Below are 70,517 nucleotides of genomic sequence, written 5' to 3'. Positions count from 1 at the left end.
TCCCTATTGTTTATCTATTGTCAAGTATTTGTTACGATGTGACAGAACTTCAAGAGAGAGTGACTCATGCCACAGAAAATAAAAAGCTACCAGAATTTGTACATCAAAATTTCTGGGGTTTTTTTTGTTTTTGTTTTTTTTTCATGTTTGAGTCTGAAAACTGGTCTATTGATTTCATAATATATTTCTATATATTTGAGCTGCCCACTCTCCTGTTAGCAAGGGTCAAGGGCAAGGGTCAAGGGCAATGAAGGACACAGTTTAGTGATACTGGAGGAAACGTGCTTCAGTTTCTGTAACTATTACAATTATAGTTAATCACAAGTTTTTTTTTTTTTCTTTTCACTATTTTCTTAGTTTATAGTAAGGCATTTTGAATTATTTATTCCTTTGATTTATGAATCATACATTGAAAGTAAATTGCGTATTTTGTTATTGCCTGGAGTTTTATGATAGTGATATTGTATTTTGATGTCCCTTCAGGGGTTAACCTGCTTCAATAAATAGCATTGAGAAGACTTCATTATTCAAAAGCAAGAAGCAATACATGCGAAATTGTGGACACTTCACAAAAGCCTACAATTGAAACTGTGATTGCGTATTATTATAAACACTAATGCATTATATGCATTGAAAACTATTAAAACTATTATAATTCAATGTGTTATTGAAAAGCAAGAAGACATTAGAATTAATTCGAATTGACCATTTCTCTTTACAAAAAAAAAAAAAAAAAAAGCACAATGCAAAGCTTCAATCAGGATAAATGCTGTAACAGACCAGAGAAGAGCTGGAATTATAGGCCCCGTGTGAACAGGATGTCTGGGTGGTGACATCAGGTCAGGAGGACACTGGCACAAGTACTGCCAGCTGAGATGCACTTGGACTAGAATTTACTAAATAATAAAACAAACAAAACGTGGCCAAAATAAACAAACAATAAGGCAAACAAGTATCGTGCTGGTTTTAATCCAGCACAAGTAGCAATTGTTTTTCAGTTATTTTGTTCTCTCTCTCTCTCTCTCTCTCTTCTCTCTCTCTTCTCTCTCTTTCAACCCTGATTTTTATATGGTGGTTGAGGGATTAACTCGCTATCAATGATCTTGTTTATCCCTCGACCACATTCTGCACAAGATTTGTAAAACACAATGTAGTTTGGCAGCAAAGGCAGAAAGCAAACATCATCCCTGCCAAACTACATTGAACTAAAATAACAAAACAAAAAAAACAACATTTCAATAATAACAACAGTAAATAATAATAATACAAAATAATATGAAGAAAGACAGGGGCGAGGTGTACCCTGTCACATCCTGCTACACATTACTAACGGTCACATTTTTTAAAAAGTGATGGTGCACATTATTGAGGTAGTTTGAATAGGGTGTTAAAAGTTAATGAATGGTAAAATGTTTTCACTATAATGTCAAATATGCCATGTGTCAAATTCAATGGAATCTAACACTGCGAGAAGACAGGTGTAACTCTGACAGGTCTCATGCTTTGTTTTGTCCACAGGAGAACAGCATTGCACATTTAAAAAGCACTGAAGCTGATGAAAGACAGAAACATGGCCTGCAAAAAAATTGAATGTTTATGTTTTGGCCTATTTTGGCGTGACTGATGTAGGCCAACAGTGTACACCTTTGAATATGTCCAGTAAAAACAAACACACATCAAAATCTACCTGTCACGCTTAAGGGGCTGAATTAAAAGTTAGTGTGGGTTGAATTGCAAAACAAATGTATTAACTTTTTAACACTAACCGGCAAATAAAATGTACAACGTTTAAGCAGCTGCATCATTTTGTTTGTGCTTTATGAATTAGTTTATACATTTCTGTATGAACTAGCTCAGGATGTTTCCATTTTAAACACTTAAAGTCAAGTACATTTATGCAAACATCTTTTTAAATGTCAGTTCTTAGTAAGGAAAGTGGTTTAAATCCTTAAAAAGCAAGTAGTATCTGTGTGCACTGTTTGCAACCTCTCTGTGCGGTTCTTATTACAGTTACTCAGATATTGTTTTTTTATTGTTATTGTTAGTCTTTTTCAGTCCTCAATTGTTTTTTGTGGAGCTGAAGAATGCAAAATGAATTTATAGCATTCAAAAAGGAAATTCTTTATTGAGTATACATGAGAACAGGACATTTTTTATTTTTTTATTTTTATTTTTTCAAATATATTTTGGTAAACGGGACTTTAAAGTCCCGTCAGTATTTTAAGAACCTGGTGCTACGATAAAGTGAGATCTTCAGCGCCCGCCAGGACTGAAAGGGTTGAAATGAGGCGGCTTTATTAAGAGCTTTGGTAACATCACCAAAACTGTCATTATGGAAGTGAAGGCCACTTTTATAGCGGGTTTTCTTTTCAAATTTTATTTAATAAAATAGCATAACAGGTTAATTAGCGTGTATTCATTCATAAGTTTGTTGTTTGTTGATTCATGCCTGCGGCGGTCGTGTGTGGTGTGGGGTAGGTGTGCAGTAGGGGCCTCTTTATGTTCGGTTTTGTAAGTCTGAACCTCAGGCAAGACGTGTCGAGTCAAGCTTAGATCTCTGTGGAAACGCAATATTCACGGTATAGGTTAACTACCGTTAGTGTATGAATTGCACATCTTTGCTGTCCAGTATTTGCATATATCAGACCACTCAAGCAAGTTCCACAGGTGATATTTTAAGTAGTTTGTATATCTTTTTTTTTTTTTTTTTTTTTTTTTTTTTTTTTTTTTTACGATACGACTATACATTGCTTGAGGTAGACTGGCACCTCGCTGGAGCCAGACCGAAAGGAAGCTCCTCAGATAACGAGAATTTGGCTAACCTTTGCCAACTCGAATGGCTTGATATGGCTTATTTTGCAAACACACACGAGAGACGGTCACAGCTGGATATTGTCACCCATAATAAAAAGAAGCACAATTTAATAAGCTGCTGCCTGTCATCGCTGGCTCAATCTGGAATAAACTGCAATACTTTACCGCTGTATTTTTTTTTTTTTTTTTTTTTTTTATGTTTTCAATTCAACTCAAACTGTGTGCCAGGCAGGCACTTACAGGAACTGCATGTCAGTGATTTGAAATTGAGAGCCCAAAGGCAAAGATCTTATCTGGGGACTTCACCGCTGATAACACATCCGCCTGCTACCGGCAAATATTTAGGAAAATTTCAACGATTTCAATTTAATTTCACACTTGTCCATGATTCTATTCTTTAATTTGCTTGTTATTTCGTGCTACGATTTAACTGAAAACTGCGGAATTATCATAAAAACCAGCAAACAACGATTAGTCGTGTTTCCTCCAGTTTTATTTCAGTTTGTGTGTGTGTGTGTGTGTGTGTGTGTGTGCATGGTAAGAAGTGTTTGAATGCATGTTATGCTAATCACACTATTGTAAGTTTCTCCTATTGGAGACCTTATTGCTAAATTTACCTTGGAAAGGATTCATTAATAGACTACAGCTATGGCCAAACATTTTGCATCACCCTAGAATTAACAAATTTAGCTTCATTAAGACGAATGCAACCTGCTGAATAATGTTACGTTAACATACTGAATTACATCCCGCTTTGTTGTTTTCTAAAAACTGACAAAAATTGAAAAATGTGACCTTTCGAAATCTAACGAAATACTGTACTACTGTTTTGGCTTCCCTTAGACGTTTGCAATATCATTTTATAGTTTTTTTGGTTTTTTTTTTGTTTTTTTTTTGATTACGTGATGTTAAATAAAATATCTAAATTATGTTCATATAGTTGTTGTGTTTTAAATCATGTCTCAATCCTAGAATTCCAGGTGATGCAAAAACTATTTTGCATCACAAAACGTATTTTATTTGATTTACATTCATTATGATATGGTATTTCGGCATGCATTAACCAGACTACAATTTAACTTTTAAGAAATCCTCTGCACACGATTTCATAAAAAAAATTCCTGAGGAAATGTGCAGGACATTTACATGTGTTTTCTTTTGTTTGTTTTTTTTCTTGCCTCTTGCTATTGTTTATAGATTAAATACAGAAGCAAATGTCAAATATCCATCAACCATTTCTATACACAGTACATGAGAATGACGGATGTGTGTTTGTAGCCTGGGGAGGGGGTGTAATTATTACACAATGGTGTGATTAAAACAATATATCAACAGGTACACCTGCCGAAAGAGCAATGGCATGGTTCCACACACCTGTCTGCAGAAGAGGGAAAAAATGCTTACACAAGGGTAATCAGCACTGCCTCTCAGACTGGCTGGGTGCAAAAGCTACTCTCGGCAGAGAAACACTTCGTGAAGCTAAGAAACACCACAGTGCACTTCAATAACTACTCTACAAGGGTGCTGGTACTGCGATCCACTCAGGGGCCAGGTACACCTTCCATGCCAGGGCAGCAAAGCCCTGCTCTGCTTGAGACCGGATCAGCATGGAGAACCAACACCAGTTTGTTTTTCCATAATGTCAGGTGCATAAAAGAGCCATACAAACAAAAGAAAAAAAAAGGTTTAGCTTATTAAAAAGCTGAGAAAATAGTAGTGACTACTCTAAGATACAAGGGACTAAATTCTCAGAGATATTGAATCCAATTTGTCATTTGCACAGTTCTTGATGATGAATTGCCCCCAATGAAGTTACCAAACCAGAAATAAACAACAAAGGCATTGAATTCAGGGGCTCAGATGTAGTTTTTTATTCATTTTAGATGTTTAATTCATGTTTTGTTTTTCCATTGTGCAAAAACTGGGCTAATGAGGAAATGGAGTAAATATCCTATCAGTAAATGCTGCAGGTTTAACAGCAGTTTTCCACTGTCACTACAGAGATGTAACATTGATCGTCGTCTCCAGTCCCCCATGCTTTCTGCCTCATTGTAAATAGATCCGGTTTGATGGACTTGCAGGACAGGAGCAGCAGTCAATTATAGTAAATCAGTGGAGCCGTACCCTGTGTTTCCAAAACAAATACATTCAAATGAAACCCCTTCAATACAAACAGCTAAAGTGGATCATCTTAACAGGAGTGCCTTTTGTAGTGGGATTATTAGATGTGTACTGTATAGGATAGATTGAGATGAATATGAGCATTTCAGTTATTACCTGTCGTTGTTTAATGCCAAGCCTTGTAGGCACTAAACTATTCTGCCTTCAGAAATGTCTGGACTACAGTAATTAATCAGCCAAAAGTATTTCTGTCTATTGTAAAGTTTATTGTAATGTAATTTTACAAAGAACACTTCAAAGCGTGGGTTTGTAATTAGTAATCTGTTTACGGGACAAGCTTTCTAAGTTCAGATATTGATACATCATGCTTCTTATCAGGGTTTTTTTTTTTTTTTGTATCAAGTTGTATTAACAAGCTTTGACTGCAGTTTAGCATAATGGAACAAAATGAGTACAATGTGAATTTTTTCACTTATGCAACAACAAGCTAAAGATGCAGATTTGCTAAGCTCTTCTCCAATGCAAAGTTGTATTTTTCTAAAGCACACTAAGCAAGATTAAAAGCTGTTAGAGCACAGGTAAAGTAAAGCACCCACACCCACAGGAGAGGACAGTGGAGTGATAAAGCACACTGACTCTTTCAGAAAAAGAAGAAGGAATGCACCCAATGTCGAAGTAAAGCCCAGGAGAACGCAAAGACAAGCGTGACATAACACAAAGTTCCAGGGAAGCATCATAAAATAACAGGGGAAACTGATAGCGAGGATTGCATTGCACGAATAATCAACTGAGGATTGGCCATTGAAGAACAAGGCTGGCAAACTGCACTCCTTAGAGTCATTGTTATAGTTAGATAATTAAGTAATAACGTAGCTCGTTAGGAGTAACTGGAATATACTGGAGGAACAGAAATGTGTTTTGAGGGTTAAAGAGCCGCTCTAAAGGTTGGCGTTTCAGGTATTCCTCTGGTAGCTAGGTTAGCAGAGTGACTCTTGGGTGGCGTCACAGTGTCAGTGAGCGGCCCAGCAGTTGTGGTGTGTCTCGAAGCTCTGTTTGTACAGGCCCAATCCGCTTCTCTCTCCTCCCAGGGCAGGGTGTTCTGGAACAAGGCGGTGTTGTTGGCCAGAGCAGCATGCTGCTGTTGACACAGTAAACACAGTGACATGTCGCCTGCCTTCCTGCCAGCAGGCTGTGCAACAACCCAAACCAACCCAAAACACAGAACAGCGCCAAGGTGTTTTACCCATGCCACAGCTCTGAAAATGACTGCTCTGCATTGCACTGATGTAGGGACACAAAAACCTATTTGTATCTGTGAGATTATGTATGGTAACAAATAATACTTTACTCGTCTCTGGAACACAATAATAGTCCCCCACTGTAACATTCCTGTAAAATAAATCAAAAAGTAAATGGTCAGTGTCATGCTGTAAACACAATAAAAAATGTAAGTGATTTTCCACTTGGATAGACTTGCATAACAACCTCCTGGCCAAAAACGTTCCATTTACAAACTTTACGACAGTATTCTGTGATAAAATCATAGAAAGATGCAGCAAAAGTAAAAGTATAAGAATATGTAACCACAGAGACGTCTGGTAAAGTTACTGTAAGCTGTGGTTATGGCACAAGGATAATCAGCACAGTAAACGATTACCATGTGGGAACTGAAAAATCACTGTAAATTTACAATTTACCATTTTGACAAAGTGTATAATTAGGATGGTATTTATGGTGTGTAACAATTCATCAAAACTGTGGATTATGATAACAGACTAGCCTTACAGTGCTATCTCTTCAATAAACACTGCAATATACACCTTAGAACTATTTAAACTAAAAATATAAGCTGCAGTTTATATTCACAAAAGAAGGTATTATAAATATTGAGGAACCACCCTGGATTTGGTCTGACGCTGTTCCCGCTTAACACTCTCAGAGGTCGTACTTCACTGTCTATACTGCCCCCTCTGGTGGAGTTCTGTATTGACAGATATGCAACTGGTCCATATTTTCCAACCCTGGCAAGTTAGGGTATCTCTTCCTTAAACAGGTATACAAAATCTTACAATGTAAGACTAATTTTGCTTTATGTTTCAATTATAGAAAAACATTTTGACAAGCTGTTTTTCTTTATGAGTAAAGTAAAACAAACAAAAAAGAAAACTAGTTTATTAAGTGGCCAAACTTCAAGAGCTTTATTTTCCCTTCACAACCATTTTGATGTAAAGATCTGATTAAATCTGGCCCATCGTAGTGTTTCTGTTGTGCTTTGACAGTATATACTGTAAAGTACACAACAAATCTGGATGAAAGGAAAGCATTCCATGTAAAGGTCATCCTCACAACCCAAAACATGCTCCTAATGATGCTGTGTTTACCGACACACTGTTAACAGCAGATAGCAGGGCCATAGGTTTCCTCAAAAACTATATTGGCTTGTGCTGCTGTGTTTAGTAAACTGTCTCCTCACTCCTCCACCTGCCTGCCCTCATGTATAGTATCATTGCCACTGGGGGGTGAGCAATGTTGTGTGTAAATACAGCACTCATGGGACACAAACACAAGGGCGAATGGATGTTCTTTGGAATATGGGCCCATTTCTGTAGCTGACACTACTGGGTCACATACAAGGAACTGGACAGCTTACATTTACTAGACAATTTCAAGTTATTAAATTACCAAATGCTTAATCCTAAATTCAGCCCGTTGTCTAAATCTGAAAGTAGCCAGTTCTTTTTCAGCAATAGTTAACTAGTGCAGAAGTGGCCACCCCAAGTACATAGTAAATAAGTGTTAGAAAGCCAGTTAACTCTGTACTAGGTACTTCCATGTCCTTTATAATTGTACTGCTTGTGTGCGTCTCAGAGTAATTAGCACTAACGTAGTAACTAAGCAGTATTTAATAGTGCAATGTTTGACCTGTGGGTTGTGGACTCGTCTTGTAAAAGGCTATTGATCTGGTCGAGGAAAAAATAAGTTTAAGATTATGATTTTATGTCAGTTTGACTAAGGTTTCATTGATTAACATCCTAGCTGACAAAAAAAAACCCAAAATGTAGATATTTTATAATCTAAGGTTTAGAGAATTGTTTTATTAACGATTCATAAGATTAAGTTAGGAAACAGAAACGAAACGTATTCAGGAGAGTCCTACATTTGTTTTAGTTTTTTGCCCTTAAAGGGAAGATACTTCAGGAGTATCTCGAGAAAGAGTGATGGGTTTATGCACAGAAGCATTGCATATGTGCTCAGTTTGTGTGCTGATACACCTGGAATAGAAGATTCCCAGATCCTTCTTCAATGGACGAATCGATAACACTCGCTTGGGAAGTCTGTGGATGTGGGTTTGGGGCGAGCCCTTGCCCTGTTACTTATTTTGAAGTGTATTCCAATTATTGGCTGTTGAAACTTCAAAAGAATGCCTTACCGAAACAGATAAGACGAAACCGTTTGGTAAATATCAAATTGAATGAACAACCAGTTTTGATAAATATCTGATCTCAACTGATAAACTGAGGCGATAACCAGGGTTTTATAAATAAACATACAGTATGCAAAAGTGGTTACGTAACCCATGTGTTCAAAGATATTGTGTCCTTCGTTCTTTATAATTCCAATAACAAATAGCTGATATCATATTATTAAATGCACTTTGAGAGTTAAAAAAGACAGGCAGAGCCCAGTGAGTCTGGGAAAAGCACAGTGAATGCATTGTAAACCACAGGGAAGTATATTAATATTAAAAACAAGCACAGAAAATAAGTATATGAGAGCATGGTAAACATTGCCAAAGCAAAGTAAGCCATAACGGAAAAGCAAAAGTACAAAGCAGGAAGCATGTTTATAGTGTAAAATGGTAAAAGTGTGTTCCTATGGTGGTTGCAAAGTGGGTGGCACCTCACACCCCACTAAGTCCTAGCGGTTTGTCCTCTAGCCGTTTGTAATGGCGATATCGAAGCCATGTTAAGATGAAGCAACTTTCAGAATAGATGCAAAGCCACTAATCCCAGGCAACTGTTAGAGAAACCATCTCTGGTCGAGGAAATTAAGAATATAGAAAATCCACAATTGTGAAGTTCCACAGGACCCACAGGAACAGGAAGTCCAGCTCATTTCCATGACAACCATGTAGATTTAATCATCCTGAAAGATGGGTTAATTCCTCAACTCAAACTGGTATCCGAAATACCTGCTCTTCAGCATACATCCAAGTAATATGGGCTGCCTTTTAAACTCCCCCTGACTAGTCCACTCAACTGACAGAGTCCCTGTGTCACCATCAGCTTTATATACAAGAAGAGGAAAAAACAACACAACACTTGTATTCTATTTTATCATAAAATATTTGAAATGTCAACACCATAAATCAACTATTTACAATGCAGTGGTAGGAATGAACTATGGCAGCGAATCCACATGTTGTGCATGGTGGTGTTAGTATCAGGGGTGTTTATCAGCTAACACACAGTGTTTCTTCACTAAATACAAGGCTCTTTGTGTTTGGGCCCACTCTTCTGTGTGCTCACAAACAAGCTGCCATGTAAACACAGGGAAGGTCATTGCTGGAATATAAAGAGAGCCTCTTTGTACAGCAGACAGAAAATAAAATCCATTGGAGATATGCTGTATGCTGAAACATAGGCCAGTCTGCACAGTACTGCAGCTCTTGCCCTCCAGTATCCACCCTTACTTCTTAATTGCGTGTTCCTGCTCCCTTTCATCGTGCGCTCTTACAAATACAAAGTACAGCAAAGCACTTTTATTACACACAGGAGACAAGCATTTCAAAAATGAAGATCACAGCTATAGTTGCTACTAGGAGTTTTAATCTTATCTTAGTCACAAGTAAGGCGATTTTTCTTTTGTATTCAACGTGCTTCTTTCAAACAGATCAGACGTCAGATCACCTCACTAGAAGTGATTACCTGCAGTTGTCTTTCAATACAATGTCATACCACTTGCAAACAGGTGTGATTAATCGATCCATTGATTGTAGAAGCGGTGATTAATCGATCAATAGAAAATGTCAAGATTAAAACCCTGAGTTGCTGCTTTACAATATGTGAGGATTTCTTGCAGGGGTTAATTCCTCAGACTCAGTATAAAAAGCAGCTGTTGATCTTTTGAAGGAAATTGAGCATCTGTTTGCAGGAGCAGTCTGATTGAAGCACACAGGTCTGTAATTGCAAACGCAGTAAAGGTAGGGTTTCAATATAATCATGTATCTGTGCTTTGAGGGGCCAGGGCTTCACAAAGAGACACTCCTGTCCCTCAGTTAATTCTGTGCACCAAAGCCAGTTTGCCAGTCATCTCCAGGCACAGCCAGACTACATGGAGCTCTGTGCTCACAATAAACAGCGTTGTGTTGTGAACACAAACAGCCCAAGAGCTCCACAGCCAGATTCGGGCAGAGTACAGTTTAATAAACACATGAGGACTCCGACGACCTATACACTGGGAGGCAATGAAGCTTAGTGGTCAGAGCTGGGGGACTGGGAGACAGGATTGTTAGCCTGGTAGTGATTTAACATACCTACTTTCAAAACACTCAAACAAAATTCCAATGCAAAACTATAACAAAGTCGCATGGGCAAACATTTGGGGCTTGTGCCTGCATTGAAGAAGGCACTGGCAGAAATGCTTGTCTACATGACTTCTTATTGTTTTTATCTTCGTTTTACTTCTGCTTTGTGATGTCCTAAGCCTCCATCAGAGGTAATGCTTACATAAAATTACACGAGTTTGTACATGTGTGTGTGAGTGAGAGAGAGAGAGAGAGAGAGAGAGAGAGAGAGAGAGAGAGACTAAGAGAAGTAAGTGCCACAGGGTGCCGAGAGACTCATTAAGAGCCAGATCAGTTTACATATTTACTGTTAACATATTTATAGTTTTTTTTTTTTAATACCACATAGCCTCAAGCACACACCTCTTGCATGCCATATTAAGTCACGACAATATGAAAGCTGACTTGATAAATAACTCCTAATCACTTTATGCTTTTGAATACTGCTTCTGCTTTTTACCAACTGATTTTCGTTTAATTTTCGTAATGGCTATTTTAAAAGTGGCAGCTATATCCCAAAACCACATGCTAACACTTCATCACCATACCTGACTTCAGAAATATATCTCGAGTAGCAAAAATATTAGTAACACTTTACTTTTCGTGCAATACATGCATCAGCATTTTATTGATCTGCAAATCCCTGTTTATTGATGTTCAGTTACAAATCAATACACAGTCAATAGTTACTCTATCTTAAGGGCTGTATCCACCACTAGGCTGCCATTGCAATGTTGTGCAACTATGCCTTTGTTGTCCTTAGGCTGGATTGGATTTTTGGAAAACCTTTATGGAAAATACTCTTTTTTGCAGTGAAACAGCTAGGCTAACCTGGCTTTCACATATGTGCTATAGGAAAAGCCGTTAACAGATTTAAAGATGTGCGTCACAGGATAGCCAAGATGATTTAGTTTGTCAGCTTGCGCTGATGTAACACTTCAAGCAGTGTGGATGTGTGTAGGTGGAGGACAGTGGTGGTGGGGGGGTGGGTAGTGTATGATAAACAGGGGGAGTCAGTACGAGATTGACCCCTGCAGTGTAAATGAGGTAGTGCACAAGACTGCAATACATGAAGTCTGTAAGCGCTCGTCTGAACAAGTGGCCAAATGCTAAAGCAGAGAAGACGAGCGTGGAGTTTGTAGCTAGTCCCTGTTTGTGCATTGGGTGACCTTACCCTGTCGATACGCAGGTCTGAGTTACAAAAACAATTAAGTGACAAACAATCCGTTGTCTTATCAGTGCAGGCCTGCTTGAAATCAGTACAGAAGCGAGGTTGACAATAGACAAGAATACAAATAGCATTGTCAATGAAGGACAGATCATCAACAATCAAGACATGTTCAAGTAAGTCAAGGTTTTATTGACACTGCTGTCATAGCATTCCACAAATTCATAATGGATTGTTAATAAAACAGCATAGACTTTGAAATTGATTTACGGCCATTGTGTTATCGACTGTGTTATGTTTTACTGTTTGAGGGTGTCTTTTATTACATAACTTACCTGGATCAGTATCTCCCTGTTACATCTCTACATGTCTGGTGAGATTTAACCTGTTTTTAAACCGTGCAAGACATGCAGAATTAACTGTGAAAAAGAACTTGTCGTTCTCACAGTGACTGCTAGCTGACTGCCTGCATGTTTCTAAAGAAAACACAGTGCATTTCTATTTGTCATGCAGAGTGGGGTATACTAGGCTTATATATGCATAGGCTTTCAAGATGTGCTTAAATGAAGAAATTTGCAAGGATTGAGGATGATTTGGTTGCGTCATCAATAGAAAACTGCTGTGGGGGTTTTACTGCTTTGACGAAGAAATGTACATCAATCAGTTGGACACCAGGCATCACCACAGTCCCGCCTACTAGCCACAACTTTAATCCACACTATAGGGAATGAGTAGGTACAGTAAGCCCTTTTATAAAAGACAGGACAGTGCATATACAGATACCAGCATGTGTTCCTATATGTATATGAATTGTCATTGAAATTTTTAATTTTTATACTTTAATCAGTATAGTAATGGATCTATTTATCCAAGTGGTTATTTATGTTAACCACACAGATCCCAGGTGAAACAACTATCTTTCATCTTGACAGGGCTGTGCTAAGGGTAGAGCTCAGTACATAAACAGAGCAGGCCCTGAATCGGCGTGTCGTTTGCATAAAGCAAGGCCTGAGGCGCAACGTAACTAGGGGAGCACTGGAGCGCTGCATGGGAAGAGGAGCTGGAGGGCTTGTCTATCAACCCCCGGATCACTCACACCTGTTCAATCGAGAGACCCCACCCAAAAACAGCATACAGGAAAAAGCTGTCTTTAAATACAGTAGCTTAAGAGTTAAAAGCATTGAGAGGCCCTCTCCATGATAATGCTAAACACGTAAACATGTATAATGCTATTCTGGATCCGTTAAAAAGCTACAGTTCTGCATTGGTTTTAACTACCAGTGTGCTCAAAGCAAAATAAATAAATAAATATCTTGGCCTCCCTCTGCTGGTAGTAACAGGACATCGGTGTTGCATGTAAAAGCAAAGTAACACTGCCATCTAGAGGTACAATTCTGAAGGGAAGGAGATACCTTAATGCAGAAACTCAGTCAACAATGTAAATGTTTATCAAGTACAGTACATACTTGAAGAAATTGGTTGTAGTTTATAAAAGAAAAAAATGAATGCATGGCCCCTACATGTTTAACCAGTGCAGGTTAGTTTGTGTACCTTTAGTATCCAAACCACTGTTCAGAAAAAAAGACTATATACTTTCCGAGGTGTCTATCACACAAACTTTGGCAATCCGATTTCATCGCGATTATATTGTGAAATCGGGTTTATAAAAACGTCAACATGCGACCGTTATGCCGGGTTTACACTGCACGATTTTTGCTAATCGCCGACGATCTGAGGAGTCGGCGGCTAATTTCTAAAAATCTGGGATAAATTGAGGTTGTCGGGAACAAAATGGTTGATACGTGTACTATGGCCGTTAATAGATTCCGCGATCTCCCGACGCTCTTACGACGTCCCGACAACCTTCTAGCATGTCAGAAAACTTTAGTCCCGACAAAGCAGTTAGTGTCGTGTGTGAGGGGATACGGCTGATTTCTTGACGAATGCTACCAGCAGCCAATAGTACAAGCTAGCAACAATGGCGACAAAGAGAAAGGTTGTGCCCCTTTTTGACATAAGTGACATTTCCTATCATGATCACTCATTGAAGGTACCTGGTAAGTAAATAGTTGTTATAACTTGTTAACGCCGAAGCAGATACTGTGTGGTAGCGTGCGCTCTCCTGGCAATCAATTTCTAGTCACTCCTATTCGATATCCCTTTCAAACCCATACTGATTGCTTGTATTGCCAATTTATTCAAAATACGAGGAGGGGTGCGCATCTGTGTGTGTAAGAGAAATAGAGAGAATGTATATTACATTTTTAAACCTAAAACAAACTTGCAGTAGCCTACTATTATTTTATTCTAGTCTGTTCAAAAGCGCAACACTCGCTCGTCGTACAAAATATGTATTAGTTTAACAGTCTTCTAATTATTCATTAGAATTTGCTATTGTGATGAAGATCGCTTGACGGCCAATCCCCCACGCCAATCTTTTTATCTAATAAACATTTTGTACTACGAGCGAGTGTTGCGCTTTTTGAACAGATTAGATTTTATTATTTTGGATGCAACTCGAGTTGCATCATCAGTCCGTACTGGCCACGTCTATTCAGCCAATTGCGCGTCTAAATGGATGTTCTCTGCGTTTTCTTCTCTTTTTATCTGTGCAAAACAAAGTGATCGCCTCCTCGCTTGAATCCACGATTCTCCCGAATTATGTCTTCGGTTCTGCAATGAAAATAGGCGCAGCCCACGACAATATATCCTGTGTAGTGTGTGTAGCTTGCAATCCCCGATCTACAGTGAGGAATCGTAGCTCAATCTGTAAATACGAGTGGCGCTGCGTCTCCCGATTGCAAAAATCGTGCAGTGTAAACCCGGTTCAAATGTGACCGAGATTTCGTTTTGGTAATCCAAGCACATATTTAATCGTGATTTCAAAACATCGAAATGCAATGGGGATTATAGTGTTCCGGATTTCGTTTTGGTACTCCGATCGCACTTTTAATCACGTTGCAATTGGGTTTTTCATAATTTAAAGATATCAGAATTACTTTGATCCAAAATACCAGGATAACTGTGATCCTACTGTGGAGGTAGATTTAGCTTTTAAATGATCATAGAACGTCGATGTTTTCTTTGAATTGTCATAGTAAACACACACTATATGTCCAAATTCAGTGTTATAATATAACATTTACATATTTATTAAGTTTTGTATCCATGCAAGCAAAAATTAACACATTTAATGGTATAGCTTTAATAAAAAAAAAAAAAAAAAAAAAAAAAAACGCATGCGCCTTCACACGCCTCCTTAAAGCTCGTCTGAGATGCTGGACTCCCGACCGACGAGGAAGATATCTAAAAGCACATATCCTTTTTTCAAAATTTCTGCTAAGTAGGCATAAATAAAATAACCATTATTTGCATGCGTTATGTGCGCACTAACATTAAAAGAGATTTAGATTTAGTTAAAAAAATAAAAATAATATAAAACAAAATAAATCAAGATGTGTATTAATCATTATTACCACTTATTTATTTTGTTAAATTAGGGTATATCATAAATAACGCCATCACACAGTCTTTAGTAAGCTGAAATGGCACTAGCTGAAATTCTTGTCTGCTGAGTTAGTTTTTGACCGTTTTGAAGTTATGGATGTGGTGGATGTTAGCATACAAACCCAGATTACTATTAGTAGCGGGGAAAAAAAAAAAAAAAAAAATTCTTATTGTGCAAGCACGCGATTTGTTCTTGTTTTGTATTCGCTGGTGTTCCACGCCCCCTTCACTTTGATATCTGCATATTCACTCTTTTCACTTTGATTTGCTGGTGGCTGGCTCCTCTCTCTTTGTGCTTTCAGATCCAGCTGAGGGTAAACCATTTCTGGCTCTTCCGAGTTCCCCGCTCCATTCCCAGGTGCTGTGTTCTAGACAAATCATTGAAGAGAAATGTTACAGTCTGCTCTGACCTGGTTTAGAAATGGCTGAATCAACAGGGTTGTGGATTCACTATATTATAATGCATCTTATCGTGTGCACAGTTGTGATCTAAGCATGACAGCACAATTACGTAAACGACTTATTTCTGTTATATATAACAGCTGTGTATGGGCACCTCTTGCTGTATGAGAGCTGTCAGAACCGTCCAAACTGAAAAGGGCACTTTATTTCTGGCGTTGTATTTCAATACACCGTTAACTTGTATTTAAAGCTATTGTTACAGTGCAAATGTAATACATGCTGGTGTCCTTTATACTAAACTACTTACCTGGGATTTGGTAACTGTGGAGTAAACTGTATCAGGGTCTGGTTGACTTTTCTGCTGAGCTGATCAAAGTGAAAAAACAAAGCAACTGTTAGTCAGAGCCAGTGTTCAAGAGAAGAATCTCTTTTCAAACTGACTCCTCTCTATATTGAAGTGCAGGAGAAGAGAGAGCTGTGTTCTTTTCACAGCTGCAGTAAATCAGCACATAAAGTAATAAGAACAAGCTGTTAGAATTAATGCCCTGTAAAGCAGCACCTTCAATGACAAACGGATCATTTTTGGATGGTATCCGATTCGAAGCACAGATTATTGGCCAAGGGCTTAAACCTGAGGTGGCCAACGCTGGTCCTGGAGAACCGCAGGGTTTTCTGGTTTTCGTTCCGCCGGAGTTCTCACTTACTTAATTGAACCAATTATTTTCTTAATTGGTCAACGCTAACTTTTTTTTTTTCCCCACAGGTCTTTAGCCATTAATGATCGAAGATACCCAGAAAACCTGAAATAAGCACTGAAAAGGCCCTGTTCTGTATGTTACCAGTGATGTGCACCTAAAAAAAGTAACCACTTCAAGTACTATTGTCTCTCAGCTAAGCTTACCTTTGCACTTGATGAAACAAAGCACTAGAATGGCGGCAACTAAAACCGAGAGTCCTGTAGCTACTCCGGCCACCATAGCAGAGTTATCTGCTGTAACATGTGTGGAAAGAAAATAGCAGTGTGTGATAATCCAACAGATTAGAAATGCATTGAACACAACAAATCATGTCAGCACACAAGTCACTGAGGTGCAAACCCCTTCATCTTTCTGCACAATTTAGTGTAAAAAATGATTAATATAATAGCACTTAGGATACGCTTCAAGCACTTAAAATATCTTGGGGTACATATAGGGTGCATATATACTTATTCATCTGAATGCTTCAAACGTTGATTCATTTGTGTTAATAGTTAGATAATACTTTATATAATATCCACTTCAAATGTAACCGGCTTCAATGATATGGTAATTGGAATTTGTATTTTGGCGAGTTAACAGAGGGTCTATTTTTTTCTCCACTAAGGCACTACTCTGGTATTGTAATCGCAGGAGTAATCAGCGAGTGACACTATTTGTGTGATTGGTTAACTAATTAAAGACAGAGCATCCAGTTAGAGTAGGGGGAGAGAAGTCATCATTGTTATGGCTCTTATCTTTACCAGGCAATTGCTTGTCCTGCAGCCCCTCAGTCTAACGAAATGTGCATCTCCTTCCTCCTTCCTCTGTCCGCACCGGAGTGTACAGAGAACCATTCCAAGCCAGTTTAAACAGCTGTACCTGGTTACAGGTGGACAGGACTCCTCAGAAGCACATGGTCTCCTTCTTTGGTGTGTTCAGGAGAAGCCGATATTTGAATGTTTGAGGGCTTCCGTTTTCAGAAACATGTCATTTGTTATAGCATGATAAACTAGCTGATATTTTGGATGAATCCAGTCATCTAATTTCAAAATTACAAGTAGGGTGAATCCCTTACCCTAAAGCAACAGCTGATAGTGATAAAGCTGAAGTTGTCTAATCATGTAACCTCTCTGTAAAGACCGATCAATTCATTTATTTACTAATTTATCTATTTATAAAACCAAAGCATTGTTCTTTTTAGGATTCATTTACTGTACCTATAACATGAAGTGATGTTTTGTGGCAGTCATTCCGGCTCTCCACTTCTGTTTCATATCTGAAATAGTACACTTCTCTGTCACTGACATCCACATTCTTGATGTGCAAAGCGCAGTTGTTTTTCTTGACGTCTCCAATAATTGCAAACTTATCTTCGTATGGTGAGGGAACCCTTACACAGTGAGCTCCAACGCACGCGATCATAGAATCATATATGATACCTTTAACTTTATCTTTATCTGTATCTTTGTACCAAACTCCTTTAACTACTGAATGCTGGTTGGGGATACAGAATTCACAGGGAATATAGAAATCTTGTCCTTTGATGACAGAGACAGCCTCTGGAACCAACACACCCCATTCACCTGCAGCACAGCCAGCTGTAATGAGGAGACAGAAGTGTCAGTCAGTATTGTGTTTCTTTCAAAGTGACCAATTTGAGAGTGGATTGTCTGAAGTGGTCAACAGACATCTATAAAAAATGTCTGGACAAAAAAAATGTTTTGCTTTGTTTCACTGAACATTTATTCCAGTAATTAAGCCAATTAACTACACTTCCTTTAAATGGAGAAACCACAATCTCCTCATTTCATATTAAATTAAGCTATTTCTGCAAAGAAATGACCAGTTTTCATCTTTAAGTGTTGCCCCAAATAATTCAAATACATTGAGGGCGTGGTTAATATTACTGCTTCATCGTGTATAAAAATTAAAGGTTGTTGAGAGAGAGAGAGAGCGCTGAAGGCTGCTGTTTCAAGTGACTTGATATGTCATTTGAAGCAAATTAATTGTAATAACCACTGTGGTTGGCTAGTTTATTCAAGCTGTACAAAAACTAGAACCAAAGCATTTGGCACTGCCAGCCTCTGATTTAGTATCATGTGCTGTTTTTATAAGTATTTATAGTACTGCTAATATTACACAATAGTATTAAAAGAGTATTAAAAGAGAAGAGCATACCTTTTACATGAAGTTCTTTCAATGGACTGCGGTATTCTTGTCCACTGCTTGTTTGAAATTTAAATTGGTATATTCCACTATCATTTAACTTCACTTTTGATATTTTCAAATCACAATGGTTTGTATCACACTGAATTTGAAATCTGTCTTTGTGCACAGAAGACTCCTTTTTACATTCAGTCCCATTGCACAAAATACATATTTTATTGTCTTTAAGCCATATTCCGCTCTGTAAGGTTTGATAGCGCTGTAATGCTGGAGATGAGTGTGACATCCTGGCATTCCAAGCACACCACTTTTCCACTAGCTTGTGATTGCCCACAGCACACTGTTAAAACAGAGACAGAAGGAAGCAGTTGGATCTATAACCTACAACTTTTTTGGGGGGGGGGGGGGGGGGGGCATTTCCTTTCGGGGGGGGGCGGGGGGGGGGTTTTAATGTTGTTCATTTGTATTGGTGGCTTATGGGGGACATGGGGAAAGAAAATCGAGATAATTTATGTCGTGATCTCGACATAAAGGTTTGAAATGTAGAGTTCCTGAAATAATTTCTCTCGACATAATACATTTCTATTTTATTTCTCCACTGTCCTCAATGAGCAAATGCATCTTTATAAACAGAACACATGTTATGATTATCATTAATGCGCAACAATACAAATCAAACCAATCAAAATTAATATATTCTTTTTTTAAGCAAGAAAAGTTAAATATTAAATAAAAAAAAAAATAGTATTACAACATAATACATGCTTTAAATCTAAATTCTGTTTTAAATGGACAGCAAACATCTTACCAGGAATAACCAGCGCAGCCCACCACACCAGACAAAGTGTGTCCCACAGAAACATTGTGGACATCATCCGACAGCCTCTGATAGACGCCACAGAGGGGTTTGGCGTGATCTTAGCGGCCTCTCGACAGTGTAGCAGACCAAGACAAACAGGAAGAATAAGCAGTAGTACAGCCCCGTGTTTCTCATTAATTTATGTCACCAGCAGATTTCAATCAATAAAACAAATATCAGCTCCTGTTTGTTAAGCGAATGGAGCCGATTACAGAAAAAAAAAGAACGGACCAAATGCAACTTGCAATGTCTTGCAGTTTTTTTTCATAGTCTATATTTTCACAGCTGTACAGAAATTAGTTCGTTCACCGATTTGGAAACTTTAATAAATAAGGTGGCCTCAACATGACGTAGGGCCTACTATTACAGAAGCAGAACCGAGTCGTGTTGTACCGCAGCTGTTCTTAAGTGCGAAGTGAAATTGCAAAAAGCAGTTGTGTGTGTATATATATATGTATATATATATATATATATATATATATATATATATATATATATATATATATATATATATATGTGTGTGTATGTATATATATATATATATATATATATATATATATATATATAGATATAGATATATATATATATATATATATATATATATATATATATATATATATATAGATAGATAGATAGATAGATAGATAGATAGATAGATAGATAGATAGATAGATAGATAGTGTGTGGTATATAGATATATATATATAGATAGATAGATAGATAGATAGATATACACACACACACACACACACACACACACACGCGACGAGCGCTGTTAGCTACTCTGCCCCGAATTTATTTTTGAAATACTTCAAAGTTTTTGAGGGTCTCCAGGTCGTGCGGTCGCAAAGGGATTACCGAGTTTTTTGGCTCAAATAAACACACTATAATCCCAACACTGTTTAGCACGCCAGCAAATCCCTAATGGCTCAAAAAAACACTATAATCCAAAACTGTTTACACACACACACACACACACACACACACACACACACACACACACACACACACACACACACGAAGCGCAGCAGGAGCCTCGCTCTAAATGTCGGCGGCCAATTCCTTCTGTGCTCCTGCTGGCTATGCGTCCAACCGCCACACCAGACAATCTCTCGAATGGATGAAATCACGAACTTTTATACAAGGTGCTCAGCTTCTTCAAATTATTCAGCACCTATGGGAAATGAGAACAGGAGAGCATCAAAGTGCCAATGAGATCTGTGCAAATCTACAAACGTGCCAAAATAAACGTGCTTTATAAACGTGTTAAAATAAAACAAACTAACAAACACTAAATCAAATGTGACAGATTAAAACGTAGAGAGTGAGCGAGAGAAAGAAAGAGAGAGAAGTGCCACAGGGTGCTGAGAGACTCATTAAGAGCCAGATCAGTTTACATATTTACTGTTAACATAATTATAGTTTTTCTTTTTTTTTAATACCGCATAGCCTCAAGCACACACCTCTTGCATGGCATATTAACTCACGACAATATGAAAGCTGACTTGATAAATGACTCCTAATCTCTTTATGCTTTTGAATACTGCTTCTGCTTTTTACCAACTGATTTTCGTTTACTGAGTTATGGCTATTGTAAAAGTGACAGCTATATCCCAAAACCACATGCTAACACTTCATCACCATACCTGACTTCAGAAATATATCTCGAGTAGCAAATATATTAGTAACACTTTACTTTTGTGCAATACATGCATCAGCATTTTATTGATCTGCAAATCCCCGTTTATTGATGTTCAGTTACAAATCAATACACAGTCAATAGTTACACTATGTTAAGGGCTGTATCCACCAATAGGCTGCCATGGCAATGTTGTGCTCATGTAGTCCACATGAATGTTGAGCATGTTTATTAAGGGTTAGATTGCTAGTTTCCTGCTGCAACAAATATTTCAGGTTTGGCATAAAACTGACATCATGTCATTTTCATATGGTTCCATTTCTTTATTGCATTCCGATTATTATATATTATAACTCAACTTGAATGAGAAATGTATTAATTCAATACTTTTTTGTTGCCGTACCAAATAGAGCATTCCCAATATATGCTTTGCAATGGCCGAGTGTCAACTATGCCTTTGTTGTCCTTAGACTGGATTGGATTTTTGGGAAATCTTTATTGAAAATACTCATTTTAGGCCTGTCAACAACTCTTTTTGCAGTGAAACTTGGCTAGGCTAACCTGGCTTTCACATATGTGCTATAGGAAATACTGCTAACAGATTTAAAGATGTGTGCCACGGGATAGCCAAGATGATTTTATTTGCAGCTAAAGCAATTGCAATGGGTGATTTCCTGTTTTTAGCATTTGTAATAGTCACTGTTTATTTCTTTGCACCAGTCTTTTAAAACAAATACATCTGGAGAAGAATGTATCTGTCTGCAGCGTAATGGTCTACATAGTCTTATAAAAGCTCCACATGTTATGTATGTGTTAAACCTTTTACAAATCTGAATTTGTAGAAAAATATTGTACTGAACTGTGATTATGTGCCACACACTATAAACAGAACAGGGATAGATATTAGCAGCTGGGATTAACCAAGAGAATATTAAAGTACTGCTCTTGAATAGGATGTATTTTTAATTTGAATCATCATAAATGCACCTGTTACAAGAATGTTGTGGTTTTTGAAGGATTACCATTAAAACACAAACACGTTTATACAAATTAGTCAAAACCGACAGTTCTTGTATTTCTAGTTGTTTTATACAATTGAAGAACGTGTATAATGATTTCTCACAGACATCCCAGACCCTCCCCTGGGATTCTGCTAAAATCATGTTGACAGCGTCACCCCAGCAGTGTAGCAGATCACAGTAAAACACAAGATTGCGCTATTTATAATCAGTGAGATGTCATCAACAACCAAAATGCATTGCTGTGTATTTAATCTTCAGTGCCTCAGTTACTCAAAAATAAACAGATGGCAATATATCTTTAAGTGAAGATGTGGTTCACTTAATTTATTGCAGGGATGGGAATACAACTCCCATTGCATAGCAGTTTGATCTATTCCTGGTTTTACAATGAGTTTAATAAGACACACCTGAGCTTGTTACCTTTACACTGTGGCTTATAAAGCTTGTAATAAAACATGAAATGGGTAAAACTGCTATGCAACATGAGTTTTGTTGCCACCCTTCTGCTGTATTAACCCGTCAATGCTATTTTATACCTGCAGATCTTATCTGTCCTTGTCCCTGTGCCTCTTTGACCCTTATAAAAGATTACCACAGTAAATGTACACTTTTGCAGTTTTGCCGTGGTAATACCATGCATTTACTATAATGTACTTTTAATGTGCTTTACCATACTCTTTGCTTTAAAATACTTGCTATGCTTAACCATGCTTTGTTACACTGCTATGCTTTTACTATTGTACATTTTTATCATCATTTACTTCACAGAGTTGAACAATAATAGAAAAGCCCTGGGTTTCTCAAATAAAATATACATCAGCATTTGATTTCAAATAAATTGTCAGTTTATTACAACAATATCAGATTTCTTTAAATTGTGTAGTTTATACTGTGTTAAACAGTTTGTACAAAACTAAGACTTGGAACATGTTATTGTATAATGTTAGAAAAAAAAAACCAGAAATTTAAAAAGGTGTTTTTTCTACCCCTTATAACCTCTTATTGCTGCAATCAGTGGGTTAGTTGGCTCATAGAGACACAGCAGAATGGATGGGCATTATATTAAACATGATGGCAACTCAAGTCAGTATTGAAGTTTCTTAACACTTTTTAATGTCGCCATTGCAAAAGCTTGTTGCTTCCTTTTCTGTACCAGTTGTTCTGTAACAGGAAAGATGACTAAACCAAGCCCATGTAACATAAGCCCGTAACAGTTGCAAGAATTCCCCCTTTACATATTATTACAAAATAAAAAATATAGTGCACAGACGTATAAAGTAAGTTCATTATGAATAGAAAAAAAAAACATATACAAATATATATATATATATATATATATATATATATATATATATATATATATATATATATATATATATATATAAAGTACATGTAATCTATTTCATTGCTTTAGGGACCGTTACTTTACCAAAGCACTTGATAACCAATGCTTTTAAATTCAATATTTCATACAACACTATACTGTAGATAAACTGTGTCATGCTGTCTTTTCTGATTAGGAACTCTTCGTTGATTGCATTGTCTCTTTATCTGCATATTCCAAATTAAAAGTATGTACAAGACAGCTTCATATATACTCTACTTAATCAAACTACTTCAAAAAGCAGCATGATAAACATGAACATGCATGTGAATAGGATGGCGGGTGGATGACTTCAGACAAGGAAATGAAACCACATAACAGTAGCAGACTGGTGTACAAATGCTCTGCTTGCGCATTCATTATCAAAATAAAGGGTTTAGACAAAACAAAACTACACAAATCAAAAGTCACAAGGGCCAAAACAAACAACAACAAGCATTGTGCTGGTTGTTCCAGCACGAGTAGCAATTATTTTATTGTAATTGTTGTTTTACCCTCCTCTCTCTCTACAACACCCCCCTAAATTGATACAAAAAATGGAATTCACTTACAGTTCTTGAAACTTGATCAAGAAAATAATGAACATGATCATGTTATCACTTACATTTTATATCCAAAGTGACATTAGCTTGCAGGGTGTGAGTGAGATTTGGATACTCTACAGAGCAGGATTTTCTGGTTGTTAAAATGTTGTGGAGTGAATGTGAATGTTACAGTTTTTACACACGTCCCGGCATCACTCCCTTGGGTCTGCTGCGTGGTTGTGCCCTCAATCCCATCACTCTCAGACTGCAGCTCGGCTAGGGTTGCCACCTGGTCCCATAATTCCGGAACACTTCAGGACGGGACATGGTTTTTAAGTGGCTCTTAAACTGAAAGCAATAAACACTCGAATTGAGCTCTAAGCACTTGCTTAATTTATACTGCTTCTTAACTATCCAAATCATACAAAATACAAATCTTACAAAATAAAAAAAGCATCTTGAATAAATCTGTGTAGGTTTATTCAATATATTTATTTTTATTTTGTACAAAATTATATTCAACTTCTCAATATTTAAAAGATGCTATTTATATCCTATTAATTAGTAATATATTGCCCTAATTTACACTGACTCTCCCAATTAAATAACAACACTGATCCAGTGTTCACGCTGTCTGGTGTCAGGAATAGTGAACAGCTGCTCAGTATTAATGATTTCAGTGGGAGAAGGTGATATACTATTAGAAACTATAAAGAAACTTTAAAATGTATATTTTTAAAACTATTAATAATATAAATAAATATTGATGATGTACTTATTTATTTATTTCATTTGTTAAACGCTATTATTGTGTTGTCATGCTTCCTCAAGATAATTAATCACCAGAATGAATTTAGCAAAGGTTTAAGGCTCAATTCACATGTTGATTTCTTTCAATTTAAAGGTAACTTCAAAATCCTTTTCTGTCTCAGTGTTCCGGAATTATGGGGCCAGGTGGCAACCCTAAGTGAGGCTGACTCGCTGGGATACACGCTGTGCACAGAACAAGTGAGGGTGGTTTGGTTGCCTGCTTCATGAACAGCGGGCACTGACAGGGTGAGGTTCCCAGGCGTGCTGGAAAGTAATATCTGAATAAAATAATACTGAAAGGGAATACATATTGTGCTCCAGCACACGCCATTTTTGGGTTAAACTACATTTATATTTATTTTTTTAATGATAATTGGTTACTGTAACTCCCCTGTATTTACATTGAGAATAAACTACAATAACAAAACAAACAAACAATGTTGAAAAATATTTTATATTGACCAAAAATAAATACCATTTACATGAAGCCGAGTGCCTGGTAGACCATACCAAATCTCAGTGTGTGTATATAATCGAAAATTCTGAATACAAATAAAGGGTTACAAAGTGGGAAAAGCTATTTATTAAATGGTCCAGGGGGGGGGGGGGGGGGGGGGGGTTGTAAATACCATCACCTATGAGAATCTAGGACATGAACCTGCTTCTTCTATCTGTCCTCTTGACTTCACAGCTAATACTTGTAGTGTGAAGTTGCTAAGTGTGACACACACACATCCCTACAATACTATCAATAATGGTTCTCAAGATGCATGCAAAAATATATGTATGAAGCATGTAGCTATGCTTTTATTTCTTCTAGATTATTGTAATTCCCTCTTTGCCAGACTCACTAGCCACGCTATGTCTTGGTTGCAGCTTGTGCAGAATGCAGCTGCTAGAGTTTTAACTAAAACAAATAAGACAGCCCACATTACTCCTTTGCTGGCATTTCTGCACTGGCTCCCAGTAAAATACAGGATTGATTTTAAGATTTTAATGTTAACATATAATGCTCTAAATGGGATGGCTCCAGATTATTATTCAGAGATGTTGACTCCCTCTGAGGCTTGGTGGGAATTGAGGTCTGCTAGTTGTGCTCTTCTCTGTGTTCCCAGGGTGAAGCTAAAGAGGAAAGGAGAAGCAGCCTTTTGTGTTCAAGCCCCTCGACTGGATCTCCCTACCCGAGTCAATTAAAAATGCTCCCTCCCTGGAAATTTTTAAGCCCTGGCACGACACATCTTTATAATTTAGCCTTTTAATTCCCACTTTAAGCGTATTTGTATTTGCATGTTATTCTAATTTTTATTGTATGTTTAAAATATACTGCTGTATAACTGTATGAAATTAGTTCTATAAATAGATTATTATTATTATTAATAATAATATTATTATATATGGACAGGCACCTACATACTTCCCCAGATCCTGATTACTCCAAACATTTGCGAATCAGGTATCACTTTCTTCTTACTTTTTTTTAAAATGATTTGTGGAAAGTTACATTGTTGGGAGTAACCACACAAGTCACTTAAGAAATATGAAATCACACAGGCTTATTTGTGTATAGACTAAAGCTACGTCAGCTTTAAATTTGCAAATGGCGTATCACGGACAGCTAACAAAAGTTACAAATAGGACATCAGAATGACACTTCACAGATTGCATTTTGACCTGCTGTTGAATTGTCTTGAGAAATCTGCTTCACATGTTCAAAGAACAAACCACTGCCAACACAGAAATGGACACTTATATCACTTCTATAAAAACTGATTAAACACAAACACAGTACATAGAAATTAATCTGGTTTACTGTAATTGACAAAACATTTCTGCATCAAAACCAATCAGCAAAATTAATGATTTAAAAAAAAAAGTTATAAAGCTTCAATGAAATTCATCAGTTCTTGATCTGAATTTCGAAATACTAAAAACAAAACTAATATTCAATGACAAATGAAGTGAAAAAGACTTCTAGTCAAAACATATAGATTTTTTGTATTTCTAAACACAGCACTATTGAATGTTTATTTGGTACTGGGTCATTCCTCAGAGTACAATGGAGACTGATCCAAGGTCTTCTGCTAGTGTTGATTTCGTGTCTATTCTAGCGGTAGTATTTTATTACTCCAGGGATTGTCAGAACAGCATACTCTTACAGTTCCATTATTTAAGGAAATCGATTTCTTGTTCTGAAACTCTTTCTCCTCCAGTTTCGACACAGCTTCCCCACATGCAAAGCCCTCTGCATCTCACCAAGCATTTTTACACAGACTGTTTGGTTACAGGGGTTTTAACTGGGCCAGTGAACATGTGAGCTAGTGTAAATTGAGGATTCCCAAGGTTAAAGGCATTACAGTCCGGGTACTCAATAAAAAGGTCTGTTTACACAGGAAGAGGTAGAGAAGCCACCTCCTCCAGGCACTCATTATAGGCCTCCTGGTACTCCTCGTGCGGTTTGATCATAATCACGCAGGTCGGCCTCTTGGAACCAGCGGACGTCCCCAGGTCCTGAAAACACAAGGAGAGAACGGAATACGTCATGCTCGCTGACAGAACTAAACTGCACACCAGCTTTCTTCCTCAGTTACTTAGCTGTTCATTTCCAGGGGGCATCCAGCTGAAGGGTATTCCCAAAGTAGAGTGGTAGTCGGCCAACTGCATATTACTGTTAGAAAGTTGACATCTGGGGCCACCCCATTAAAATACACAGAAGATGTCGATACTTCGTTGGTGTGAAGGGACACAACAATCACATCGGTCAGTAAACACCAGGGAGGCACCCCCAACCCCAACCCCCAAACCCCAACCAGCAACAGTTACAATTCTACCCCAGTTCTCTAGTCAGCCTTACCACTTTGGATGGAATGTATGTATAGGGGAGGTTCCTCTCTTCACACATCACTGGTATATGACAGTAAACGTCTATTGGTAGCGTATCTCCTGCCAACACCACAATCCTAGAAAACAAAACAATACCGGGCTAACAAGCCTGTAATGCAGACACCCACCATACAACAGATTAAATAAAAAACAAAAATTACCAAATACAAGTTATTTTATGGTCTTTAATCGTCTTTAAAACCTCACATTGGATGTGTAGAACATTTGACAGGTGTTGTTGAATAGCTGGTTGTAATTAACTCAATATAAACATACTGCTCCAGATAAGAATATCATAAAACTTCAATTAAACGTTTATTTACAGTATTTGCCAGCAGAACCGCTGGGTATTGGAGACTGGCAATTATTTGAAGTTTCGCTACTCCACTTACCCCTTCTCACCCTTATTGATGAATTTCTGCACCTCCTTCACTCCCCGTCTTATCTGCTTCAACTTGGAGGCTGCAAATACAGGGAACAAACCAAGTGTTGTTTTTTTAAAGTGAAGCCTATAGTTCTTGATTTTCTTTTACGTTTACGGAAATAGGACTACCACTGCATAGCAGTTTGATCCATTCTTCGTTTTACTAGGAGTGGCTAATCAATCTCGTAATAAAACCTGAAACTGCTATGCATATGACTTTAATTTTCATCCCCGAAAGAGACCAGTGGCAGGTATTGATTAACACATCTAAACGAGCGCCTTACATTATAATACTCGTGTTCCGGTGTATGCAACGTGCTTAACAGCTGTACTGGGTTTATTGGGCTTGTTAACCATTTCCTCCTTGGAAACAACAAAATTGCCTCTATTTTGATTGCAGTGACGAATCGGCGATCCTTCCAAATTGTCAAGTCTTGTTTATAATTTATATTGTAGAGACCACATGTTTCTAAATTACATGTTACAACTATCGTACTAAATCGTTCGTAGTCTTTTTAACTATTCCTCGCTGTAGCTACACCACACGTTTCTAGTTAATGGTAATATGTACCTCACGCCAGCACGTGTATTGCAAGTAGCATAGAACAAACTACGTCAGCGATCTGCAAAATCAAACTTATCGATAAACTCTATCATTGCATGTAATAAAATGATTTAAAACTACTCAACCTGATTTAATGCTAATTACTAGGATGGGTACTGGCAGTAGTAGCATGCTGTACGTACACCATGCATTCCCCCGCTAAGAAGTTTTACCTTTCTTAATGCATTTATAAATCTTCTTTGTGACTTTCCTGGAGGCCAATGGCTGAGCAATTGGGTTGAGGTTTGTAATCAGCTGCTGGTAGGTTCTCTCGATCCCACTGCTCCCCTCCTCCTCACCTGTAGTTTTTTCCTTAGCTTTAGTCATTTTTTCCTGTTTAATATATTGCGGAACAGAAAACACACGTGGATCCTTCACCTTCTTCTGCAACAGACTAAACCGCACTTGCTTCCTCTTCCAGGTCAAGCTTCACACAGCTCTTCTATTTCAGTGAGCCCTCTACTGCATGAAGTGAATATTGCAGTTTGTGCTGGGTGTTATTTTGTGATTAGTACTAACAACCAATTAATATTGCAGTAATATTATCTTGATTTATTAACTTGTGGTCAACTTACGGGACTGCTATTGCTGTAGTAATCTTATCTACATGGGTGTAGCAGCAGAAGATTAAAATAGCAAGGTGTCCCGGGAAGGCATACTGAAATGCCAGGAGACCTTTCTCAAAATACAGGGAAAATGGGTACAAGTGGCAACCCTACTGCACCTACATTGCCCTGCATCAAAACATGTGCACTACATTACTGAGGACACCAGTAATTATTATCTTACAAAGATTGTATGTATATATATATAATAATATTTATATTTAACAATACACATAACAAGAACACCAATTAAAAGCTTAACATGACAACAAGAACCAAAACAAACAGTAATTTCCTTAATTTTACAATGTGGAATACCAACAAGGACCACCCCTTCTCAAGAGAAACAGCACAGTCTCTACCTGCTTGGACAATAATCACAAGGTAGGACTTAAGTTTTTTCTTTTTATTAACTCTAGTTTATTTCTATAAACATATAACAAAGAATCTAAATATTTTCCCAGCTTTTTCGTATGTATTTTAAACCTTTTAAAGTTTAAAAAACTCTAGCACACAGTGTATATTATAACATATTTTCAGAACAATAAACACTTGCAGAAGAAAAGGGCAGGATCACAAGAACTGCTGAAGGTTAAACAGTGCGCTGAAAGAAGAGAGAAAGCACACACCCAGTTCTAGAGCGTCAGCACTCAGCAGCATTCTCATCTCAACCTCTTTAAATCAACATCTGTAAAACAGAGAGAACAATATAATGTGTAACAATGTTTCTGCTTTAAAAACAGTGTGTGTAACATCTTAACATGGGAGGCAGCAGCACATGATCTTCATAATTTGAGCATGGTTGAGGATAACTGTGTCATCTCTGAGATTTCCCATCCCTTTATCAGTGTCCTAGTCAAGTGGTAAGTTGCTCTGCTAGGAAGAGTGTAAGGGCTTATTGACATCAAAAGAACTTGCCTTTCATCTTATACTTCACTGATAACTGGATGTTTGATGCCAGCTCTTTTGCCTCATTGTAAGGGATGATGAACTAAAAGCTGGCTTTGTGAAATCCCTGACATACCTGCAGGTGCTCCACAACATCTTCCTGCATGCTGACCGCCCTGCGATACACCTCGCTGTTGGGATCATTAAACATCATGGCATTCTGGAACATGAGCATCACCTCCTCCTGGAACCCCTCCAGAGTGTCCACTAGCCCCTTTGCCACGCGCCTCTTCAGAGTCAGGAGATCCATGGGTCTGCAGCGAGATTACAGCATCATGCCTCCACCAAGGTCAGGCTGCGCTCATCAAATACACTAACAGGAGAAAATCAGATAACCCAGACTCACCTTTTCACAACACTGTAATATTTTGGAGCAAATTTTTCATTGACCGGCTTGAGGAACATATAAGCGTACCTGTAAATACAACAAATCAATAATAAACTGCATAGCAAGATTTATCCATCTATTCTTCCATCTGCACATCGGAACGACCTTAGGTACAAGTAATATATGGCAAAACAGCACTGGAGCACCTGATATACTCCAAGAGTACACACATGGTTACAGAATTCAAGCTGCACCTACTTGTGGCTGGCGATGACATTCCATATCTGCCGTAGTATCTTCTTATCTTGTCTAGAGCAGGTCTGTCTCTCCGGGCTAGACTCTGCACTGAGGAAAAGGAACAGCATATTAATACTATAAACCAAACAAAAATAAAGGTTTACCTGAATAATCAAGCGAATTGCAACTTCTTAAGTCTGAATTACTAAGACTTAATTACTTCTGAGCTCTATTTGATATTTTACACACAACTTGATTGAAGGAAGACACGTTGATCAAATCTGGCTTTTACATGATATGAAAGTAGTTATTAACTAGGCATTAATATTGAGCGCAGGGTAGTAAACAGTGTAATATTTACAGTGAACTGTATTCCAGAGAGGCATCGAGAGCTTTGTCGATACTCTGCTCCTCCTCTAGGGGCTCACTGTCTGTGCCGTCTCTCTCCTAACTGTGGCCGGTCACTCTCTGTACTGTCCCTCTCTGTGCTCTCCCCTAGCTTGGCCTGATCACCCTCTGGCTCGGAACCCTGACTGTCCAGATGTTCTGGAAGGAACCCACTAGAAGTCCCACTCTCCACATTTTTTTCTTGCTCGGTGTCAGAATGAGATTCCTAGGAAACAAGGGGCAGTATTGAACCTCGTCAGACTGGTATCACAAGCAGATTACCATTACTAAATCCTCCTTCTGCTCCATGTCTGATTCGTATTGAGCTGAATGTGAAAAATGTAGAACGAAATTGGAAAAAAAACAAACAAGAAGTTAAAGTCAGATCTAAAGAAGGAGTAATGCAGCAGTGCATGCTAGTGATTGTTTTTTGAGTGGTATACTCGGCCCACTGCATTATATTTGTCCCTTTAAAATAACTGCAATTAATACAGCAACATCATGAATTTGTACAAAAATATGTGCATTATATAGATTGCAGATTGACATCTACATTTTTGATGTTGGCTAGTTCATAAATAAATTATAAGTAAGAGCTAACCAAGGTTTATTAGCACTTGCAATATTGCCACTGCTGCACCTTCTCTTCTGTGCATTTGCTTGCACTGCAGATATTTCACAAACAATGCTATAGATGAAAAGTTGCTGTTGCTTCCTGATACAGTGTCTCTCAAAAGTATTCACTTCCCCTTCAACTTTTCCACATTTTATTGTGTTACAACATGGAATCAAAATTGATTTAATTAGGAGTTTTTGCCACTGATCAGCACAAAAAAAGTCCATAATGTCAAAGTGAAAAATAAAATCTAGAAATTGTTCTAAATTAATTACAAATACAAAACAGAAAATAATTGATTGCATAAGTATTCACCCCCTTGAGTCACTATTTGGTAGAGGCACCTTTGGCAGCAATTACAGTCATGAGTCTATTTGGATAAGTCTCTACCAGCTTTGCACACCTGGACACTGCAATTATTGCCACATATTCTTAATTGGATTGAGGTCCAGGCTTTGACTGGGCCACACCAGGGCATTGACCTTTTTGTTTTTAAGCCACTCCAGTGTGGCTTTGACTGTATGTTTGGGGTCATTGTCCTGCTGGAAGATGAATCTTCTCCCAAGTCCCAGGTCTCTTGCAGACTCCAGGATTTCTCTGTACTTTGCTGCATCCATTTTGCCCTCTATCTTCACAAGCTTTCCAGGCCCTGACGCAGAGAAGCATCCCCATAGCATGATGCTGCCACCACCATGCTTCACGGTTCTCAGGATGATGTGCGGTGTTAGGCTTGCACCAAACATAGCGCTTGTGTTGAAGCCAAAAAGTTCTATTTTGGTCTCCAGACTATAGAACAGACCATTCCATTTGGTCTCAATGTCTCCAACATGCCTTCAGTTTTGCGAAGCACCTGGGCTATTGTTGCCGTATGCAGCGTCTCCCAGCTCAGCCATGGAAGACTGTAACTCCTTTAGAGGCCTCTTGGTGGCCTCCATGACTAGTGCCCTTCTTGACCGGATACTCAGATTTTGAGGACGGCCTGTTCTAGACAGATTGTTGTGCTATATTCTCTCCATTTCTTAATAATGGACTTTACTGTGCTCCGGGGGATATTCAATACCTTGAAAATGTTCTTATATCCTATCCCTGATTGGTGCTTTTGAAGAACCTTTTTCCGGCTTTGCTTTGAATGTTCCTTCGTCTTCATGTAGTTTTTGTTAACCAACTGTGGAACCTCCTAAAGACAGTTGTATTTAACCTGAAATCATGTGAAACACCTTAAATGCACACAGGTGGACTCCACTCAACTAATTATGTGACTTCTAAAGACAACTGGTTGCACCAGAGCTTATTTAGGTGTGTCATAACAAAGGGGTTGAATCGTTATACAATCAATTATTTTCTGTTTTATATTTGTAATTAATTTAGAACAATTTGTAGATTATATTTTTCACTTTGACATTATGGACTTTTTTTGTGTTGATCAGTGGCAAAAACTCCTAATTAAATCCATTTTGATTCCATCTTGTAACACAATAAAATGTGGAAAAGTCCAAGGGGGGGTGAATACTTTTGAGAGCCACTGTACCTACTGTTTTCAATGCTCTTTCATAGAAAAAGTTATTTTCCTTTAGTCATGCAAAGTGTAAATATTCAGGATCAGCTCAAGATCAAAGCAACACAACAATGGCAACCTGCTGCACACACAAAAAAAGAACAATGAAACAAACCAACTCTTATTTTTTAAGAACATTTGTTTTTAAATAGAAAAAAAAAACTGTACATACAATAATACTTTACAAACTTACATAAGATCTGCATTTCTGCAATACTAACAAATACGACAAAACTCTACAATCAAGGTAAATATAATCAATATGTTCGGCTCCTGAAAGCAGGGGTTTGCCAGAGTTGATTTATCCAATATCTTGAAACATGCGAGTCATACCAACAAAAAAAAAAAAAAAAAAAAAAAAAAAAATAGCAAAAGCTGAAGAGATGAATTTCGTAATTTAGACCATGTCCTGGTCTGACTTCAGCACAGTCTTCTTAAAACACCAGCCCCCATCTCTACTGCCCCTGGACAATCTCCATGCAGTGTTACAACTGAAACAAGAGAGTAACTAACCATCATCAACTTTTTGGATACCGGTTTGTACAAATTAGTTTTAACTAATGATTAAAAGTTATGAATGACCAAATCAGTGGCAATAAGTACATACCAGTAAACTACCATCCACAGTTCAAACACTACTGCCTGTATGGGGTAATGTATAAAGGTCAGATACTTTCCCTGGCCTTCTACCACTTAAAGCCCATGCCTCCATTTGAAGGGACAGCATCTTACATGTGTTTAGAACTAGCATCAGCACTGGTCTGGTACAGGTGCAGTGCTGTTTAATGTAATCATGTCAGCCTCTGGGCTTCAGTTCAAGTCTCCTTCATTATAAATATGGTAGCCCCCAGATTTTCAGACCGCAATGATAATATTCTCTGTCACAGGGAACTGGAGACATTCACAACTAGGCCCCCCTTATGTCAGATTTGGTAAAAACAACACTGCTGGTCGGCCAAAATGTTCATTTCTTCATTTTCATGTCTGCTTCAATTGCACACCGGCGACCCCGTGTCCCGCCATCCTAAACAAAGCAGAAAACAAGTCAGAAACATTGCCAACAGGCACAAGAGAAAAGTGTAATAATAATAATAGTAACAATAATAATAATAATACTAATAGGGCAATTGTGTACATTTGTATCCATTTCATAAAAACAATATCAATATTTTACACGCATTGTATCGTTAAACATACTAGAACCATGACAATTGCTTCCTGCTGAATATTACTTTTTAAGCTTTTTAAGTAATGGATGAGTGCCAGCATTATTCAGTCTCTCTTTTTGATGACACAAACATTTACTACATCTTATAACTAAAACAAAGGTAACATGATTGGTCCATCCGATTTATAAAAAAAAAAAAAAAAAAAATAGCTTCTCATTCCTATATATTAAAAAAACAAACAAAAAAGTCAGTAAACCAGGACGAGTACATCACTAGGAACCAAAACATAAAAGAGGCCAATAGTTTACCTTTTGCAAACAGGGTTTGACCTCTAACTTACTGACTACATACCTTTTCCACAATGACAGCTCCTTTTAGTAACTTCTCTACAGACTCCTCTCCTCTCCCTATTTCTGGACGATGAAAACTTTGTATCCTGATGGGAACTTTCTACTAATCTCCCACTTGTCTAGATGCGCCATGTAAAGCTCAGAGCTATCCTGATGTACTCATCTTTCTGTAATATCCTTTCCTACAGAGGGATGGGACAGGATGGGATGGGGAACTTGCACATTATGCTTTTTTTCTGGTTTAATGCTCTACTGTACCTTACCTAACAAAATACTTTTTAAAACTCCACTGTGGGCTATGCAGCAAAGTAGAGGTTTTTTTTTTTGGTCATTACCCCACACGACTACATTTTTAGGAATGCCAAATGCAGGTGCTCTGCTTTAAAAGTGGTTACCACAAACAATGATACATACAATATTTTCATAAACATCCATCAGATCATGACACACACAAGAATATCTATCTATAATTAGCTCAAAGAGCCAGCTGCCATATATATATATATATATATATATATATATATATATATATATATATATATATATATATATATATGTGTGTGTGTGTGACTGGACAGTCTTTCAAATGAATGTTACCAACAGATGTGTGCCTGTGGTATTTAGTACTACCAATCCTGAACTCCAAGTGGTCTGAGTTTTGTGAGGGTTCACAGTTCAGATTTCACAGCCAAGAACCAGTGTTGCCACTTACCAACAGCTTTGACATTACTACCATAAACAGACAGATGACACTGTGTCCAACGGTGACCCAAGGACCTTTTTAACTTGGTATTCTCTATTCTTTAAAAAGCATTTATATTCGACAGAAAGTGGACACATGCACTCAAAGGTGTGTGTGTGCGCATGCATCTCTCTCAGTACCCAGGCATATTGCTCAAATCCCTGAGCAGCTCTACAAGTAATAGAATCATGCCACAGTCATTCGATACTTACAAAGAGAGAGAGAAGGAAGGCAGGAGAGCCCATGGGGACACTGTCCTGTGAGAGGACAAACAGAAACACCAATCAGATTGCACGGAATCTCTCCGAGACACAGACTCACACACACACCCACAGCACCACACAGGACACAAACGACAAACAGATATACTTGTTTTTATAGAAAGAGGAGGAAATCACATGTATAAGTTAACAGATTTTGAAGCTTGTTCTCATGAGCAACAACACTGCTACGCACTTCAATCCAGAAAAAAATAAAAATAAAACCATTGCACTACACTAGTTTAAAACACATGTACGTATGTATGTTTGTATGCATGTATGTATGTATGTATGTATGTCTATACAAACACATGCTGCTATGGATAAAAGAAAAAAAGTGTCCAACCAAATTTAGGGATTTGAAATTGTCATCTTAAAGATGGAAAAATTCTTCAGGAAGAATCATGATTTAACAGTACATATTTTAAAATCTGCAAGCATGAAGTCACCGGTCAAGCACATGTAAAGATTTTGCAACACATCTAAAAACACATCCAATTCCAGCAAAGTATTTTGATGAGAATTTCACGAGACCATAACCTACGAATGTTTACAGCTGAGACACAACGAGTAATCTATGTAACCCATTTATCCTTAACATTTCTACAAATTTTTATTTTGACAGTTTTTTAATCGTTTTATTTACCCTGTGGCATGTATGGCCAACATTCTAATCAGTTTTCTTTTACCTAGAACTATGAATGTCCTACATACTTTGGAAATACACCTTGTAGTTCAAAACACCCTGTTTATCCCCTTTAGAAAGCCACTATAACCATCATGACCTGAAACGCAGAAATCCAAGAACACTAATTGCACACAGGTGTCTTTGAACCTACAAACTCTGTTACCGGACTGCGTTGGGTGGGGGGGGGGGTGGGGGGGTATAGGACACCAAACTTATTTTACTACTATGCAAATGAGCACAGAGAGGATGCATATTTTTCTGGAAAACTAAAAGAAAGGCACACACACGGACTTACACACACCGACCTTGTCCGAGGAGTCCTGTTTGCGGGTGGAGTCTCTCCCTCGCAGGCTCTTCGCGCTGATGCCAGACTCTGACGTCTGCATGATCAGCTGGGTTGCCAGAAATTGCTGGAAAAACGAGACAAAAAAACAGGCTGCATTACACTTGTGCACAGGGCTGGAACAAGTGTTGCGACTGCACTTCTGCAAGCTCCACTGCATGCCAACTCATTGATTATTTTCTGATGAATGTTTAAGTAACAAATAGAACTGAATCCATGTTTAAGATGTTCTTACAAAGTAACTGAAGCTAATCATTTGCGAGTTGTTTGGCCATACCTGTATCTGTTCCAGGACGTCTCTCTGCATCTCCACAGCCATGTGGTAGACGTCGTGATCGGAGCTGTTGTACATCACGGCATTCTGGAACATCAACATGATGTCTCGCTGGAACTCTGCTGTGGTTCGGATCAGACCGTTCTCAATGTTCTTCTTGATAGTGGAGAGATCCATCGGCCTGAAGCAACAACAGATTGTCAGCAAAGATTCCCGCAAATCATCCTTCATTAACTTAAGGGCATGGAAAATGGATAAGGAGTTTGATTTTGCTTATTTCTTACCTGTGCACTATGCTGCGATATCCTGGGGCAATGTCATCTGTTACAGGCTGCAGGAATACATTTGCATATCTGCAAATTAAAAGAAACAATACAGGTATTTTTTCATCTTTTCTAAATCTAGAATGGACACAGTGACAGTAGCGTTGACTTGGAATGATTTTCTGGTCACATCAGCTCTTACCTATGATTAGCAGCTGCCCTCCACACCAACATGATGGCCTTCTTCCAGATCTTCTGGGCTTGAATAGCTTCCTGGTCCTCACTGCACACTGAGCTGAGGAAAGACATACAAGCATTGTCATTGGGGAGGTCCACAGTCAAAAGACACTAAAAGCACTGCAATCCAGAACTAGCACATCAGTATGAAAATAAGAAAACAAGACAATGAATATAGCATATATTGTATTTGTAAAAAATAAATAGGACAATCTCATGTAAAGCTCAAGCAACTGCATTAGAGTACAGTCTTCCCTATCAAACACGTCAGTCTCAATGGGATTTTCTTGGATCATTAAAAAGGTAAAATAACAACATTTCTCCTTGCTAGTGGCTCAAAGTGCTCAACTCTTCTTACTCACAACTGTGATGAGGCGGGGCTGCTGGGGATGGACTCGGGTAGTGTGTGCATCTGCAGCGGTGCATTGTGGATGCTGTAGCCATCGTCGCTCTCGCTGATTGGTGGCTCATTTTCCATCTCAGACAGGTATGCCTCTCCAGACTCCTCCTCCTTCGGCTCGTCCAGACTGGCCTCCTCACTGCAGCCATCCTCCTCCGTCAGGTCCTGGGAGGAGTGACATCAGCCAAACACCACATCGGCCAATGAGATAGTGCCACGCTCACAAAGCAATGTGGCGTTCCAACTCAAAATAAAACACATCTAAATCAAAGAGACTCAGGGGGCGCAAGTACTGCAAATTGATGCTTTAAATAAGCACAACAGTGGACAAGATGTTTATCAAATATCCAAGTAATACAAAAAAGGTGATGATCTTTTAATAGGGTAAAAGTTAAAAGGTGTATCAGTTACCTTAAGGTGTGCTTTACAAGATGGTCCATTCTCGTCTTGTATTGAATCTGTAGGAGGAGAATCAATTTTGTTTAGATACCTATTGTTATTCTAAATGTAGTTTCTGTCTCAACAGCTTAGGTTTCAATTACTTTTTAAAAAGACCCTTTAACCCACTAAGTGCCACTGTCCTCATTTGAGGCCAGGCTACTTGCTAATTTTTGGAGAGTATTTTTAACTGGAATCTACCTGATATTCAAATGTTCGCTAACTATATTGTTATGATAATTTATTCTAATTTCATTAACCACAAAGTCTTAATGAAATGTATCAAATGACATAAGAATGTATAAATTATAAGAAAAAATGAATGGAAATTTGTGGGAATGTAAGGTTAGCAGGGATGGGGTTAAATCTGTCCCTGACAACAATCACAGGCGATTAGGTAATTGAGTGCTAATTGGGGAGTGGCCACATGTATAAAAGGGCAGAAATCCTTTGTTTTGTGGAGGGAGTTTAGGCGAGTTTGAAACTATATTTTGAATCTGCAGGTAAGGAGAATGCCCAGCCTATAGGCACTTATTGGATTGTGTTGTGTGAAGCTTTTATTTTTGGCCCTTATGCCTTTTTTCTTTGTGTATAATAAATATGCACATACGTGCTTCTACTGCAGCTTCTTGTGCCAGAGTCTCTTTTCTGCTGATACTATCTTGGGCCACAGCGCTATCGTGCCACAGGTACTTATCAGGCTAATGGAGCAGGGAGTAGACGCCTACCTGGGCAGTCCTGCCGAGACGACTCCTCACTCCCACACTTGATGTTCGACGGGGAGGAATGGGCCCCTGGGGAGGCCTGGAGCAGAAACAGAACTGGGCTTATCAAGAGATATCAATTGCAGTGTCTTTAAAATGTAAACTGCTACTGTAAGTTACTTTTTTTGGTTACAAAACAGGTTCATTATGTAACCATGTAAGAAAAGTCCTCTGGACCGCATTCAAAATGTAAGTCTGAATTATTTTTTCCTAGACTTGTACAGAACTTTCGGCTCTTGTTTAGGTATAAGCACAAAAAAGTAATTTATATATTAATGTGTGTTAATGAAATTATGATGACCCTACATATGCATGTGCACTTATTTCAGTACAGGCAGAAATAACCTAATGTACTACTGTCCCCTCTTATATATAACAGTTTTATGCACACACCTCAGATCTTGCCGTCATGTCCACTCCATTTTCTACAGCACTTAAACCGGGCTCAGTTTTGATGGTGAACTCTGGTGCAGTGGTTGCAGGAGGCTCAGAGTTGTGGGATGTTGGGTGGGGGTCAGGGACTGCGATAGGGAAGCTGCTCTCTCTCCCTAGCTCCTCCTCAATCATCTCCTTCTTTATCTCCACACTTTCAGTGCCTGGGGATTTGCTATTCTTCACACAGTCAAGAGGGGGTGCTGTGCTCTCTGGAGGCTGTAGCCTGTCCTGCTCTGGTTTGAAGGGCTGCTCCCAGGGCCCGGATAGCGTCTGTGAATCAGCGGCTTCCTCGCACAGAGACAGGGCTGCCTCCACCGCTGCTGCATCCAGAGCCTCAGAGTTATCATCCACCTGCACAGATAGAGAACGAGAGACACCAAAAAGTGAAGTAAAGGAGAGCCAGGGGGGTGGGTGACGTAGCAACTTAATACACTTTTTACCTCTAAACGGGCTGGGATGGAAACTCGCAGATACCCACACGACTTGGTGTTTATGTGCACTAGCCAGGTCTGGGCTTTATTTTAAAAAAGCTACCCAAACTCTCATTTATTCATTCCTGCAGCTGTTATTAGTCAAGCATCACCTGGCTGTATTACTCAGCACTGCGGTTATCTCCACAGCAGTAGATTTGAAATACCTTCTCTTCGATGATGGCAATGATGTCTCCCACGGTCTCAAGATCCAGCTCGTCCCCCATGTAGGACACAGCAACCAGGTCCTCGTCCACGCCCAGGTCCCCCTTTGGCTCCCCGGCCGCACCCCTGACAGCAGGGCCGGGCACACACTCGCTGCTCAGGGCACCCGGCACTAAGGAGTGGGTCTCCGCTGGCACAGCCTGGTCACTGGAGCTCTCCAAGGCCGGCTTCACAGCAGCCTCACTAGCTACAAAAACAGATAGGTCTTACTACAGAGGTCTGCTCTTTGGATCAATAAAAGAGAAGCATTCCACTGAAAGGTGTCCAAACAACTTTTTAGCAAAAAATAAATAAAAAGAAACCAAGCATTACATGGACATCTGTTATTTCTGTATCACGCAGCAGCTGTTTTAGTCTGTTTTTTTATTGACATTTTACAATTAACTGCCTCCTTCTCATCAGCTCGCAGTTAAAGGAGGAGTTGCTTGAATATAAAGAACAAGAAAAGCTGTGTTTCCAAAATCCATAACAGCATTCTGGCAACCCGATGAACAACGTGCTATTCTGGTTTAACGAAAATTGTTACTTTTTTGGCATTTAACAGGCAAGATGACTGAGCCCACTGGGCTCCTTATCTACAAATGAACTACATATATAACATTATTTCCAGGTTTGAACGCACAAAAGAAAATTCCTTATAATTGTGTGCTGCTCCTCAAGATGATGCACCAGAGTGCAGTAGAAACACAGCTCCAAAGGGTCCCCCTGGGAAGTACAGGCTTTCTAATCCATGCAGGGAGAGAGGAGGCAAGACAGACCTGTGGGAGGGGGCTCCTCGGCAGGAGGCTGGCAGGCAGGCTCTGAGGAGGGCTGTGCTGGCAGAGGCAGCTGTGCAGTAGGTTTAGCGACGGCACAGACAGGCTCGCTGCTGACAGAGAAGGAAGCGAGAGACGAGGTGAACTGCACAGGGCCTGCCTCTAAAAGCCGGGAGAGCGTGGGGGCCCCTGAGCACGGAAAGCAGACACAAAACAAGCACATTAAAATTAGGCAGCAGGACAGGCAGCACATGTGATGTGTCACACAGAACAAAGACAAAAATAACAATAAGCATTAGAGAGAAAAAAAATGAAGTGTCAGAAGGATGTCCAGAAGTTAAATACGGGCTGTCAAGGACCCTGACCTTAGACCTTCAGCTATTTTAGGTTTGAATTTTGGCATTAACTGCAAGGTACTCTCTTAAAACATTGCAGACCTCAGCCTCTCGTGCAGGGACATTAGCAAACGTACCTTCTATACAACGTTGGCAAAACATTCCAAATTTAAATAAAATGATCCTTTCACAATAATTATAGCAGCCTGCAACTGATCAAGCTTAGGAGAACTTAGTCAAATTGTTAACTAGGTAAGTCCTCAGAACTCAATTAAGGTTTCTATTCAAAATACAGAACCAAAGTGGCACATGATAATGGTTGAAATCTCTGCCACTTGCACTTCCACTGGTTACCTGTGGCTGCAGGTGATGCAGGGATGGCTGCAGGGGCCAACTGTATCTCTGCACTGTGCACACCTGGAACCATGCCACCCAGCTCTATGTGAACACCTGCATTGGCACCGTGACCTGCAGACATCTGCACCTCTGTCTCACCGACCTGAAACAAAAATAATTACAGTGAAAGGTGGCATAACTGGAAATCTTAGTAGCAAAGGCAGTGCTTTTTTATTGGACAACTATAATTCAACTAAACAGAGAATATTGGAAGCCCGTTTCTCAAAGCATTTGGTATTTATCATCCTGAAAGCAAGCCAAAGTCCAAATAACAATATGGTGGCCAATTAAGAAGTCAAAGTGAAGGAAACTGTTGCATTTTGCCCAAGTGGTTTCCGTAACACTGAAATTATGAAGTGGGCATTTCAAACTGTTTGTAAGATATGAGCTGCTGGAATAGCTGAGGATTTACTGAATTAGAGGCACTCCCTGCTGGGATATTTTGTTTTGGTATATTGGGATGGCTCTAACAGAACCATCACTACTGAACCTGGTATCCTTTAACACAGTAACCTTTACATTTACATTTTTCTAACTACAAGAACATTTCCACTGCTGCACCCAGGATGTACGTATTTTGAGACCTATTGTATTGTGGCTACATGGCACTGTTCCATTCTGGACTTACCAGGCGGGGGCTAGTGGGGAGGAGGCTGCCTTTCTTTAGCAGCTCAGACAGCAGTGGGGAGGGGGGCGGTGTGGCCTTCTGCCCCAGATGTTTTTTTTGGGGCGAGTCCTCTATCAGAGAGCTCAGGTTGGACTCGGCTGTGCTGGGGGGGGTGGGAGTCTCTGGGGCGGGCCTGAAGACTGGGGCAGGTGCAGGGACCACTGGAGCTCCTGGAGCTACCTGTGAAAGAGAGCAGGAAAAGAACAAACAGTTTGGCTTAGACCAGTGAAACTCAATTCAATTTCTTGATGGGTCACCAAAATACATGAACTACTTTTTATTTTATTTGTATTATTACTGATTTTATTTTATTTTAAATATCAAGCTTTTCTTTCTCTGTTTAAGCTCATTATTAGGATCCTCTTATTTTATTCATAACTGAAAGTTGAATGAAAATCAATATACCAAAAACACACACTTGACAGTGAATGATACCAAGTCCTGTGAAGTCCTCTAATGAATTCCTTGCTACCTGTTACTTACACTGGCGTTGCCCTCGTCTGCTGCTGGCTGAGGGGTGTCAGCCATGGGGTAGTCCATTCCAGGAGAGCTGGATCCTATTGGTGAGCGCACTGTCACGCTTGGCAGCCTCTTTGGGGTGTTCTTGGCAGCCTGCCGGACTGGCGAACCAAAGCAAGTATGTTACTATAGCCCCAGCACTACTGTACACGACTGCCAGAGCTACCTCATCATTCCTCTAAACTGCAATTAAGTGACAGTTAAAAAACAAAAAGGTCAACTGTACCCTGGTATGCAGCATCAGTCGCTGCCTTCTTCATCTCAGCCTCTTCCTCATCCTGCTGCTTCTTCCTTTGCATTAAAACACAATTTATACATCTCGTGAAGATAAAAATGTACCTATACAAATGTATTACATAGATTTATTATTTCAAGCAGCTCACTTTCAATGTTGAAAATGAACCTGAAATAAATATAATATATATAATATAAATACACATGTATGTATGTATGTGTGTATATATATATATATATATATATATATATATATATATATATATATATATATATACACACACACATACATACATACATACATATCATCCTTACGTGACAATGTCATTCCAGATTTCTTCTACTTTGTTGTCCAGGTGTCCAAGTTGAATCAGCTCTGCTTCTTTCTTCAGTTTCCTTAGTAAAGGCATATGTTTATCAAACATTATAGATCTCCATTTCATCTTTTCAATTGATAAATCTACCCCCCTCATTACTTCTAACATTCCCTAATGACAACCTCTACATCTACACTGAACTGCAACCCCCCGACAACTGTTTAACCCTGTCTGCAACAGCACTGTCTCTGAAAAAGTTCTGCAGAATCTTTCACTGTACATGGTTCACAATGCACTTGTGTTTGGCACCACCAACAGGCTGGTACTGTACCTGTGTTTTTCCTGAGTCTCTTTAATCAGTTTCTTCAGCTCTTCAATCCTCTCTGCTGTCAGTTTCCGGACGATCACATCCTCTACAGTCTCCACAACCTCTCCTTTCTCACCACGCTTCCGCCTGAGTTAAACACAACAGAGCTCAACTGTTGAACATCTCACATATAAGATAAAAGGGGGTAACAGAGGAAAGAAAAGTCTCTCTCACTTACTTTGGGGTTTCCGTTGTTTCTAGGAGCTCAGAATACTGGGATGCGCAATGCTTTGGGGGACAAAAGGAACGTGTGTTTGTCAGAAACTACTGCACATTTAATACATAAATATTTAATTTGATTAAGGGTCTTTATTTCAAACGTGTACAGAGGAAAATCATCACTGGTCTTCTCCCACTAGCTTTGGAGATCAATTCTGTTTTGCTCATTGCCTTTGGTTTCCTAATTCCAGAAAGTTGTCCCAAGGGAAAGCCAAGTAATTGTGAAAATATAATTCAACTCAAGAAACAACACATCCAATGTAATACATCTCACCTTTTGTGAGAACCAGTCTGGCGGCCTGCCTGGCTCTGCAAATGGTTTGATGGCTCTGCTAACCGAAACCCTGGCAACCATCAAAAAAATGAATTATTGTAGACTGCATTAATGATAATGATAATGATACTGTTTGCCTTTGACTACGAGACAAAAAAATGAGCTTTACATCCTTACATTGAAATCACTGTTAGTCTATTAAACTGGCTTCAAATGAAAGCAGTTGAATAATCGAATTCGATGGAACTGGAATTGGGAATTTATTTTAAAAAAGGATTTGGAAATGGAATTGACCCCAAACCTGTATCTGCCAACCAAAAAAGCACAGAGCATGCTGTGCTGTAGTAACCGAGGGATTTCTCACCAGTTCTGGTCTCCGCTCCTCATAACCGACGAGGCTAGACAAAGCTTTTCCCTAATCGACCACGGCTCAGTCGGACCCGTGTTCGTCAGCTTGTGCTCTTAAAGAAAAAAAAAAGATACATCAAACTAAAATGTACGGATATTGCTATGCTACACCAGTTTAAAAATGTGCTTATTTTGTTTACGAAAACGAGTTTGTTGAGCTAGCACAACAAACGGCTTGTTTATAAAACATATCGAGCACTGGGCATTTCCTCTACCAGTTTTAGCGCCACTTCACGTCGTTTTGCGTGTTTACCGTAGTTTTGTGCAACAATTGTATGTTTTGGTGTTTATTTTTTGTAATATAATATATATATATATATATATATAAATATACTGTACAATACTTACTACCCACTCCGGTTGCCATTTTCTTTTCTTGCTCCTACACACATTTATATCCAGGTCAACAAGAACTAGTGCATATATAGAATTCTGGGATATGTAGTTTTTTTTTTTTTTTTTTTTTTTACGCAATGCAACCAATTTCTATTGCTCAAATAACTATGCAATAGAGGCGGGGGATTAGCTCAAATGGTAGAGCGCTCGCTTAGCATGCGAGAGGTAGCGGGATCGATGCCCGCATCCTCCATTCGCAGTTGTTTTTTTTTATTTTGTAAAGAATAATAAGAATATATTATATTATATATATGAGAATATATTCTCATATATTCTAAAGAATAATCTTTACTACAGAAACTGACATTATGATTGTTTACATAATTCAGAAATATTGTATTAATATGAAACAAAGCTAATACAGATTAATACAGATTTTGTTTCAGTTGTTTATAAAATATTTTAATTTTAGAGTGCTGACAAACACCACTACTGATATTTTTTCTGGTGAAAAATCCAGAATACATTTTTAACTCCCCCCGGCTACATTGTAAGAACACTGCCACATTAATGCAGCGTAACAGGCAATATGAAAATTATTCAATACTGCTATTCTAATATTTGCCTAAAGGTTTTCTCAAAAACAGAAGCTCTGGCAAATGGTCAAAATAAGTGATATTTATAAGCGTGTCTTATTTATCAAAATATTTTGCTTAACTATTAAAATAACACAGTACTCCTTACAACTGAACTTGGCTCAAAGCAATTTAAAAAAAAAAAAAAAAAAAAACACATGCTGTGAAATAATGTTACGGTAACAAATTATTAACATTATAATGTGCCACTAAATTGTTTAACGAGAACCTGGAATTTATATAACTAGGACCACTGTTTTCAAATTGGCTACGCAGCACGGGAGAAAATGTATGTGTTCATACTACTACATTCTACATAGAGGTACATTTAAACCGATACAACTGCATCACGTTGTTCGACATTTTACTCACACCTGCCCTTCACTAGTTTAAACGTTGTCTGTTGGAGCCAGAATGACGTCAGTTACATGACAATTTACGTGGATACTGACCAGGAATTTGCATTCTGATTGCCTGCGTCGTGGGTTTAATCAGGTTGCCATTGGGTGGACGGTCACCCTGGGTTTTGATTGGCTGTCATGCTGAGCGCGATGTTTAAACTGGATTATTTGTACAAAGCACACTATTCCTAAACCACTTTGGGGAAAAGGAAAAGAGTAGTTAAGCCTTTATTTAAAAAACATAGAAATAGTGCAGCTGTTTGAGAGAGGTGAGTGAAACATTTGTTGTGAACGATTTTTAATCGTATGAGATTATAGAATGTCTAAACCTACCGTGGTAATGCAGAATTAATGGTAAACAAGGTGCAGCTTTACTGACACGGACTACCAAATGAAACCCTCTGGCTGAAGAAGTTAATTCAGATACTGTTAATCTTTCACAGTCCTTGCCGCAACGTGGCAGAACACATGAGGTTAAAATAAAAAATAAAAAAAAATTAAAAACTCACGATGACGCCTCGTGTTTTTTGTTTAACGATTTTAAAGATCTGTAGTAACATTTCAGCCATTTACAGAAAAGGGTAAACATTTTAAACTGTGTTTCAAAAGTATCTTTGCTCTAACGACAGTTTGTGGTCCTGTATTAGGTTTGCACTGTGAACGTTAATTTTATTCATTTAACCGTGATATAGTACAATTATCCTGTTTTCTATGCAGGAATAAACAACAGTGTAGCTGCATATTTTATATATATATATATATATATATATATATATATATATATATATATATATATATATATATATATATATATCACACACACATACTTTTATGAATACTGTACTTTTTAAATTGAAGAGCAGTGTGTAAATGCACACTCTCATATCTACCTATCTCTATCTATATATAACGAATCGTACGTCATTAAAAAAAAATACTAGATGAATTGGGTAATCGTTTATTGGTATATTATTATAAATATATAGCATTCTCATAAAAACACAGGAATTTGACATTCAAAATACCCGAATGTGACTAGACTGGTGCCGAAAGTCGCGTTAGTGGGGCATTTTAAGAATGCAACCAGATAACAAAACACGTCTTTTACTGCATGCTATTAAGAACACGAGTGCTCTCCGCAGTTTGTAAATGCATTTCTCGAATTTAGAAATATACACGTGGAGAGGATTTTAAGAACTAGGATCCTTGATTTTAAAGTATTCGTCCGCAGATGACTCAACTATTGGATTATTACGAGGGGGAGAGGGTATTTTCTAAACGGTAGAATCTCATTAAGATTTTATATAAGGATTTATCCGTGATCCTTTAGGGTTTACCTCTTAATATACTGTCTTTTTAAAATCTACTTTCATTTGATGCGTGCTTTCTAGATTTTAAATGCATGTTTATTCCACTGTGTTTGGCACATTGTAACCCAAAAGTTCATAAAAGCTCGTACAACAGTAGAGCTGCTGGTCTTGACCATCACTGTACTCTTCTCCAGTTTGTCAATTAAGCAGCCTTTCGCCTGTAGTTGTTTTAAGCGGTTTAACGGTTCTGCAGGTTATGCCTGCTGCTTACTGATGTTCCCACTTGCTTGAACTTGACTCCCTTGTTGTCATGGTGAAAAAAATAATATGATTTGAAAATGACTTGTTTCAGTCCTTTTGTGAAAAACCGTTGCAAAAATGTGGGCCCCATGTGTCCGAAACAAATAATTAATCAAATGCTGCACAACTTCCCTTGGGGTGCACCCGGATCTGGAGTGAGTTACCCAATCAAAACAGCTGGAGACTAACTACCTGCTTTTATAGAAGATAATTTACAACCAAGCTATATGTAGCCTCATTAAAAGGAATGGCTTTACTCCAAATTCTCCTTGTTAAAACTACCTCCATCTGGAGTTACACGTTTCTAAGTCAGGGGTAGCCAAAGTTGATCCTGGTCTTTGTTCCAACCCTGTTCTAAGTTGTTTAGTTGAACCAATTAAACCATCCAGACCCTGAAGTAGTTCATTATATAATTTTACCTGTTAAACCTGGAGTGGCATGGCCATGATTGGACACCACTGTCAAGCACAACTTAGAACAGTACGTATAATAAAACCGTCACAACTAAATTCAATCTAAGCATACATGTGTCTTTCTTTTGTCTTCCTTCTCCTCTGCAGGTGTCAGAGTTGTTGCAAAATGGCACACACAATTGCTTCTCCGAGAACCTTTCTCTTTGACGAAGAGGAGGCTCCAGTTTTTGAATCAACGGCTGCTGAGTTTGGTTCAGGAGTTCGCAAAGGACTCCTTTCAGACTTCTCTGTCATCTCCCCTGGAGAAGGCAACACACACAATGTAAAGGTCAGCAGTGTTGCCTTTTATATTTTGTTCAGTAAACTTACCTCCTTGTGACCAGCTCTTTGTCATGTTTAGTATCTGGTGTTTGTAGTTGTCAGACAAAATTGCTGCATGCAATTGAGTGGCTATCAGATACTGTCTTTGCTGCTGTGGTTTCATGGCTTCGTTCAAAGCAGTGTGGAACACTGCTATTTGCATTAATCTGGTCATCAAGTTTCATTCTCTGAGACAGAACATGTTTATTATAGCAGGCAGAAAAAAGTTATTTGAAATTCTAACTAAATGTGGCTTTGACATACTGCATATTGTATGTTAGCTCAATATTGACACAAACACTAAGCTGTTAAACAGAACAACCTTGTATTCTTTTGTATAAATATTCTAATAACTGTTCTTCCAGCTGTTGCCATATCTCTAGAGTTTTTTGGTTATTTTACACATTCTGAAATGTTCTTGATCTGCCCATGGCTACTTTAAAATTACAATACAGCTGTACAGGTCCTGTTGTAATGGCTGTAAACACAACCTTGCCAGTTGATTGTGTGCTGGTACTTCAATAAAACTACCTCTCTCTCTCTAGGCAGCAGAAGTGACTCGGGCATCTTCAGAGGACTGCAGCGAGAAAGTGAAAATCTACCTCCGCGTGCGACCCTTTACTGACCCTGAGCAGGAGAAGGGGGAAGACCAGGTGTGCACTCGGCAGAGTTTGATTGCGACTCTGCCTCTTGTTTGTTTGGAGTATGGTGGTGGTAATCCCAAAGCCAACATAATGCTATTGAATGAATCTGTGACCCAAAGGAAACCTTTCTCTCTTTAGGGATGTGTGTTTATTGAGAACTCGGCGACCCTTCTCCTACATGCGCCAAAGGACTCGTTCACAATGAAGAACACGGAGCGCGGGATTGGACAGTCCGTGCACAAATTCACCTTCTCGCAGGTACTACAGTCCTGAAATGGCATTGAACAATTTGCGTCCATTCGTTTTGCTTTTGTGTTGGAATAGGTAGTAACAAGAAAATATCAGAAGAGTTCTGTCTTTTTTTTTTTTTTTTTTTTTTTTTTAAACAAAATGTAATATTTAGTTACAAGATTACCAAACTGCATTTTTATTTTTAGTGGGGGGGGCGCGAGGCAACTTTCAAAACTTTATAGATTGCTAAAATATCTGAATGCTTTGTTTTAGATTTTAGGTCCAGAGACAACCCAGAAGCAGTTCTTTGATGCTACAATGAAGGAGGTGGTAAAAGATGTGCTGGAGGGGGAGAACAGACTCGTTTACACCTATGGAATCACAAACTCTGGAAAGACCTACACCATACAAGGTGAGAGAAGGATAAAGAACTGTGAAGACACTGGGGATGAGGGCAGTTGAGTTTCGTTACAGTATGATTCAACAAAGGAATGCTGTAACCCCTGCTTCTGTGTTGGCAACTTTGCATGAAAGTAGTTGTTAATATGTTGGTTGCATTGGGGGGGATAAGGATCTTGGACTAGCTTTACTGTTCTGTAAAACAACTTAAAATTTAAAGAATCACTTTAACAGTGGAGTCCAGTCAATTTAATCTAAATGACTGCAGACCTAAATACTGCTACTGTTTATTAAAAGCTTAAGTGCCTCAGGTTATATAAATCAAACCTCCAATAATTCACATTTGTCTCCTTTAGTTTACTTAGGCCTTTTTAAAAATTTGAAAAACTTTGAACATTTTTTGGGAGGGAGGATTTTAAATGATGGCAGTATTGAAATCTGACATGGCTTAGATCAATTGAATAGATCCCTGTGATTGACTGGCTTCTGTTGTCTCTTGGTGGTTTACTGCAGGTACCAATCGTGATGGTGGGGTTCTTCCCCGTTCCCTGTCTGTTGTATTCAATAGTATCCAGGGGAAGCTGTATAGTGGGGTGGACCTGAAACCTTCCCTGTGCAATGAGGTCATCTGGCTGGATAGCAAGCAAGTCATGCAAGAAGAGTTAAAGAAATCTGCATTTCTAAAAGAGGTGTGTGCAAACAGCTTAAAAGATATTGAGGTCATTTTTGTAGTTGGCAGTAAGAGGTCAATTTGATCATCCTAAACCCTGCCCAGGTTAACTACATCTTTTAAAAAGATAAATAAAATAAAATATTTAAATAACTACTGGAGAATTACCCTTGATTGCATCAACCACATGATAACAATATTGGTGGCTAATGCAATCTTTATAATATTCCCCAATACTTGGTAATTCGGGGTGTTTTCTTTCTGTATAGTTTCAAAAGCTGTACCTGCATGACAAACTACCCCTTTCTGCACCAGTCGCTAATCTCCAGATTCTTGCAAAAGATTACAAAAAAAAGTACAGAAACAACTGACCACTCAACTTTTAGTTTTTTTTCAAAATCTTGTTAATTCAATAGGATGAGATTCAGACCCCTATGAAGAAAAGTGACAGTGGCAGTTTCAGATCCAGGTTTGGTACCAGCAGCTTTGACAGTGGCATCGGATTCTCTGCTGCTAGCCAACTAAATAGTCAACTTCACAGCCAACTGGAAGGTAAGTCTCTTGGTATGGGTTATTGAGTTTCAAAGCATCTCCAGCTTCCCCTGATTATAAGTCTGAAAGCTGATTTGTTGATGCCAGATTGTTTACATGAGTGTTTTGTGTCATCAGATTCTGGCAGCCGTTGTAAAGATCCTGACGTGGTGGAGATAAGAGATGAGGGCTGCGTCCAGTACTCTGTGTGGGTCTCTTTCTTTGAGATTTACAATGAATTTCTCTATGACCTGCTCGATACGGTCCCCTCTAACCAGAACCGTAAGAGACAGACTCTGAGACTGTGTGAGGACAAGTACGGGAACCCCTATGTCAAAGGTGAGAGACTTTTTAATTTTTTGAATCCACAATACTATTTTATTACTATTGAAATATATAAATGTAATCTAAACGATTTGTTTAATCTAGATTTGAACTGGATCAATGTGAGCAGTGCAGAGGATGCGTGGAAGGTGTTGAAAGTGGGCAGGAAGAACCAGAGTTTTGCCAGCACCAACCTGAACCACTGCTCCAGCAGAAGGTACACTCTCCCAATAAGCAGGGAACCCAGCAAAGTGTAGGGTCCAAGCCACTGATGTTACATACCAAACCCATAGCCACCAACATTGATTTGAAAACTAAATGCATATATTCTAATTTATGATTTTTGCATTGCTTGTTTGTTGGAGTTTCATTATAATCAAGATTTGTTTTTTAACGTTACTGTTTATCTCTTTTCGTTAGTCATAGCATCTTCTCTATTCGAATTCTGCACATTAATGGTGATCCTGAATCTGACTTGGTTCCCAAAATCAGCGAGTAAGTACTCCTTATTCATGCATAGATTCTGCAGAAAAATCTGTTGAAACACTTCATACTGCGTTATTGTTACACTTGCTAATTGATTACATCTCTGATGTCTCCCCTCAGGTTGTCTCTGTGTGATCTGGCCGGCTCTGAAAGATGCAAAGAACAGAAAAGTGGAGACAGGATGAAAGAAGCCAACAACATCAACACTTCCCTGCACACCCTCGGCCGCTGCATTGCAGCGCTGAGGCAGAACCAGCAGCACAAGTAAGTACTGGCAGCAGGATATTGCATTTTCAGCAGGGTGGCAGATCCTTTCCTTGTTACTAAATTCTTCACTCCTGGATTGAAACAAGTGCATGCTTTGCTTTTCCTTTCTCCCCAACACAGGACTAAACAAAACATGGTTCCGTTCAGAGACAGCAAGCTGACGCGGGTGTTCCAGGGGTTTTTCTGCGGGCGTGGGAAGTCCTGCATGATCGTCAATATTAACCAGTGTGCCTCCATGTATGACGAGACTCTGCAGGCCTTGAAGTTTTCTGCTATTGCCACCCAGGTGAGCAGCTTTGAGGTTTTATTTGGTATTTTAACTGTGATGTTGCTAGTTGAGGTGTGGGGGGAAATTACAACAACATTGTTATGCAGGAGAGTGTTAATAGTGAAGCCTTCAATGATTACATTCACAAAAAGCAATGTGGAAATGCAATTTATTCCCTTGGAAACTGAGATGAGAGCCCGATTTGTCCCTAATAAAAATCCTGCAGGAGGTTTCCTTAAACCTTTTTTTCTTTTTCTTAAATATTTTTTCGGATCTCCTTCTGATACAAATTTGCTTGTTTTTGTCTACCAAGCTTGTACATGCTCCACCTTCCAAAACTAGAGTTGCTTACATACAGTCCCTGCTCCGGGAACATGGCATGCGAACCAATGACAGCCTGGCTGAGGACGAGGAGGCGGGGCAAGGTGAAGAGAGTGACGATGAAGGAGATGTCACTATGTTTGACACAGATGTTAGTTCATTATTTTTATTTTTTATTTTTTCCTGAAATATTTTGTCCTAATTTTACTAAATGCTGATCCCTTTTATCACAATAAAATACAAATTTCTGTCCTACAGATAAAAGCATATAGATTTTAGAAGGTACATCTGTAGTAGTAGCATATTAGGGCTGGCAACAATCAACCGGTAAATAAACAAAGGGGGATATGATCCATTTTCAGTAATGTCTGCTGTCACAAGTGACTTAAATTGCTTTCAAATTCTTTCTTCTGTATCAAGTGGTACTTGGGTCCAGGGGCTGACTCAGGGCTGCTGCAGTGATTCAGTGTGAAGCACTAATATATTCTTTATAATCTTCAGTCCCTCCTAAATGCAATTGAAGTTCTGAAGGAAAACCTAATCAAAGAGAAACAGGAGAAGTTGTCCCTGGAGTTCAATATACGGGAACAAGTGTTTAATGAAATGATGGAGCACATAAACGAGAGGGAAAACCAGTTCAGGTAGGTATGTTTTTGTCGGTAGCCTTGTTAAATTATGAAACGTCTGACTGTCAAATACCATATGATTTTAATTAGTTTTCTCTTGCCCTAATATATTGTCATCCTATGTTGGCTCCACACACTGATTATTTGTCATTCTCTCATCCCCATTCAATAACCATGTGGTTCTTGAATACCTTAAGTATATTGCAACTGCTGCCTTCAATATAGGAGTAAAGCAAGGCATAACTTATGTTCTTGTTTTAGTGAGATTCTTGAAAATGAGAAGGAAATGATGGAAGGGAGATATGAAAACAAAATCCAAAACCTCCAGGAGTCTTTGAAGAAATATTACCAACAAGAAATTCAGGTAGGAGGAGCTGGCGCTTGTAATGTATCATGATACATTTTAAACCTTTTGTAATATATTGCGAGAGAAGGACCGGGCAATCCAAGTGTAACTCTTCATATGGGGCTAGGGAATTCCAACTTCAGAGGCTGCATTGGAAAGTGAAGATTTAGACTTTAAGGTTGATGGTCAAATATTTGCATTTTTAAACAATTTTCTATCCCTATAGGAGAGGGACAATAGGATTGAGGAGCTGATGGCTGTTCTGCAGGATCCATCGAAGGAGTCCAAACTGGAGCAGTCTTTCCTTGACGGGTCCCAGCACGAATCCCCCTGTGGAGTAAGGAGGTCAAAGAGGATTGCCAGCAGTACCGTGGATCGGAGGAAAACCAACATAGAGCTGGAGCTAGTCAAAGCTGAGCTGCAGGAAAAAAATAAGGGTGAGTCTTCTAGCACACCAATTGTCCTCAGTGATACATTTATTTAAATGTTTTACAATGATATTTGCATATGAGTATTTATTATAATTTTTTTTAATCCAGAACTGAAGGCATTTCAGGAATTGGTAACGCTGCCCCATTCTGCAAGTGCCCTGACTTCAGCTGTGGACAGAAAACTGGAAGAAGGGCAGAAGGTAACATTTCCGCTGTTTTTCAGTGTGCAAATGGTTGTAAATCCTTATTGGATTAGATCTGTAACTGATTGAATCTGTGTAATAAGGGACCTTGCTGAGCATGCTGTTTTGTATTCCTTGTCCTGCCTTTCCAGAGCATCAGAACATTGCGCTCGGAACTCCAGAAGCTGGGCGAGTCTCTCCAGTCAGCTGAGAGAGCCTGCTGTAGAAACACCAGTGCAGAGAAACTTCGACACACCCTCAACACCTGTGATGAGATACTACTCAAACAGGTAGAGGATTAGAACTCTAAATTCAGGTTTAACCCACTGACTGCTAGAACAGTTTAACTGATGTGCTTGGTTCTATTTTATCTTGAGTTTCAATCCACTGAATTTACCCCAGTGTGTGGTGTTTGTTGTTTTTTTTTTTTTTTTTTTAAGTACTGGTAATCAACCTCTGCAACAGCCCTATCTGGTTCTACACTTTGTTTTTTTTTTTGCATGTGCTTGTTTGGACCAGGTGACACCTTTTTTTTTTTTTTTTTTTTTTTATTAAATGGATTTTCAACTGTGTGAAACAGACCCGTCTACTGTAGGTGTACTGGCAAGCCAAACTTCCTTTACCTTTTCTCATAACTTAGATCACAGCGATCCGGTTTCTTCTTCGTTGCTCTACGCCTCACCTTCGCAAAGGCAATAATATCTTTCCTATGGTACAGTGAGCAGTATTGTACACAGTACTCCAGGTGAGGTCTAACCTGCCTTCTGCAGCTCCCTGCTAGTGAGGTTTCATTCTATTATCCTGCTACTAGAGCTACCTTCATCTATTTCACTGTACTTGGGTACTGAGCTGCTGGATTTAATTATTCTTCTACAGTACCTTACTAAACAAGTCTCTTTCTTGATCACTATGTTGCATGGCTGTTCCAGTATTGTTCCTGCTAGACTAATCCCTTATTTAATATTCCTCTTTTTTGTAACTTTAAGGTCCAAACCCATCTAAGTCTGGTGCACTGCTCTTCATTGCTTGCAGATCAGGGGTCTGCACCATGTCACGTGGCAACGGACATTTAAAAAAAATAAAATAAAAAAAGCACAACTTAACCCCAGACAAACAAAATGGAAGTTTGTTGTGTGTGACGTATTCACTGCTATGGACATGCGTGTCAGTGTAAGGACACTTTGCCAACCCCTGCACATACAAGTGTGGGCAGTGTATGCCCAGAATTGTTTTCAAATCATTTTCTCTTTAATTGATGGGGTTAAGTTTTTAACTTTTTGGCATGTAGGTATCCACTTAATTTCTCACATTTTGTTTCCTGCGCGTGGTTGGTTACTTTTTTCTTCCCCATCCTGCAAGTACGCTTGTTTGTTTCTCCTGCCCTAAAATTCAGCTCCATTTCTCAATGGAACTGCGGATGAGAATATTAACAGAACTATAAGGGTTGGTTTGGTGGCTGGTTCTCCTTGGCATGTGGGTATCCAAATTGCTGGCCTAAGAAGAAAACGCAGCTTCTGCTTTGGTGTTGTGCTGTTGGGAAGTTTCTCAGTTGATGCTGTCTTGACAAGTTTTTATTTATTTAAATCAAGGACCAGACCTTGGCTGAGCTTCAGAATAACATGACCCTGGTGAAGATGGACCTGAAGAAGAAGACTGTCTGCATTGCTGAGCAGCAGCACACTGTCCATGCCCTGAAAGAGCAGCCCAACTCCTGCAAGAAGCGGGGGGGTGCCAACATTGAAAATCAGCAACCGGAAAAGAGATCCTTCCTTCGGACCATCCTCAATACACCACTGCGACAGCAACTCGCACCTGCTGCCACCAACAGTCCTTACAGCTGCCTCATGCTGTCCAGGCAGAATCCACCTCGGACCACGCCCAGCAAATACAGAATGAAATATTAACCTCTCCAGGTTCTAAGGTTTTTGATATATGCAATAAGGTCTGGATCTGTTTTAATATGCTTTTTTTCCTTCCCTCCAAAGAATTTAGAATATTACATTTCTAGACCAAAGTTTTTGCTGCTTTTTACATTTCTTTCTTTTTTTAAAACGTGCAGCACCTTAGTGCTTCAGAGGAGGGAAAATCTGAAACATTAAGAGCAATTATTTGCTTGGTAATGGAGTAGTACTTTTGATTTCCTACTGCTTTTCTAAGGTTTATTTTAGGAAGTTGGGAGATTTAAGTATTAAGCAATACTCACTGGTTTATAATTAGTAATCTCACGGAGTGCCTTTTCTATTGGTTTGTTTTTTTGTTTTTGTTTTTTTTTACCATCTTCAGTTAAATTCTCAGTTCGGCTGCATGAGGTAGGCATTTATAATCTTGCATAATAGTTGTGTTTTTAGTTGCATGTCCTAGAAGACCAGAAAATGTTTAACATCAAAATGTAAACTACTGGAGAGATGTCCATATCCATGCAACTAAAAGAAATTCAGTACTATGTTTACTCACTGTAGTAGCATGAAGCTAAGTGCTGAACTGTTTTGTATATACGTTTTCCTGTCTCAGCTTCTGTAAAACTGTACTATCCTGTCTATGCCCTGTATTGATTTATTATGCAATATCTAATGCATGTAAAATATACATTTATAAAAATAACAAACCAACATGGTTTTCGAAAATTATCCTGCGTCTGTATTTGGCAAAGTTACATAATGGAGTCTGGGTTAACGCTAACTTTTCACGACTATTTAGAAAGCGCTTATTCTTAACAAAGAACCTTTCCAAATTAAAAAGTACAAACCCCTGCTGGTTAACACACACTGCGAGAAATCAAAACCTCAATATGTACATTTAATTTCAAGAAACTACACCTATTGGCCATGCTGCATCTCGCACAGGTAAGCCAGTTACAAAACTGCTTTAGTTAGAAGTGCAAAGTAAAGAGAAATCTTGCTGCACCCTGTACCTGTCAGACTAGAAAAGCCACTGCTTCTAGCTCTTTTATATTTCAGTGAACACAGCACAACTAAACTACTTTTTTCCCCACATCACTTGCTAACCTCCAATATTGTTAACATTAAAATGTTATTCAGGCACTCACCTTTAATATCAAACACAAAATAGTTATTCATTGACCTAATTTTGGTTCATTAAGAGTATAGCCACAATATGTCAACTTCAAAAAATTAGTTAACAAAAATACAAACTCATAATATTCTTGGGTGCATACTGATAAATTCTAAGCAAATTTACTGTGTCACCTTGTTTAAAATTACTACACTGGAGTTGGCATAGCAAAATGCAAACAAATACATTAGGAACTTGCAAAAAGATAGATTGTAGACCTTCCTGTTTTTGAAAAATTTACAAAATAGCTTGACTTCCACCTGTAACCTCTGGGCTGCAGCACCTACTCTGAAATAGTTATGGAAGGAGAGAAGGTTCAGAGGAAACTGTTCTTGTCATCAGGCTCTACGGTGTTACAGAGGAGAGGTTGAGCGGTGACATTCTCCGCACCGGAGTGTTTTTTGCTGATAAGGGTCCAAAAATAAAGGGCAGGGACAGGTCAGATGATGGGGTTTCTGCCTGACCTCGGACTTGTGAAATCTGACGAAGCAAAGATTTCCCTTCCTCGCGGGCCTATGGGAGGGAACAAGAGAGTATTAGTCTATTAAAATGAATGCAATATTCTGATCTTAGTGTTACCAAATCAAAACTACTTACATCATTGTAATTACAGCATCTTTGTGCACAGATAGAGGCATCATCATATTGTTTGTTTTTAAAGTAATACTGGCCCAGATAGCGAAATGCAGTGCTCAGTTCTACCTGTTCCAGCAACTCCTAAAAGAAGGAAAAAAACAAATCAAGCACTTAGTGCTGTGGGAATAAGTCAGTTTTCATTCTGTGATTTGGATGAACCACCTATTGCAGTGATTCAAGCTTTTTTGTTCACAGACCACCTGGATTTTTTTTTTTTGGCAGACCACACAAACAGTATAGCTGACTGAAAAATAAGCACATTAAAAAAATCAAAATAAAAATCACCTATAATACTAAATATAACCACACTTACCTTTGTTTCAATGTGATGAGTGGGCCTGTTTCTGTCAGCAAAGCTATTTTAAACTTGGAGTTTTAAAGAACAGTTCTAGTTTACCCTTCATTAACATGAATTTACTGAGGGGGGGACGGGGACAGGACGGACTGTTTTATTTTGAAATTGAGAATTACAGCAGAAATGTATTTGTGAATTAGTTAAGCACAGATGGAGCTACGAATCTCCAACTATAATCTTTATAAAACAGAATGTTGGATGCTACATGCTGATTGGCTGTTGGGGATTTTTTACCTTGCAGTTAAATAGTGCAATGCACGACGGAACTTATTTCTACCGAAGCACAGTTCAACTAATACATTACCAATACACAACACATTAAACTTGCAATAAATATATACACTGTTGTGATGTCTTTTAAAGTTTTTAAAAATAAGTGACAATTACAAGAAGCAAAACCAAGAGGCACAAAGGTGTAACAAGTTAACGAAATCGAAGAAAACTAAAAATCTTGGGCAGCTGGTGTTTTTATTGATTTAATGAAATTGAAAAAAATGCTAATCTACTTAAAAACAGTTTTTCCTAAAAATCTAAACTGTTGCAATAATTCTATTCTTCAGCGTAATTTAGCTGGTCAAGAGTACTCAATTCTGTTATGTTAGCCTCCGTGCTGGTCCAAATCGCTCCATAAACCACAATGATAGCCTGTTAGTGCCCAAGCATTTAACATAACAAAAATTGTTAGCATCCACGCCTACAACCCAAATACAGTATCTGTCCTGTTTTTTTCCTTTTGTTTTTGTTTTTGTTTTTTTTTTAAACTTGCAGATATCTCCATGTATGCATTTTCTTCCTGCTTCTGTAGCTGAGCTTTTGAGGTCTAAAATTTTGGGTTTGCAATGAGATCTATAAACTAAGCTGCCACTTCCCTTCTGTAATTATGTAACCTTTCCACGGACCATCTGAAGGGAGCCAGCGGACCAAGGATTGAGAACCACTGCTCTATTGAAAGAAAAATTATTGTGACCTTAAAGGGGTTTTTGTAAATTTATTATACCTCTTTTTTAATAATATTTTTACAATGTTAAAAACTAATTTCAAAAAGCCCTGTGCTTACCCCACATTCAAATATTTCCTTAATGTATATGACGTAGCACTGGGCAGCCTGATCGGATTCATTCAACTGTTCATGAAGCCTGGAGAAATAAGAAAAAAGAAACCAGGGTTTCAAAAATATAATTATATCTGCTTCACCTAATAATCATGGATTATTTATTTTTTTTAATAAAAAGGCAGTGAAGCGGTTCCCAGCTGAGTACTCCAGGTTAAAAGGGGTATTTTAGGGCGGGGGAACACAAGAGGAACTAAAAGAAACAGGAATATCAAATTGACGCATATGGAAAATGTTTCTTCCTGAACAAAACGGTTCTATATATTCACCTTTACATAATTGCAAATACTATATTAATAACAACTTACTTTGCCAGCTTTACTAGTGCCATTCTTTCTACATCCCCCACAGAATATGCTCTCCAGTAACACTGTTCAGAAGGAAAGAAAGCACACTCAGTTCAACACAGGCTGTTTCACAGACTCCGGTTAGCAATGTTCTTGGATTACCTCACGTGTAAAGATTTTTAATTCCATGTCAATCATATCAGTTACATGATAAAGACACACAGTTAGAAGAAAGCTCACTGTATGAACACTTTGAAAACAACAAACGCTCTTGGATTTATATATCGTCAAGTGGATTCAGACAGCTTGAGTGTCTTACTAAAACTCTCAAGAAAAAAAAAAAAACGACTTGCCTTCGTTGCTTCCACCAGCTGGCTCAGTTTCTCATAACACTCCCCCAAAGCTACAAGCATTCGAGAGTCATTCGGCCTGCAAATGTGAAGGTAAGCATTTTGAATGAGTAACGCCAACTAAAACCTAAATAAAAGGAACCTGCACCAAAATATAGATGTACAGTGGCCATCCACCAAGTTCTATTGACATCGCCATAGCAACTATATCCCACCACATCAGGTAAACGCGAAACCAGAGCCATCAGTAATATGAAAAAATAGCTCACAATGATCTACATACACATGGCACGGATGTCTCCATAGATAGATAGTACCCCCAGATTCTTATACTCTCACTAAAGAAAGTCCTATAGAAGTGTCTTTACAGTATGGGGATAATAAAGCTGGCTCTGTCTTCTCTCAAGTCTTGTGGAACGTGGACTAACCTGAGCTGGTGAGCTCTCCGATAGTAGTACAAGCAATAAAATGGCATCTTCAGGATCTCATAGGTCTGTCCTAATCCATACCATGCTCGATAATCACGCTTATTCACTTCAATCGCATGCCTGCAAACAAACCAAACAAAGCTTTAAACTTGTTCCAGTCGTGCTCAAAAACCTCTTTGTGGCACCTGTGATCTTCAGCTACGGACTTCCATTTCCAGTATATGAGAAACCCATTGCCAGTAGACTTTGGGATACATACTGGTCCATAAATCCTGTACTGTGCATTAGATATTGATTTTTAAATACATCTTGGGACAATTACCATCAGCCTATTCCTTCTTTTTTATCACCCATGTTTTTTTTTTTTTTTACAGTTGATAAAGGTTGCCACTGGTGATACCTGTAAGCTTGGATGGCAGCCGATGTATTTTTCATCTCCATGTATTCGTGTCCCATTAGTGTCCAGGCACCGAGGCAGCGTGGATTGAGCTTCAGCGCTCGCTGGAAATATAATGCTGCCTTCTCATGCTGCGATCGTAAACTGTAATAATTACCTAGGGCCAGAGTCATTATTTGCTTTTAGTGGGACAACACAACGCAGTTGAGAAAAGATGACAATTTAAGGCAAGAAATTATTACAATAAAATGACAAGCTAAAGAATGGTCACAATGCATCAGTCACTTGATTATCCAGACTCATTTTTACACAAAGTTTTTGTTTTTTTCTATCAATGCCACTTTGATTATTAGAAAAAACGTGTGTTGCCCTGTGAAATTCAAGTTAAAGAAAAGCTGAACTTACCAATCACACAACAGGTCTCCACTCTGTACTTGTCTATGTCACACAGATTATGTGCTAGGTAACTCAACTCAGGCTTCATAGTCTATAAAATAAATAAGTTTAGATGACATATTACAAATGCAGATTTCATATATAAAAAGAAAACCATAAATATGGCTTCGTAACAGATTTAGACAGACATGTCTCCCTTGCAGGATTTCACAGGGGGGAGGGGGTAATGATGTAACTTAGCATCTGTTAGCTATTTAGTGACACTCCCTTTGGTTTTATCTGCTACTGCACTTGTTTGTGCCAATCTTGTCTGTTTCATCCTGAAGCAAGAACCAGCCCTGGAGCGTTGAGAAGAGCCAAGAGCCTCACTGTTATCCAGGTGGCACTGCCACCCCATGAGGTAACCAACAGGACCGAGCAATTAGATGTGAACTGACATAGCAGCCAGTACATCCCCCGAACAACACAAGCCTTTAAAAAAAAGACATACTGGAAATATATTGATTCAACAAGTTGTAAGAGATCCAGCATTATTATCTTTTTTATATTCAACGCTTCTTTGGACTCAATGAAAGAAACTGTACCAGTATACTTGCTTATACATGGTATGTGATAAATGTCTCCTTACCCTCACGTAGAGAAGGTTGGAAAATGTATCCATGTTTTCGATCCGATAGGGGTCCTGCTCCCTTAGCTCATTAAACATCGACAAAGCTTTATCTATATCTGAAAAACAAAATGAACAAAACAAGCTCTTTCTAGTTTGATTAAACAGAACAAGCTATTCTAAATCAAACAGTCTTGCATCATACTGTATTTATTACACATACAGTACCTCCCAGGAAACACATCAAATCTTCTGGCAGTAGAGCAGTAAATACAATAAATGTTTTGTACACTGCTGATATTGGGAAACAAAGCACTTAACCACTAGGAGTTTGTTTGGAAAGCCCTGGCTGGGAAGTACGGAAGCCTTTGAGCACTTTTGCTCTCACAGCAAACTGAGATCCGAAGGGTGTTCTAACCTCGGATGTTGTGGTAGGCGACGGCAATCTGCGAGATGATGTAGGTGCTCTTCGAGAAGCCGACGTTGATAAGGCTCTGGTACTTCTGCAGAGCTTCTTCAATCATCTGCATCTCTGTGTAAATGTGAGCTAGGAAGAAGTCCTTCATCCAGGTGTCGGGGAAAGACATGGACTTCAGCTGAAACAAATCGCACAACACGAGCAAGAAAACCATTACATGCATTCTCTCTCAGAATGTGTCATTGCATGTTACGCTAAAACAAAAGCCTTTCTTTTTAAAAAAGAGTTAAAGCAGATTTGCTTCACAGGAATCAAATCCTTGAGTTTTTCTTTACCATTTCTTTGTTTTCAATGAGGTTGCAGAGTTCCAACCACGATCCCCAGTGCAAAGGGAGGCAGTGAGTCGCTTCAACAAACACATCAATGGCTTCCTTCAAGAGGTCCAGCTTCCGCAGTACAACTCCATACCTAAAATACATGTAGAAACAGATTTTGGATAATGTGAAATTAAATAGGATTGCCAATAACGCATACACATTACTAATCTCAATACATTCTAACTACCCCATTCATATTTATGTATGTATGCTGCTAATACTGTACAGTAATTATGATTTGCAGTCTCTGCATTTCAACAGCAGCTGGACAGCACAGAGTAAAATAATTGTTTATAAGACACATAACAGGAATTTTTAGGTTGTGATGTTAGTAAGCAAATAACTATGTTTCTATATGAAATGTAAGAGTTAGTTTAGGGATTCTGTCACATACAAGTAGAGACCAAAGCCATCCAGCTCCCTGGCTTTGTGCTTCTTACTCAGCTCCACTCTGAGCTCTCGCAGCGACTCGTTCTTCACCTGCCCTTTCTCCAAGGGGCCTGCCACAACATCAGAAACATTTCTAAGCAATCCAGCAAATTCATACACTGCATAAATAACGTCCAAGTAAATCTGATCAGAACTTATAAATAACTGCAGGAGTCGTAACAAATTACAATGAACTATCAGCTATTCCAATAGACTCTGTATAGGGTGGCAGGCCTTAGTTACTCAATCAGCACTCTGTCTTGATCTGAGGTGGCATTGCGCAGCCACAGCAATTGATATCCAAGCTGAATCATGCTGTAAAACAAGGCATGTACAGCTAGGTTTCACAGAGCACCATTAACCTTGAACTTGATCAGGGTCTACAACACTCTCTTATGGGAACTGAATTATTAAAATTAGGGAAACAAATCTTACCCAAGCTGTCCACCGTTTCATCATCTTTCTTCTTTTCTCCAGACTATACAAGAGAAAGTTAAAAAGTCCATATCGCTTGAAGTTTGTTAAACATGTGTATAACACCACGTTTTAAACACAGCAGCTCTACTTCAAATTAGGAGTGGGATTCCCAGCAGCTTTTTTTTTGTTTTTAGTGCTAAAGTGCATTTAACCCATCATCTGATACAATATAATTGCATTTTTTATCAATAATCTGAGATTCAAGTGTTTAATCAAATCCCCCATTAACTTTTTTTTTTTTTTTTTTTTTTTTGAAAGACATCCCCCACCGCAAAAGAATTTGACTTAGACTGCTTCGTTCAAAACAAAAACTGTTTTCCATTGATTGGACCCACATTTAACTGTGAAACGCTGCATTATTCCAAACTCCTTGGCTGGGAATGTTCCATAAACATATGCACAACTAAAACACATTATCTTACCAGATATCTGGAGTACATGTAAAGGAAGTATGCCTTCTGACTTCTGCAGCCTCGCAGGAAGTATGCGGCGCGGTCATACTCTTTCAGGTCAAAGAAAGACTTTGCTAAACTGTAAGCATCCAGATCCTGAGAGTCTTCCTAAAGGAAAACATTTCAGATGTGTTTTTCTTATTGCAAAATCCCATTTTAAACATACATCTGTATGGGCATGAATGGTGCCAGCTATAGGTCTTGAGTAAGAGCTAGGTGGTCTCATTTTCAGGAAGCAACCACGTCTGATCACAACTGGATAAGAGGTAAGAATGCATATGAAAGTCTACCATACACATAATGTAAAGGGAATTTGTATCTTGTGCTAAAGAATGTCCACATTTCATCACACTTATAATAAACTCTAAGCTGGAGATAATAAACATCCCACCGCACACATACCTCTGTAAATGGAGGGGGTGGAGGCAGCTCCTTCATAGGAAGAGGGTCAAGAGCAAACGCAAGTTCTGAAGCCCTGAAAAAGAAAATTGTAGGCATGGGGAAATAAACAGTGCTTTACCTGTGTAACAAACTGAAAGGATAATCAAACAGAGGTTTACAAACGATGACAACTGCCTATTTGCTGATGACATGCTGTTTACTGACCGTGTTAATTGAAAGTAAGCACTCTTTGGTGAGCAGTGGTGAACTATCGGTGCAACCCAAACACGTTTACAACTCTGCATTGCTTCATTCTCTAACTTCAGAAATTAGACCCCGCTGTCTGTCGAGTCCGTTTACATTCCCTTACGGTTATGGTGTCGGCTGCAGGCATACAAGCAGCCTCCCTTTTCGTTCTGTCTCTATGAACTCAACGGTCACGCTCCTGCTGCTTCCACTACCTGCAGCTAAGCTCCGAATGCCATCTGCAGAACTCTTCAATGCTGATTAGTTGAGGGATGTAAACAAGGGGAAAATGAATGGCATCTCACTTTTAACTAAAGGGTGCATTAGTAACAGAGAGCACTTACCCGAAAACAACTATAATACATCCACTTAAATAACCGAGTAATAATATATATATATATATATATATATATATATATATATATATATATTTATATATATATATATATATATATATATATATATATATATATTGAATGTTATTGAACGAATAACATAACATGGAGGGGAAGGTGCAGCATTGTGACAACAGTATAGTTTCTACACTAAAATAACACGTTATACAATCTATAATAGTTCTCTAGCTTGCATCTACAGGAAGCAAAAGCATTTTTTAAAAAAAATATTTTGTGCACTGAATATTTTATTCGAGTGCTGTCGAGAATCGTATCGTCCACTGACTTCACGGTGCTATTGATTCAAACATATCGAACGCATTGGTAGGTAAACCAGTTAAAGACTCACCATTTGACACTGTGCACTAATCCCCTCTCCCTGCACAGCGCTATGATGACAGTAAGCTGTTTCTTTATTTCGACCAGATCCCCGAACTCACTGCTCAGCGCCGCCATTTTTCATACACAATCACCCCAACCAGTCACACTACGGGAGACTGACGATCGCCAAAAACTGAGTACCACAATAATCCGATCTGTCATTGGACGTTTAGTTCCTTCCAACTTCCAATCGGGTAGCGGCGCTCTTCTCTATAGCAACTATTTTATTTATTTATTTATTTTTATTGCTACAGATTTGTTTTACTATTATGAGGGTGGCTAACGTTTGATTTAATGCTAGTACTATTGTAAAAAGTTTTCATGTTAGCATATCCACAGGGAACTGCTTCGAGGAATCCTACAGCTTTAGTTGATATGAATGGCCAACCAGTGTTAGAGAATATACATCAGTTAAACTGTAGATGGCACAATTTACTAACAAGACTGATTAAGATGACTTGCTGTTCTGAGGTCTGTACTCGAGACAGACTCGTGTGCCCGTTGATGTAAAAGTATTTGATCTGTGTATTGTATTGTCATTCATTAACAGTCTGTGGCTTTCGAATTGTGTGATTGAGAGGTCCAAAGTATTACCCAGCTTTAACCATTTTTATGCAACTTTGTATGACTGTGCAAGATTCTCACCTGCCTCAGTCACAGATCGGACTTGACCTGCTCTCCAGTTCACGCCCAACCTTTGCTTTATACCCCCCTACCTTTATACATATTGTGTTTTGAGAATTGTAGCATTAGAATAACAATGCCATCCATTAACACCCTGACATACAGATTCTCAACCCAATAGCTAGATATTTGTATTCTGAACGACCCTGGGAAACAGACCTGCAGTTTGAATCTGTATAAATGTAGTGGTGTTGCATGAATACACTGTTAATTGTTACTTTAATCAACAGTTAGTTACAGTGCTTCCACAGCTGACTGCCCCAAATGAAGTGCCTTTTTAATTAAACAGGTTTTCCAGTTGGCATATAGCAGAAGTCCAGGTAATTCTTTTTATCCACCAGCTCGCTCTGGGTCTCCAGTGCCCGGGTTGGATAACCAACTCCAGTAAATAGCCTTGTGTAAATCTGACAAATGTGTGGAAATACGTTCAACTGAAGAGGATTAGTGTTTAATAACCCCTTCATAAACAACAACTTGGTAGGGACCCGGCCGTATCAGAGTTAACCTATGCCATTCTTCCTGTTGTTTGAGGGCACTCTGTATCATTTTCAGTGGCTAATGGTAACAAAGGGTATTGTCATTGCCCGTTCTGTCATTGAAAGTATGATGTTAGTAACAGTGTACTGAGACAGCTAAAAAATGGACTGAGCTTCAGAAACCACAGTGTCAATACTTATGGGCACTACTGCAGTTTAATTCAATTAAAAAAGATGTTCCTCTTCAGTTCTGCTGTTCGTTGCATGACAGTTTCCCCTGAAAGGATGGAAGCTGCGTGTATTAAAACATAGACTGCCATGGCCGACAAGTTAAGAGGATTTTTAATCATTTGTGTAACCAGCGGTTACCATTACCAAGCATTAATGCAGAAATATTAAGAGACAAAAATAAATATAAATGTGTACTTTTGAGAAAATTTGGTAAGCAGCAATGGTTAGGAGCAATAAAATCATCTAAGTGAATCAGTTTATAATACTGTCAGATTACGCAATATACAGGCTAATGGGAAGTGTAGATTAGTAGTACTGGGTGAAAAGAAAGAACAATAATTAATCAAAAACATAAACATACCACTTCTAATTCCATACACATTAATATATATAGACTACAGTATATATACACACACATACACATGCACGCACACACACACACACACACACACACACACACACACACACACACACACACACACACACACAGAAATAGTAATAATAATTGTAATATTAATAATATTAATGCAAACTAGATAAAAGAAGTAAAGTGCATAGAAATATGCTTAAAATTATGGTACTACACAAGACAGCCCAACCATCATCTCATACAGAACGCATTTTGCAGAATTCAGTAGACCTATTTACCCATGTTATGGGTGACACATGTGAAAATGGACTCTTACACACAAACAATCACACACACACACACACACACACACATACAGCCTGGGATGGTTTGATTTAGTTCACTCCTCAGTTTGTCATTTAATTTATCAGCTGGGCTTAGTTAATAGCACAGCACAAGCAATGAAATCCTTGGTTAGACCATTTTTATGCAGACTGCGTTTGAATGGCAGTGGTGATGAGGTCGGCTGTGGTTCAGATCAATTGAATAGACTCCACAGTAGGTACGCCCAGACAGCATACCCAGTGGTGGATAAAAACACAGTTAACTGGTACCATGTTATTGTTCTATTTTTAGCAGGGGTATATTTTTTTCTTTTTTTGCAATCACATGTCGACTAATCCCACATTTCTATAAAAACAAGTGTGGTACAAATAAAAAGAGATGACTTACAAGGTACTATCAAACAGCCAATGAATAGAAACTGACCACTGTTATAAACCTGTTTCTTCCAGTCTCTGGTTGGGTTTTCTCAGCTGTCAGTTTACAAATCGCTTAACAATTTTGTCATTATCTGTGTTCAGTTTCACTCTGTGTCGGGTGCTCAGATCACATAAGGAAACCCTATTAGTGGGTTGTTTAGTGGTTTGGTCTAGTGTGGGCACTGTTCAATTGCTTTGGTCCACGGGGATATCTGACAAGATTTTATAGACCTCGTCAGCAGCCAGGCAAAACTGATTTGTCTAGTATGTTGATTGTTTTTTGGTATGTAGATACAATTTTATAGAGAATAACATTAGCTCTCACATTTCCTATGTTGGCTCATACAGTATATATCAAATGTGTGGAGCAATACATCATTGATCAAAAATCACTGGGGCTTAATTTTAAAAGTGAAAGATCTCATTTGGGCACCTCGGTTCAATACCCAGTATTTTATATACAGCAGCCAGCCATATGAATATGGAGAGTTTATCATTTAACAAAAAAACAGGAAAAAGTTCTCTGAAGGCAAATATTCTGACAGGAATAAAATCATTTAAACTGTAAAAAAAAAAAAAAAAAAAAAAAAAAATTAGCAATAAAATACCCATGTAACTGCTCCTTCCTGCAACTAAGTTGTTTCCTGCTCATTTTATACCAGTTCAAAATTGTTATAGTCCTATCAGAAACGCACCTCTGCTTTTTACACTTACTTTTTCTCTTACAGAAAGCCGTTATTGTTTACCATTCCAGAAAGCTACACTGTGCACTGAACAATTCTAAACTGGTATAATACTTTCACATTCAGCATTTCTTATTTTTCAAAGGTGGTTAACACTTTGACATAGTGACATCAAATTTAAAAAAAAAACAAAGCAATAATTTTTGATCCCACACAAGAGCACTCCTGGGAACTCACAAAACTGAACACAATGAAATATGGAATGGAAACAGTAAGCTGTAATGAGAGTTGTCCCATTGGAATTATTGTTTTAAAGTGTTGCCTGTGACTGTCCCTGATTATGCAGCAACATAATTCTATGTATGGATTTATCTATCCTATATTGATTGGCAGTGTAAGACCAATAATTGCATTCCCTGTTGAGTCTCGGGTTTCAGGCATGGGAATCCTAAGATATTTAGGTCCCCTAGGACTGCGAACTAATTAAAAACCTCCTGTGGACAGAATGTCTGCACACGTGTGCGTGTGTGTATTGGGGTATTGCTCCCTCTGGATAAATAAAGCATGCACATCTAAGATCCAAAGACTTTTACAATAAACAGAAACTGTGGTGAACTGCAAACTACATTTTCCAAAAGTAATTCCAAACGACGAAGCAGTATAATTAAAGGTTTCTAAAGCTCTGAATCTAGTTCTCATTGTGTAACATTAACATGGATTTTTTTCATAATGATAGGACTTTATTAAAGATGGGGTAACGCTCTGAAACATGTTATGTTTATTATGTTTATTGCGCACATGAAGTAGACATTTTATTTTAATAAACCATTTATCTTTATCAAGTGATGGTGCTAATAGCTTGATGCGAGCAAATTTATGTGTCACCCCAGATGTTTTTAGTTGATCTGTTCCGCTGGCAAATTGTGTCTAATGCAGGAGTTTTACATAACATCTACTGTTCATCTACTTACCATCTGCTTCTGTCTGTCTGGGCATGAGAGTTAATTGACAATATTGTATTGCAGATGTTTAAATGCACAGACATCAAGGTCCATTTTAATGGAAAGGTGTATAAAGACTTTCTGGGGAATTAGCTAACATGCAGTGATTAACCTGGCCAGATATTTAACTAGTAATTTGATTTCCACCAAAACATCTCACCTGAGCGATGCCAGTCCCAGCATGAAAATGGTTTCTAAAGATATTTTGTGAGCCTGTGAAGTTAGTCGGAAACAAACTCCCCATCCCTAGCTGGGTTGCTTTCCTTAAAAAAAGGGAGAACATTTGGTGGGACCATTCTACTTGTGAGATGTCTTGCTCATGAAAATATTTTGCACATTTTTAAAGAGAAGATGATTATCTATTCAGAGATACCAAGATAGTAAGTAAAGGGCATGAGTGAAGGAAAATGGGCACTACCAAGCCCTACCCGTACAATTGCTGTAAATCATTTGTTGTTGCAATAATTAGTGTGGGTACTGTAGTTTCACTGAGCCTGTCTTTAAAGAAGGGTATCTGCTTTGCCATGCATTATTCAAAGCAAAATAAACAATGTCACTCAGTCTATTGTGTGATCTGATACAATGCTTCCCAGCTAAAAATCTAATTGAATGGTGGCTGCTTGTAACAATTTCTTTGGAATGTTTTCAGAAAAGAAATTAAGCAGTTTCAAGCAAATGAAAGGGAAAAACACCAAAATAACTTTTTTATTTATATAAACAATATTTTAAAAGATTACAACAAAAGTCTAGGTTTTTAGGGTAAATGTTTTATTGTTTCTATATACTAATATAAAAAAAAAA

At 38.5% G+C, this 70,517-nt stretch overlaps 5 protein-coding genes and 1 non-coding gene across 11 annotated transcripts; 2 read left to right on the top strand and 4 right to left on the bottom strand.

The window, feature by feature from the left end:
* Nucleotides 1–26,512: 26,512 nt before the first annotated feature.
* Nucleotides 26,513–29,029, bottom strand: LOC121296873 (H/ACA ribonucleoprotein complex subunit 2-like protein). The gene is made up of 4 exons (XM_041222753.1): nt 28,804–29,029; nt 27,995–28,064; nt 27,574–27,679; nt 26,513–27,230 (listed from the first exon to the last, which is right to left on the bottom strand). The coding sequence occupies exons 1-4, from the start codon at nt 28,955–28,957 to the stop codon at nt 27,105–27,107; spliced, it is 456 nt and encodes a 151-aa protein (XP_041078687.1). The 5' UTR covers nt 28,958–29,029; the 3' UTR covers nt 26,513–27,104.
* A 671-nt stretch (nt 29,030–29,700) lies between these two features.
* On the bottom strand, nt 29,701–30,985 carry LOC121297011 (bromodomain-containing protein 8-like). Its single transcript, XM_041223021.1, has 4 exons — nt 30,770–30,985; nt 30,530–30,598; nt 30,260–30,437; nt 29,701–29,923 (listed from the first exon to the last, which is right to left on the bottom strand). The coding sequence occupies exons 1-4, from the start codon at nt 30,874–30,876 to the stop codon at nt 29,912–29,914; spliced, it is 366 nt and encodes a 121-aa protein (XP_041078955.1). The 5' UTR covers nt 30,877–30,985; the 3' UTR covers nt 29,701–29,911.
* Nucleotides 30,986–33,651: 2,666 nt separating this feature from the next.
* LOC121297008 (bromodomain-containing protein 8-like) lies at nt 33,652–45,291 on the bottom strand. 5 transcript variants are annotated; one of them, XM_041223012.1, is made up of 22 exons: nt 45,204–45,291; nt 44,812–44,908; nt 44,448–44,517; nt 44,133–44,182; nt 43,919–44,041; nt 43,586–43,666; nt 43,263–43,327; nt 43,001–43,137; nt 42,479–42,697; nt 41,809–41,953; nt 41,123–41,308; nt 40,307–40,551; nt 39,628–40,020; nt 39,199–39,274; nt 38,444–38,490; nt 37,995–38,197; nt 37,598–37,690; nt 37,417–37,485; nt 37,136–37,313; nt 36,821–36,925; nt 35,780–35,824; nt 33,652–34,330 (listed from the first exon to the last, which is right to left on the bottom strand). In XM_041223012.1, exons 1-22 carry the CDS (start codon nt 45,220–45,222, stop codon nt 34,271–34,273), a joined length of 2,706 nt encoding a protein of 901 aa, XP_041078946.1. In that variant the 5' UTR covers nt 45,223–45,291; the 3' UTR covers nt 33,652–34,270. The 5 variants fall into 5 exon arrangements, with proteins under 5 accessions (XP_041078946.1, XP_041078950.1, XP_041078947.1 ...); XM_041223014.1 differs by having other exon boundaries at nt 34,285–34,330; nt 36,811–36,925; XM_041223016.1 differs by lacking the exon at nt 35,780–35,824 and having other exon boundaries at nt 36,811–36,925.
* An 80-nt stretch (nt 45,292–45,371) lies between these two features.
* Nucleotides 45,372–45,444, top strand: trnaa-agc. Its single transcript has one exon. It is a non-coding gene; the product is annotated as a tRNA-Ala (tRNA).
* Nucleotides 45,445–46,385: 941 nt separating this feature from the next.
* Nucleotides 46,386–57,019, top strand: LOC121297009 (kinesin-like protein KIF20A). Of its 2 annotated transcripts, XM_041223019.1 has the most exons (20): nt 46,386–46,496; nt 48,398–48,578; nt 49,156–49,263; nt 49,393–49,512; nt 49,759–49,897; nt 50,398–50,573; nt 50,971–51,106; nt 51,224–51,424; nt 51,515–51,626; nt 51,830–51,904; nt 52,016–52,159; nt 52,283–52,448; nt 52,744–52,902; nt 53,253–53,392; nt 53,639–53,741; nt 53,950–54,160; nt 54,263–54,354; nt 54,489–54,626; nt 54,977–55,081; nt 55,926–56,008. In XM_041223019.1, the coding sequence occupies exons 2-19, from the start codon at nt 48,417–48,419 to the stop codon at nt 55,055–55,057; spliced, it is 2,463 nt and encodes an 820-aa protein (XP_041078953.1). In that variant the 5' UTR covers nt 46,386–46,496; nt 48,398–48,416; the 3' UTR covers nt 55,058–55,081; nt 55,926–56,008. The 2 variants fall into 2 exon arrangements, with proteins under 2 accessions (XP_041078953.1, XP_041078952.1); XM_041223018.1 differs by lacking the exon at nt 54,977–55,081 and having other exon boundaries at nt 55,926–57,019.
* A 99-nt stretch (nt 57,020–57,118) lies between these two features.
* On the bottom strand, nt 57,119–65,645 carry cdc23 (CDC23 (cell division cycle 23, yeast, homolog)). The gene is made up of 16 exons (XM_041223020.1): nt 65,500–65,645; nt 64,531–64,603; nt 64,099–64,236; nt 63,635–63,677; nt 63,165–63,270; nt 62,729–62,861; nt 62,394–62,571; nt 61,997–62,094; nt 61,378–61,459; nt 60,976–61,129; nt 60,576–60,695; nt 60,151–60,226; nt 59,819–59,880; nt 59,457–59,535; nt 58,006–58,125; nt 57,119–57,921 (listed from the first exon to the last, which is right to left on the bottom strand). Exons 1-16 carry the CDS (start codon nt 65,604–65,606, stop codon nt 57,754–57,756), a joined length of 1,737 nt encoding a protein of 578 aa, XP_041078954.1. The 5' UTR covers nt 65,607–65,645; the 3' UTR covers nt 57,119–57,753.
* Nucleotides 65,646–70,517: the final 4,872 nt, after the last annotated feature.

Source organism: Polyodon spathula, chromosome 22, assembly GCF_017654505.1.
Source record: "Polyodon spathula isolate WHYD16114869_AA chromosome 22, ASM1765450v1, whole genome shotgun sequence".
Classification (NCBI taxonomy): Eukaryota; Metazoa; Chordata; class Actinopteri; order Acipenseriformes; family Polyodontidae; genus Polyodon; species Polyodon spathula.
The sequence above is the reverse complement of the archived record's forward strand: the minus strand, read 5'-3'. Positions and strand labels throughout refer to the sequence as shown.

Excerpts from the sequence above, each read along its gene's own strand:
- LOC121297011 (XM_041223021.1), bottom strand. The coding sequence starts at position 30,876 with ATGCTGTTCCTTTTCCTCAGTGCAGAGTCTAGCCCGGAGAGACAGACC. Across the intron at positions 30,599-30,769 it reads AATGTCATCGCCAGCCACAA|GTACGCTTATATGTTCCTCA; the intron begins GTAGGTGCAGCT and ends TTGTATTTACAG. Across the intron at positions 30,438-30,529 it reads TATTACAGTGTTGTGAAAAG|ACCCATGGATCTCCTGACTC; the intron begins GTGAGTCTGGGT and ends ATCTCGCTGCAG.
- LOC121297009 (XM_041223018.1), top strand. The coding sequence starts at position 48,417 with ATGGCACACACAATTGCTTCTCCGAGAACCTTTCTCTTTGACGAAGAG. Across the intron at positions 49,513-49,758 it reads ACAAATTCACCTTCTCGCAG|ATTTTAGGTCCAGAGACAAC; the intron begins GTACTACAGTCC and ends GCTTTGTTTTAG. Across the intron at positions 52,160-52,282 it reads AGGCAGAACCAGCAGCACAA|GACTAAACAAAACATGGTTC; the intron begins GTAAGTACTGGC and ends TCCCCAACACAG.
- LOC121296873 (XM_041222753.1), bottom strand. The coding sequence starts at position 28,957 with ATGACTAAAGCTAAGGAAAAAACTACAGGTGAGGAGGAGGGGAGCAGT. Across the intron at positions 28,065-28,803 it reads TTATAAATGCATTAAGAAAG|CCTCCAAGTTGAAGCAGATA; the intron begins GTAAAACTTCTT and ends CTGTATTTGCAG. Across the intron at positions 27,680-27,994 it reads ATCAATAAGGGTGAGAAGGG|GATTGTGGTGTTGGCAGGAG; the intron begins GTAAGTGGAGTA and ends TTTGTTTTCTAG.
- cdc23 (XM_041223020.1), bottom strand. The coding sequence starts at position 65,606 with ATGGCGGCGCTGAGCAGTGAGTTCGGGGATCTGGTCGAAATAAAGAAA. Across the intron at positions 63,678-64,098 it reads ACATGTACTCCAGATATCTG|TCTGGAGAAAAGAAGAAAGA; the intron begins GTAAGATAATGT and ends TCTCTTGTATAG. Across the intron at positions 58,126-59,456 it reads AGGAAATATTTGAATGTGGG|GAGTTGCTGGAACAGGTAGA; the intron begins GTAAGCACAGGG and ends TCCTTCTTTTAG.
- LOC121297008 (XM_041223012.1), bottom strand. Across the intron at positions 38,198-38,443 it reads CTTGTAAAGCACACCTTAAG|GACCTGACGGAGGAGGATGG; the intron begins GTAACTGATACA and ends CACTCCTCCCAG. Across the intron at positions 37,691-37,994 it reads AGCCCCGCCTCATCACAGTT|CTCAGTGTGCAGTGAGGACC; the intron begins GTGAGTAAGAAG and ends GTCTTTCCTCAG.